This window comes from Fundulus heteroclitus, chromosome 10 (assembly GCF_011125445.2).
Source record: "Fundulus heteroclitus isolate FHET01 chromosome 10, MU-UCD_Fhet_4.1, whole genome shotgun sequence".
Classification (NCBI taxonomy): domain Eukaryota; kingdom Metazoa; phylum Chordata; class Actinopteri; order Cyprinodontiformes; family Fundulidae; genus Fundulus; species Fundulus heteroclitus.
The window spans coordinates 2,985,356-3,046,303 of record NC_046370.1 but is presented as its reverse complement, the minus strand read 5'-3'; the positions used below and the strand labels follow the sequence as shown (position 1 = coordinate 3,046,303).

General features: G+C 40.4%; 1 protein-coding gene across 1 annotated transcript; it reads left to right on the top strand.

Annotated features, from left to right (window-relative positions):
* Positions 1-3,108: 3,108 nt before the first annotated feature.
* Positions 3,109-52,926, top strand: ngfrb (nerve growth factor receptor b). The gene is made up of 6 exons (XM_012881566.3): positions 3,109-3,474; positions 10,591-10,732; positions 22,365-22,724; positions 42,293-42,530; positions 44,855-45,015; positions 47,406-52,926. The coding sequence occupies exons 1-6, from the start codon at positions 3,421-3,423 to the stop codon at positions 47,747-47,749; spliced, it is 1,299 nt and encodes a 432-aa protein (XP_012737020.2). The 5' UTR covers positions 3,109-3,420; the 3' UTR covers positions 47,750-52,926.
* Positions 52,927-60,948: the final 8,022 nt, after the last annotated feature.

Genomic DNA, 60,948 nt, shown 5'->3' with positions numbered 1-60,948 from the left:
ATTGAAAAGTGAACATATTTCTGTGACTCCATTATATAAGAAAAATACCTTACATAGATTAACACAGACTGATGAAGTTTTGAAGTCTTTTCCCACCTCCAGCTAATAAAAACACAGCATGTGAGCTTAGATATTGCATCAGACCAATAGAAAAAGCAACATTTCTCATGCAGAAATGGTGGTTTAATGAGCAGTATGTGTAATACAAACTGTTTTTTCTAAAGGTACTCTTAATCTGACAAAAAACTTTTTAGAAATTGATATTCTACTTTATTGAATGACTGTATATAATTGTGTGTGCGTGCGCACGCACGTGTGTGTGAATTTATTTAATGCGTTCCTTGCTTTCCCTTTTTATGGCATTGAGTAATACTCCGTAATGAGATCTATCATCACACTGTAACTCATTTTAGATGAACAGGAACAGGTTTGGTCCTGTTAGAATGTCAGAAATTGTAAAACAACATTTACACCCATCAAAAGATTGAAATGCAGCCATAAAACATTTTTTATTGGGTTTGCTAAAGGGTTTCAGAGCACATTGCATAAACTTCTACAGAAGAGCCAGAACAACTACCCGATTTAGTTGTTTATTACACACTAAAGAAGCTGACTTGGTGAACTTAGTGACTCCTATAGCTCAAAGCAAAACATGATGATCGGTTGAGGACAATATTTCAGCTCAGGTGTCAGCTTTGTAAATTATTGAGATTAGAGTTACAATACAGAAGAATAGGTGGGGATAATAATAAAAAAACAACAATAAGGAATAGCTATGTGGTTCAGGAACATAGCTGGCTTTTCAAATGTATCTGTTATGGATCTCAGGTTTCCAGGGAAATTGTCTTCCTGAGTTCAGTTTATCTGTTGTCTGTCTTCAGGCACTGAACTAAGAGCGCTAACATAACAAGTGCTGACATAACGGTTGACAAAGAAAAAGAAACAGGTTCACATAAGTAAAAGTTCTGAAGATGATTATTGTCATTAACATTATTGCTTCAGCTTTGCCACGCATGGCAGCATCGGGGTCAAACTCTGGTCCAAACACAAAAGGAGGCAATTCTTGCAACTCAAATGCTTCAGAACCTGAATAACCACATTTAAATTACCGCTTTATAAGCTTTTCATAGATTTGTTATAACACGGCCCTTCAAATGTTCTGCTTCCCTGTGTAACAGCCAAGATATCAAGAAGAGGATCCAGGCACAGGTCCGGTCCAGATACCTGAAGATACCGCATTCATCTGTTCAACCATAGAACAGCCATCACACCATTCAGGAAAGAGATGGGTTCTGTGTCCAAGAGAGGAACTTGTTTAGGTGCCACAGAACGAAAGTAAAGACTAATGGCTGCATATTGTTTAACAGAGGGTCATTGTCCACATGAGACATCTCCCGATCCAACATCTGGTGAAGGGCCAGTCAGCACTGCAAAAACGGATCTAAAAATAAGTAAAATGTTATTACAATTTGTGTTTTTGTCCTACATTTGAGCAGGTAAATAATATTATCTACTAATGAAACGACTATTTTGACCTCTAAAATAAGATAATCAGACATCCTGTACTTGAAATAAGATGATGGAGATGAGTTGTTCCTATTTTAAGTGCAAAAATCTTTTTCCATTGGGGTTGGCAGTATCATGCTGTGGGCGTGTTTTGATGCTGGAGGGATTCAAGCACTTCAAATGGCAGACAGCATCATGATAAAAAAAAACCAGAATGTGCAAATATCAAAGAAACATCTTAAAACATCATCCACAAAGGTAAGGTTTGGCCACAAATGATAATAATTATGATAATAATTCATCCTATTAAGAACGCCCTTTACATTAATTTGCCAATCTCAAAGTGTTACCTTTAAAAGGCTGTAAAAGTACAGTAGAATTAAACAAATAAAATCAAAAATGACAAATGTTTAGATTTTAGATTTTGAAGGACTCTGCAGCCTGTGGCGCCCTGAGGTGCTCAGGGGGAGCATTCCACAGGCGAGGTGCAGCTGTGCAGGAGGCCCGGTCTAAAGAAGTTTGTTTGGTCCTTGGGATTCAGAGTTGTGATGAAGTTGTTGCATAAAGGAAAACACACTATGTTGTGTTAAACGGAGCAGTTCTTTAAGCTAACTGCACCTCAGTGAACACCTTGATAGGCAAGGAGGCAGATCTTGGACTGGTTGTGGGCAGTCAAGGAGGCAAAGTAGGAAATGGAGGACTGAAGTTAAGAGGCCCTGATTTTTTTTTTGTTGTTGTTCTGAATAAAATGAAGCTGGATCTTCCAATTGGACAGCTGTTCTAATGTACCAACTACATCCTAAGCATCTCAGAAAGTTCTGCAGACAGCTGCTAATGAACCATAATTTGATTGAGACATGTTTAACCAGGAAAATAACTAAAATATGCAGGATACTGGTCCTCGAGGACTGACTTTAGACACCGGTGCCCTAAGGAAACGTGACTTAAGACGACGTCTATGTTTTGTAGAGATGGTCTCCAAGTCTTCAGCCTCACAGAAACATGTGGAAATACTTAAATTACACCAGTTTTGTCAGGAGAATTGGACCAAAATTTTAGCAAACTATTGCGAGGACCGTGTGGCTAGATACCTTAAACGGCTGACCCAAGTCATACAGTTTCGGTCAATTTCATTAAATGGTGAGGAAATGTTTCTAAACCAGGGGTCACCAACATAGGGCCAGCGGGCACCAAGTAGTCCCTGAGGACCACATGTGGTGTCCACTCTAGTTTAAAGGTCAGTACTGGTAGCCACAACACCAATGAAGTAGCTCTCAGATTTAAAAAGGTTGGTGACCCCTTTTCTAAACTTTTGAATGTGAAGAAAATGAAAAATAAAGCGTTTTATCCAGACGTTAAGCACATTTAAATCCTTTTTTGTAATCCTAACTGACCTAAACACGAGTTGAGTCTGACTGATTGTGCAGAAGATCTAAAAATAACACACACTCGTCATCCAACCAGCCTATTGTTGAATATATTTGCGTGTTTGTCCGGATCAAGAGCAACAGCAGCAACATCCTGCAGCGTAATTGGAGTTGTTAAAGATAGAACAAGCCAAGTGGGCGTGGACAGGAGTCCTTCCCTGAAGCCACGGCGCTGAAGCGCTTCTTCCACATGAGCCAGCAAACGCGCACAGCCAGAACCCTCCTCCCCCAGATGGGTCATCCCCAGCCGCGTCGGTCGGACCCTCAGACTGGATTGTAGCTGCGCGCAGGGGGGGCGCTTTAAAGCCTGGGCTGCTCTTTAGCGACTATCAGTCATTTGGAAAGTTTCTCTCCTCCTCTCTTTGACAGCGAATCCAGAAAGAATCGCGAAAGACGCAGCGATGACAGCTGTGATTACCTCCCCTCCGAGTTTCTGAGAGTTCACCTTCTTTCATTCGAGCATCTGATTGCTGACGCTTTTAGAAACATGCAAAGGAGAAACAGGATGAAGTTGGTTTTAATTGCAGCCTTATTTGGACTGGTGAGTATCACCCTTTTCTTTTTTTCTTTTTACAAATTCAGTGCGTTTAATATTTCTCCAAATCGCTTCCTTTTGGCTTCTGCAGTCCTTTACGGAGAGTCTATTAATCCACCAAATAGTTTGTGGGCAAGTTATATTTCCTTCTAATTCATCTAAAATAATCTAAATCACTGCAAATGTGTGGCGTTTCTCGTGCGTCCAGACATTTACGCGTCCATATAACATTAAAACACTTTGTAAGGGCTCACATATGGCGCCTTTTCGCGTCTTTGCGCTTGCACCTGCCCCGTTTTCGGATTGACAACGTTAGCAGGACGGATGCATGCAGCAGAGCAGCCATTCAGGTTGACACTTTAGAGCTCGGGTTGCAGCTTGGAGCTGTAGTTCCACCCGTCTCAGTTACATGTGTGGCTGCGCAGGGAAGGACAATAAGAGCGGACTCTAGGGAGCTGCCCATCCATGAGGCGTGTATTTACATGAAAAAAGGGGGACTGGTTGATTCATTTCACAGGACATAATCTGATCCAGTAGGTATAAAAGGAGCCTTGCCGTCTGTGCAGAGTCACATGGCCTCATATCAACACTTACACAAGAGCCAAAACAGTTGCAGAATGTTTCTCAACTATCAGGGGAACACAAGAGGAAGCCCTCTTGGCAGTTGTGGCGTGTAATACTTTTGATTCATTCATTTTTCAGTGCGTGACTCTGACAGGACTCAGTCAGTGGCTTCACTGAGTTTGTCGAGGTCCTGATTTAGGACCCTGGTGCATCTCCAGGACATGACAGCTGCTCCCGCTGATGGCTATGCATCCTCTGCTGGCTCAGCACATGCAATATTGATGGGTGCTGGACCACCCTTTCTCCTCCTCCTCTTCAATCTTCCTCTCCTCCCTTCCCCTTCCACTCTCCATCATTCACTCTTCAACGTTCCTTTTCCTTCTCCAGAAGGGATGATTCAGCATTATAACCCCAACCCAAAAAGCTGCAGATTTCCTCTTAAACTGGGCCACATTTATTTATTTTTTTGTGGGGATTTTTTTGCGGCTCTAGTGGCTCGCTTTTTAACTCAGTAGTGTTGCTCACTGGAAAATTGTCATTAATGGAGGCACTCTAAGCGCAGAGAGATAATGAGATGAGAATCTGCAGCCAGAAGCAGTACCATATCTCCTCTCTTAGGGACAATACCTGATCCTCAATGCTCGCCCCAACAAAGCTGCGTTGCTCAAACACCACATCCAGAATTTAGAAGTGGAGAGGATGCAGTTGTCGGTCTGCAGTCCTGCCCTCAACCCCAGTAGATGCTTGCTGGATCAGCTTTGGCGTACTCTTTTTGCCAGAGTGGCCAACGCAACCACACACACTGGCTGGCAAATGCTGGTTGAAGACTGGCATGCCGTCCCGCAGCAGTGTTTGACCAAGGTGGCGATCGGCACAAGGAGGAGGCGGCAAGCTGTTGTAGTTGTGTGTGATTCTCCAACACACTGCTGAGGCCCCCAGTTTCTAATAAAATAAATGGCGAACATTTCCAAATTATCTTTTTTTCATTCAAACTTCAACAATCCAATCAAATAAATGTGGCTGCAAAACCTACAAATGCATTTTCTTTACAAATGAAGCCCTGTGTGATGAGAAATGAACAGGTTTTCCTACAGTATAAGAAGGGTCTTTGCCAAGAAGCATCGTTACAAAATAGAAATAATCTACCAAACAATAATTTGCTTCTTTTTTCTGGGAGTTGGATATGATCCTATAATGAAAGGAAGACAATACCACTCAGGAATATTTTCTTGAAAAGACTATCAAAATGGATAATTACAACAAATACGGGCTGCATTATATTTTTGACAATATCATTTTGACATTATGTAACATTTGTTATGCCAAGGAAACTTTCAAGACCAACAGATCCAGTTTGTATCCAGTTATAAAGGCCTAGATATAATTAATCTAATTTTGATAGATCCTGATCATAATCTGGTTAAGATTTAGGTAAATCAGATTCTAGTGATTTATATAATACAGTCAAAGTCCTTTTACAATGTAATGTCGAATGACCAAAAAAAAAAAAAAAAAGCATTTGACAAATGAAGTTAAACCAGTTGTGCCGAGTTGCTGACTGAGCAACGTCCTGAGAAAGCACGTGGCGAAGGCGGAGAGGAACAACCCCCTTTAAACAAGGAAGAATTCTTGAAAAGTAACTGGGGCTAAGAAGATAGAAAGCAGGAACGTAGACATGCTGACCCAGCAGTATTTTCTATATTAAGCAAAAATAGAGTAAACAGAGTTAATGGTATAATTAGGTCCTTTAGTGGCTTCACCTATAGGGCAGAAGCACCACTGACAAGATAATACTCTGAGCCAGTATTACTATCTGTGGGAAGAATAACAAAGAGATCATCATAGTTATTGGCAGCAATAACTCCTTCCTGATTTTCTCAAAGGGAAAAAAAAACATTTTAAACACAGAAATACTGGTTTAGGCATACGTTCTATGAACATAAAAATGGAGAGAACTCCATAAACACTGTAAATGTAGTTAAACAAGAATAGATGCCCTCCTAAAATATCTGTTGATGTCTAAATAAGGTTGAAAAGTACTTAGTGCTGATCTAAGGAGCGTGGGCTTTAGCCTTTTTATTTAGGGTAAAGGTTAGCAGGATATATGGGACATAGGGTCCTATTTTCTCCCTGTTGGAATAAGGACAATGGCTGCTGGATAGGAAGTAGCACCTGCAAAAATCTCCATGGATGCACAGGGTTTGGAGGGTAGATGTATTTGTGTTGTCTAACTCCTGTTACAGTGGAGGAGTCACCCAAGATACCACCCAAGCAAAAGCCTCAGTTCCTTGTTTTCTGCTCTCAAGGAGAAAGTGCCACCCTGCAGGCTAATTCTTGCTTCTCCTTTTTATTACCACACCTGTGTCTCTGAGAGACCCCCCTTGTCTTTTTACTACTAACAGCATAATGTCATGCTGCAAAATCAGTACAGCAGTCTTTGTTCTGCATAAAACACTTTTTTTGTTGGCTCTAAGGTGTTGTAGTTCTGAACAAGTTTTCTATTGCTTGTTTTCCCCACTGGAATATAGTTCAGTCAGAAAACATAGCTTTATACCTGCGTTTGGCTAGTGATGCTGAGGCTTGAATCTGATTCATAGCTTTCATAGTTTGTCTGACTTGAAGGACTATTTCACTATGTTTTAAAGCAATCTATACTTTTAATTATCTGTAGATCAAAAGCTAAAATAATTAAATGTGCTGTTAGAACTTTCTATTATTCTGCACTGAAATGAAAATGAATAAAACCTCTTTTTGATGGTTTTGTCAGTGCTTTATAGGCATTAAGAGCAGCTTAGATTGAAGTAAACATGACAATGTAAGAGGTATGCAACAATAAATATATATATTCATGCATAACATAACATATTTTTACACATATATAACAAGCTCTGAGGTTAAGAGTTTTAGCACAGTACAGGTCCATGAGAGCTCTAAAGCTTTGTCCACATTCCCCAAGGCATTCACATCTACAACTTGTGTACATCTTGTTCCATCTTCAGGGAGATGGACCCCCCCCACACACACACACACACACGTTAAAACCAGCTTATGAAAGCATGAAAGTTCAGTCTCAACTTGTTAAAAAAGGCGTGCATCCTTCTTTTTTTTTCCATTTCACACACTATTTGACAAAATGACATCCTCTAAATAATCTCTTAGTTAGCTGTTGCATTTTAATCTCATCTTTGGACTCTGTGTTCTGTTGCACCTACACCTGGAGCTAAAAAAGCGTCAAAGAGAAGAAAAAAAAAAGAGCAAATGCCAAATGCTGGAGTCATTTCAAGTGTCATTTTTAAAACGGGTTTGCTCACATCATGGGAGGTTGGCTGGCGAGTTCATGCAGAGGAGCGCGTGTCGATGGGTGTGTGCGTTAAATAAGGGGGCAGCAGAGGGGAAGTACGTAGGAGACGGCTTTGATTCACATTTAAATGCCTGCTAGAGTAAAATGTAATAGCATGGTGGAAAATGCGCTGCGGTTAAGAACAAATATTATTTCCCCCTGTGATTCGTGGGGGCAATGATATTTGTTTTGGCATCTGGTTTAGCTTTTTTGTTGCTCTTTAATGTTTAGTATTTCCACATAGAAATTTATATCAGGCAAAGATAACCTAAGTAAACATAAAAAACTTTTTCAAATTAAGAGAAAAGGCTATTCAAACCAACCTGGCCCTGTGTGAAATGATAATTGCATCCTAAACCTTATAACTGAGTGTGCCATCCGTTTTTGGAGCAGAAGTCCTTCGCGTCACTGTGGACGAATTTCGTTCCAGTCTTCTTTGCAGAATGGTTTTATTTCCACCACATTGGAGGGTTGTCAGTTATGAAAGACCCGTTTAGCTGCAAATGCCACAGCATCTCAGTTGGACTTTGACCAGGTCTCTGCCAAACACTCTTGGTATTGATTCTTTAAGAGGTGGACTTTTGGATCACTGTTCCCTTTTTGAATAAGACCAGCTTACCTCGCTCTTCCTCTCTTCAGGGGGATCGCGTCTTAAAAATTTCCCAAATCCACTCTGATCTTATATTACTTTCTACTGAGGCTTTCCTCTTCTTCTGCTAAACATGAACACAGTTTGCTTCTTACGACTATGTCATGTTGAAAGTCTACGGCGAGAGCAGCGGAGCTACAATGAACGGCTAACCGCTAACCTAGCCGCCAAGCTAACCGGATACATATACACTAGTTGGTGGGCCAATAATGCAGACTGAGCACTGCCGTCATGTTTGACTGTTGGACTTTTTCGTTTTTTGCATATCGGACATAGGCTTTTGTATTCCTATTGTTTTTCTCCTTTGCACTCTCCCATAGATGCAGTTTTTGCCCAGACTCTTTTTATTTTTCTCCTAAAATCACAAACACAGATCTTAACTGGGACAAGTAAAGTCTGCAGGGCTTCAGATGTGGTTCTTGGTTCTGGTGTCACCCGGGAAAGTTCACCTCTGTTCCATGTTTTCTGTATTTGTGGATAATAGTTCTCACTGTGATCTTCAGGAGTCTCAAAACCTTAGACATTTTTTTTAACCCTGTCGAAATTGATGGATATCAGTAACCTTGTATCTGATCTGCTGTTGGATTCCTGTGGTTCAGGGCATGATGTGTTCCTTTTAGCAATCTTTCAGCTTAACTCATGTCCTCAGCGGTTTTTATTTAAGTGATTTCTTGATTTCTTGATCATGTGATATGTCACAGTCAGTGTTGTTGGCAAGAGATCTGAATCTGATACATCCTGGATGAACATTACTGCAGAGACTTGATGAAACTAAGCTGTTTCAAACATTTTTTCAGTTGATAGAGCTCCATTACTTTACTTCATACAAAATATGAAGTTTTCCACAAATTCAACGACACGTTCTTAAACAGAAGGTAATCTGGCAGTGCTGTGTGAGCGTACGCTCGCTTTGTGCACGCTCACACAGATGTAGAAACCGCACGTCAGCTGACTCAGAGGGTGCCTGAGGGGACGCTTGATGTTTTGTGGCTCTCCGCTTTCTCCTGTCAGCTGCATTCCACGCACACCTGAGGCCTGACGATTTATGCAGAGCGCACCTCCTTCGCTCAGAACCTACATGTGTGCGCACATCCCTCAACCTGCCATAAACGCGCTGGTGATGCGCCTCGAACCAACCTCGCTCCAGTGGGGAACGAGCTGACTCACATGTTGGTCACCGGATGAGGCAGACATTAAAACTGTTTTCTGCTGGCCCCTGATCTATGGAGAGTAGGAAACTCATCGGTAAACTAAATACCTGCCTGAAACTAAGCATTCTTGTTTAAATATAGAGTAGGAAAAGCAGATCTATTTTAGCTGGAAAGTTAGCCCTGCTCTTATTAGGGCTTGGTTGGTTAGCCATTTATTAGAAAAGAGAAAACGGAGATGATGTGAGGAAGATATAGTCTAAGTTTTTGCGTAAACGTGGAAACTTTAAGGTTCGGGGGTGAGCGTGCAAGTGTGTGTGCAAGCGTCCTCATGCATTTATGCATAAGCAAAGGCACGCACAAACATCTCTTCCTGTCAGCAGAGATAAGATAAAGCACTCAGCAGGTTACTCGTGGAAGAATGCTCGACGAGGGGAGCGTCTTAACTTGGTATGGATGTGTTATTGTGTTGCTTTGATTACCGCCTCTCACTTATGCTCGCAAATACTCACACCCAGAGATGGCTCAAAGCTTGCTGGTACATTAACTCTTTACTGTCTGACACTAGCAATAACAGAAAGCCCTTTAAATTAGGATTCAAACTCTTTATAAGATGCTTTTGATATCTTATTAATTAGAATACTGTGCAATAATACATTCATAAATGGCATGTTGACTGCTAGAACAGGTATAAATGTCTAATTGTAATCAAATTACATTTCCTTAATTGTTTCCAAGTCCAAATAAATTTATACAAGATTTTTATTTAGGCAATCAAAGCACCAATAAACCAAGAAATGCACTCAGAGAAACCTTATGCACTGACCCCTAATGTATGCCTCCAAAGGGAAACTATCTCAACTGACACATTTTTACCACAGCTTTTTCTGTAAAACATAATTTGCCTCTAGGTTGTAACCAGTTCAACTGCAGAATAATTTTTCTTCTGCTGACTGTCTCAGCTGTGTTTAAGTAGACGAGTGTTTAAGCTGTGTTTAAGATAAGATAAGCAATCTTGTATTTCACTAGATCATGGGAAACTGACAAAGAAGCTGAAACTTTTCCAGATTCTTTTCTGGGCCCTGATCCTCATGTATACAAAATAATTCCCAAATGAAGCTTGCTAGAAAGAAAGGGAAGATAATGGAAAGAGAGAGAGAGAGAGTGAAAGAGAGGAAGCATGTTGTGCTTTTCTGCTTCCCATTGAATGCTATTCTAAAAAAAACTGATCCTGTTCTCTCCCAGCTGCTAAAATGTTGGGAAAACACCTTTTTTTTTTACATAGTGATTTCTTTGATGAACCTACAAAGTTTTGCACATATTCAGGATGTTTTTATTTTATATTTTTTTTTACAAAGGTAGCCTTATGCTTATGCATTTAAGGGTTTATTTGCTTGACTTTTTTTTTTCTTGAATGGTAGGCCGGGGCCATGGCCTCTGACCACAGATGTCCGTCGGGCCAGAATACGACCAGCGGAGAATGCTGCAAGCAGTGTCCGCCCGGCGAGGGCGTCGTCACGCCATGTGGAGCCAAACAGACTGAGTGCGCTCCGTGCCTTGACAGTGAGTACCACAAAGACACTTTGTCTCTGCCTAGCGGACAGGTTCTGTGATGTGTTTGGTTGCACTACCTGCAAAAAGCGGGGAAAGAAAACGTTAGAGATGTTGAATATTAAATGACAACATGTTGGCGGATTGCCCTAAAAAGCATCTTTTACACATTTTTTGCTGATTTTCTTCTCTAAATTCTGAAGTTGGGTTTGCTTTTAAATAAACATTGAATTAAAACTCAATTACAAATATTCATTCCGTGCATCATGGACTTGCATATACAGGTGTATGTGTGGCCTGAGAATTACAAACTAAAAGTTATTTACATTTTTCAGTCTTATGCAAACCATGTTAGCTCAAAACTTTGTAAAATAAATGCTAAATGGCATCAGAATCAGACATACACTTGTATAAAGCTTTATCAGGTCCTGAGGACCCCAAAGTGCTTCACACTACATCAGTCATTTGCCGATTCACCTGCTCATGGTGACGAGCTACATGGTAGCTGACCTGGGGGAGGCTAACAGAAACAGGACGGCCATACAAACAGCGCCACCGCTCACCACTCAGCAAGCAAAGCAGGTGCAACGTGTCGGAGTGTGGGTTCAAACCGGCAACCCACCAGTTACAGGACGAGATCCTAGCTTCTGCGCCCCCAACATCACAGAAAGCATCCAGGGATGTCAACAAAGCCAATATCATTTAATTTCTAGGATTAAAGGACTGATGTCTCAGCAGGATCTAGAAAAACTAATCCATGGGTTTATATTTAGTAGAATTGATTACTGCAACGGTGTTTTCACAGGTCTGCCTAAAAAGTGGGTCAGACAGCTGCAGCTGATCCAGAACGCTGCTGCCCGCGTTCTCACTAAGACTAAGAAAGTAGAGCACATAACACCAGTTCTAAAGTCCTTACACTGGCTCCCTGTATCTCAGAGAATAGACTTTAAAATACTTCTGTTACTCTATAAATCTCTAAATGGCTTAGCACCTAAATACATCACAGACTTGTTATCAGTGTATCAACCCTCCAGACCACTCAGGTCTTCTGGCTCCAGCCTGCTCTGCATACCTAGAACCAGAACCAGAACCAGACATGGAGAAGCAGCATTTAGTTCCTATGCTCCACTTATCTGGAACAAACTTCCAGAAAACTGTAAAGATGTGGAAAACCTTAGTTCCTTAAATCAAGATTAAAAACACATTTGTTTAGGATTGCCTTCAACTGTCCTAGTTAACTGAATCACCACTTTTTTGTTCTATTTTCTATCTATATTTTATTCCTACTTGCTTTTATTCTGTTTTATTTTGCTATATTTTAATCATGTAAAGCACTTTGCATTGTCTTTGTACTGAATTGTGCTATATAAATAAATTTGCCTTGCCTTGCCTTGCCATAATACAATACCAGAATACAGACTATTCATATTTCAGTGGGACATTTATTAGTAAAGGAAAAGAGGCAAGAAAATTATTATAAACTGAAAGTTTACATTAAGTAAATAATGAGTCAGCAAGTATTACACCTATATAGTCTGAACGACTTTGCGTGAAGTGTATAAAAAAACCAACAACAACGTCTGTTAGCCTTGCTGTATGCTTATCTGTGTAACATGCTAGCAGTGCTCTTTAAATCACCGGAATAGATATTCCAATTAAAACCACAAATTGTACATTACAAATGGTAATTGGTTCTTACCATCCCACGTTCCCGACTCGGTTTTGTCCACCCCGACGGTCCTGGTTGTCTGAATCAGAATTCAAAGAGATTTCACTTAATTCCGGACATCCAGCTGTTGGTTCAGGTTCATATTGGTAGGGCTGTACAACCTCTGAATTCACGAAACCTCCTGCCATCTCTTCATAAACAAAAAAATGCTTCTTCTTCCATTTTTACAATTAAATGCTGGAACAGTAGCGATGTTCTTAGTTCTCCTGCACTGATGTAGGAACGCTAAGAACTATTTATTCAAGTTTTAGATTAGAAAACCAGTCACTGCAATCTTGTGTGGATGTGCGTGACTAAATAACATACCTGGAATGTCAATTTTTTTGATATTGATTTCAGTTCACCTTTAACCAATTAACAAGACACATTTTCTGCGTCAAACGCCACACGATCTGGCCGGAGCGATGCTTCATTGAGCATCATCCTGGTCACAGGTAGAGAGGAGCTCTATATTGATGAGTGTGGATGTTGCATAACTTGCACTTCTGATGTAGTGTAGTGCTTACTCACAGTGTTAACGCCAAACCTTTACAGAGTAATGAAAACATGCAAGAGAAAATCTTCATCTTGTAGATCTGAGCAGATGAAAAAAACTGTTTGTTCTGTTTTGAGGTCATGGATGCTGAAGCTGAATGGGGCCGGGAATGGCCCCTCCGGCTTATCAGCACACAGTTGAAAAGCAAATCCTCCACAGATGTGCATTAATACACTTTGGCATTGGGCAACTCGAGCTGGTGATAAACAACCATATCGATTTTAAAGCAGCATATGATGCATTTTCAAAAGCCTCGTCTACTTCAGCAAGACGATGTTATTCAGAAGGACGTTGCTAGAAGTACGGAAGAGAAACTGAGTCGCCTGCAGTCACAGGTAAAAGAAGATATTGATTTAATAGAGTAAAAAAACAACAACACGGGAATCCAAACAAAGCAAATTAAACTCCATATCACACAAACAAACAAAACTATTGTTCCCTCAGTTATTCTGTACCAAAAGGAGCTGTGATCGGGTCCTTTAAAGACGACTACATTTATTTCATGCAATATCAGAGGAACCCCTAACACCATAAAGTGCTGCCAAAACAATTTTTTTGAATGTGCAAAATAAACCCGACGAGATATGTCCCGAAACATGAGGAATATCTTTGTGTACTGAAATCTTAAGCATAATCCTTCTCATCCACCTTTAATCAATCAAATTAAAGTGCGAAAAAGTTTAAATACTGCAAGAAAGTAAAATAGATGCCATTCCTAGCTTTTGTCCAACACCGCCGCCCTCCTGCGGGCCTTCACCATGTAGGGAGTGAAGCTCTGGGTGACTAAAAGAAATGAGGACAGCAGCATAAAGAGGAGAAAAGAGTGAGATCCGTTCCAGACGCTGCTGAAAGGATCTCCAGGGGGAAGATATTTAGAGAATCGGAAACATTATTGCAGATTAGAACAGTAAGCGTTGTAAATTCAAACTGGGCCTGCACAACCAGTGACTGAAGAAGTCTGGGTAATATTAGAAGTTGTCTGTCTGAGGTGAATTTATGCTTGAGCTTAGGGGAGTGTGGCCCTTACACAAGGTCAAAGGTGTTTTTTTTTTATCCTCTGTGGAGGACAGGGTTGGTACACAGCCAGTTCCTACAGTCTTCCCAGAGTTTTTCACGTATGAATTCCCCAACTCTCCATCATCGGGGCCAGGAAGTAGATGTCAACCTCATTGGGTCAAAGATTGCAAACCACAAGCAAAGGGGTCCCACAGTAAGTAAAGGATTCGATCGAAGGTCATGAGAGAAGTCGTAGAGATGGAAAATGCATTAGAGTGTGTCTGGTGAAGCTCTTTGGACGGATGTCTGCCTTTGATACGGCACCTCAGATATAGAGTTAAACTCGTGGACAGCTTTATTCACCAATGTTTTACACACTATATGGGCTCGACTTTAACTTTTTGAGGGATATCTCGGATGTTTTGTCTCTCCGTTGTACAACATGGAAGGGTTTTAGAGGCGATAAATAGCAGTCACACAGTCCTTGCTCTGCTCAGACAAGAGCAAACGCACAATGACAAGCCATGTGCATTCAATCATGGAGGAGAAGAAATGCTGATAACCCTGCCAGATTTTATCACACGGCTACAAATTAAGATAAAGTGAGGAGATGTTTAGCACAAGCATGTAAACTATTTCTTTCCCCCTGGTTTGAAGGCGTTAAACTCTGACCTTTCAGGTGCTGAGCCTGTCTTTAGTACCTTCTTCAGAAACAATGGCTAAGCTGCTAAAGAGCAGCATTTACATGACCACTGAAGTTAAAATCTCAGCATAATTGGCAAAACAGCTTAAAAGATTAAGCTAATCTTTTTTCAGAAAATATTTAGCCAGTGTCCACTAGTTAGGTGGCTGGTAAACAAATAAATTGAAAGAAACAAAACAAAAAAAAAAGGCCTGGAGTCTTAGAGTTAGCATTTCTCTGAAAAACTTGGGAATCTGATATAGTTTTGTCATTTTGTCATCAGTGACATCTAACGAATGCGCCTTGGGCCTCCACCACACTTACCAGTGGACAAGGCATTCGTCCCCACACGTTCATGCTGGCTTTTACACCAAGCCCATCTGGATTTGCTGAAAAACCTCCAGTTAAAGTCCCAGCTGCATCTGGCAAACTTCACATGCTTACATTTTGTGGCGGCGATATAGAAAAAGGCTTTTTACTGCCTCCCAAACAACTGATGATTATGTAAACATCTAATTATTATGGCTATTATGGAAACGTCAGTGAGCCCAAGATGCCACTTTGTGCTGTAGTTTCCTAACAGTGAGCTCTAGATATTTAAGTTTCTGCCTTATCGTGCTCCTTGCTGTGTGTGGCAGCAAGATCACCATAGGTCCTTGTGACTTTGGCTAAGAGATGTGCTCTGTGCTCTTCTGTGCCACGTCATATTTGCACCCAAGGGTAATAGGAAGTCATATATTACTTATTAAAAACTCTCAGAAGTGTCTGTTATTCTTTTTCCTCCCCAAACAGTGAGTATGATGTGCTACGCAACGTATTCAACATTTGCTTTAGGCCAGATCTTCCTAGAGTGTTGGACAGCTTTGTTCACCAGGTTTTACACACTATATGGTCTCGACTTGAACCTTTTTGAACAGCAGTTGACTCATGCAAGTGGAAGCCAGCATTGGCTTTGGAATGTGTGATTTGGTGACTATAAGTGGATCGTGTGGCCGGATGCCAGGAGATTTAGGACAAAAACATGCAGAGACCAATACTTAACGAGGTGTGTTTGACGAGTGACGATAAAGTGCGTTGAGGCCGAACAGATCACCAGACTTCAGTCAAGGGTAGTTAATTATGGACTCTTGAAAATACAACAATACAGAAAAGGCCTTATTGTATTTTACTGTTTAGAAAGAAAGGTGTCCGGTAGAACACTCCATGCTGACCACCATCATGTCCTCTCCCATGCTGCTTCTGGTTGAAAAACACCAGCTTGGCTTTTAAAAGCTTCCGTGTGTTGGTTATTGCCGGCTTTATCCGTGGGTTATGGACTTTAGCTCAGCGAGGGCCTCATCTCTGTGGGTTTAATGAACTGTTTTTTTAAGGCCTTACTGCTTTCCAACCACTTCTGGTTTACATTCCTGTAGTGTTTAGGAAACTTTGCACATTTATTTTAAGATGGTAGGGGAGAATATACTTTTTTATTCTTGCATGCCTTCCAGACAACTGGTTCACATTCATTTGGCTTCTAATGTTTTCATGTACATCCTGATCAACTCTCAACTTGGCCATCCTAGTTCTCTAGCAATCGATGCTGGATGTTTGTTGTCTTATTTTTATTTTTTTACCACAACTAAAAGTCTTGTTTGACACAGTTCCAGTGTCCAGTATTTTTTTTTTCTACTATTGTCCTGATTTCAGATATCAACAAACTCTTCAGCATCCATTGTACTTGAATGACATATTATTTATGTATAGGACTATGAAATAAACATTTTTACACACCCTGATTAACTTAAAAAGTAAATTGAAAATTAAGAAGAAGCTTTGGTTACGTTGATTATTAATGGTGCTAACAATGGGGCAATGGGGTTTTGTCGAAAACAATTATTATTATTGGCACCCCCTTCCCGTCCAACTGACTGAATAAGTGAACTCTTATAAAAAAAACAACAACAACTGTATTTATTACATTTTCTTTTGTTTTCCATGCTTAAGGGGCTTGTCAATCACTGTGCTGTCTATAATTTTCCATGTGTTGGTGCATCCTGGACTTTCCGGAGCTGGTGGAATTTTCTTTCCTGGTTAGGCAAGGTTTCCACGCTGGCTTTATTTTAAAATAGATTATAACCAGAGGAGAGGAAGTGCTACAAAGGATTGCAGAGTGAAAAAAAGGAGTTTGGATGAATGAGCAGATAACTGGAGATAAAACAGAACAACTGGAGCTGGAATGGAGACCGAAAGGCAAGCTTCACAGCCAAGAGTTGACGCGCTATGCACACATTCACACAATTACAGCACAAGCAGGACCACCAGCCAGAGTGGGCCAAGCTAGAGTCCTTATTTGGGTGTTAAGCAAAGGGAAAGACTGCATGTTTGACCAGAACTAATAACAGTACTAATATCTTGTCCTTCAGTAGGAGATTTCAGTCTGTATTTCACTAATCCTTCTGCGTTCATAACCTCCCCCTCCTCCCATTTCTCTTGCTCTCCGAGCTGCAGCCACTGTTATTAATGTATTGACTTGCATTATTGATGCATGGCATTATGATAATGGCTCTGAGAGCGCTCATGGGGGACGGTCAGAGTAGTCTGAGTGTGTGCGTCTTTTTGAGGAGAGGAGATAATGGGGAGAGGGAGAGGGTTAGGGGATTGCACTCCATGACTGGACACCAATAAGGCCGCATGGTGAGCGGGCCCTGATGGTCTCCAGCTCTGAAAAAAAAAAAAGACAATTAAACAAAAATGCGAGGGACCCACATTCGACACCACCAATTAAAGATAGAGTGCGCTGAACTGAGATTCATCGGGTGCTCAAATGACACAGTCTCTGATTCCTTTTCTTCTCTCTGTCCGTCTGGCTCTTTGTCTCTGGGTCTATCTATCTCTCCTCATCTCTGTTTTAATCTCTGCTGCATCAGAGCATTTAGCGTTGTTGGTGGGCAAATAATGCAGACTGAGAACTTTATCTGCAACAATACACTGAGCAAGAAAGATCATACCTCCCTGCAGCCTGCTGAACGTAACTTCCTTTGTAACTTCCTGTTCAGTTTAGTGGAAAAAAACAAACTGATGTGAATTACTTAGACATTAGATAACTGCTTAGTGGTCTGTATAAAAAGTACCCAAGCAAAATCCTGTTGCGTAAGCTTTAAAAATGCAAATATTAATGAGAATATACACTCTTTGTGTGAATCATTTAATAATTATATTTTATTTTCAGCCAGATGAAAGAAAGCTCTCATTGTTGTGAATGGATGTTGATATTTTTTTTTTTACTTATTTTAACACAGCAAATAGTTACAGCCAATCTTTATGGATTAATTGTATACAAACTTATCTAAGTAAATAACAATTCACCTTGCCTTTTTTACGAATCTGGTAGTGTAGCATACATAATATGATTACCACAAACCTTTGGTACATTTAAAATAAATCTGTTGCATGAATGTTGCAATTCAGAGATGCAATACGTATCATTTATGCGCTCCATTGGAGTTTAATTTTCAGAAGTTGTGCAAATATTGCTCATGTGATACAATATTGCTATTAACTCTCACGATAAGCTATGCAGAAGCTCAGTCTGCAACAATGAAGATTCACTTGTGCCTGCATGCTAAATATTTAAAGGTGCTGCTACAGTAAGAGTTAGACTTATTAATTGATTTATTCAGCTATTAATTATTTGACTACTTGGAGGCAATTTTACAGGATGAATAGTGCATCAAACTTTTAGCCCAAGATGGTCTGGCAATTAGTTTTAAGTACTGAAAGAAAAAAAACATACATGGTGACATCACAGCAAGAAGTTATATAACTGTCCTTACACAGGAGCACCCTGACAAATTTATACCCTTATATTTATTATCATAAAATAATACACATACCTCTCATACAATAAGTCTGCACAATATTAGGAAAATGTGCAACAATGTTGACAGATGTAAGGATAATGATATGACTTGTGATAGATCATCAGATATCCACAGTGTTGATGTCTTTATGCTTTGTGTTAATTGCAAACACACTTAACAGGTAATTTCCTAATGAATTACCACCTTAGCACCACCTTATAAAACATTTTGTCCTGCATTAAACACAAACAACTGTCACCAAATGCTTGCCTTTTTACTTGCATTGACTGCCTAAATGCATAGTTAATATCTTTGCAGTGCAAACAGTTGCAATATTGACATGCAACAACAATAAATCTGACTTTGACTTTATTTAAAAAGGGATAATGTGCGACTTAAACATAAATGCCTGCATCTGATGCACTGTCCCAGTTTATAACTTCTAACCAGTTCACATCTGTAGTCCCTTGGCAGGTCCAAACGAGAAGAGAAAGCATAAAAACAGTTAAGAATCAAGCGAAGAATATTCAATAAAACATCCAAAACAACCATAATTCAGCAACATTATCAGATACCCTTGTGTCGTTTTACACAACTGTAAGACCCACAAACACCAAACATTATTGCTAAAACATCCTGATCAATGACAGCAGCTCTGAGTGCTTGTTAAAAAAAACGTTTAAATTGAATTTAAAAGATTTAAATGAGCTTGATTGATTTGCTGCCTTTACAGAGAAAGCTGATTGCACAAAAACCATACCAAAAACCGGCTGAAAAGATTGGTACAATCTTGTTTGAAGGACACCTTGCGAATATATTGCACGACCCTAACAGACTGTATACGAAGGATGTTTTCAAAAACTTTGGAATTGATTTTTTCATGTTTGGATATACCAACATTAGTGTGACAACAATTTTCCTTTCTCTACAGTATAAAGAATGCTGGTCCCTTGTTAACCATCAGAGGCCATGTCTGTACTTCATTAGAGCTGTGAATTTTAAAGAAGAATAACCTGTGAAGTTAGAGTCATGTTGAAAAGAAAGCACACCCACAGTAAGCTTCAGGGTTTTGAACATAGAAATGATCTGATCTTTTAGGTGTTCTAAAATGATTCAAACATAACCTCAAATGCATGGAAACACACACCATGGATTCCGCCATGTTATGATGGCAAAATGGGAAAAGTTTGTGAAAAATGAACAACACTAGATCAAAACAAAATAAGTAAGCTAAATAGAATATTCCACTGAAATTAATGCTCCAAGACACATATTGTGTCACAGAACATTTATTTTCATAGAGTCTCTTTCCATGTATTTTGTTAAGAATAAAAAGATTAATTTGATTTCAAATTAATTTAATCAAATTAGATGACACGATGAGCATGATTGAACCAGGGCCATTGGAGTGGGGAAAAGGATGGTGAATTATGTGTTTTGAACATGTTCAGACCTTTAACATGAACATCTGTAACATAACCTTAAAAAAAGAGAGAAAATGTATCCAGTGTCTTTTATTTAGTTTTTAGGGTTGCTAACAATATTCGAGTTATTGTTGGTGGACATAACATCCGTAAACGGCTAGTACTGTGTCCTCCAGTACTTCTGTCAATTATTGATTCTGCACAGTCAGCATTTAACAGCAGCGACTTAGAAGCTGTAAATCCACTAGAGCCAGAGACGGCAACCCAGTTACATATTTTGTCCGAATTGGTCCAATTTAAAAGGTAATTCATCGCGACTTGAGGTTGATTTTTTTCCCTTCCCTATGACAAGACAAAACAACATACACAAATGACAATGCTAACCTTTAAACAAAAGATGATGCAGAGCCAATCCCATCAACAAAACACGAAAGACACCGAATAAACACATCAGTGATATTAAAGATAGTGAAAGGAAGGAAAAGTTGATTATTAACTAATTTTCTTTTTCCTGAAAGCAGTCCCTGAACTTTTTTTTCAACCTCCAAGTACATAGAAAGGTAAACTAAAAACCATTTGAGAGATTGAAACATGTACTTTCATTGGAAATTAATGACTTTAACAAATCCGATATGTGTCTTGAAAACAGAGATTGCACAGTCACGTTTGCGTGGCCTATATCTCTTATGGCTTCATCTCTGTTGATGTTTAGTCTTACACAGATGGACACCGACGCACACACTGCTTTACAAATGGGTCTGCTGCATAATTTAGTGCATTTCCCAGTTCTCTATCCAGCTGAAATACAATTCCATAAACCATGAAGTATTGACTGCAACCTTTGCAGAGATGTCAGTTTGAGGGAATCTGACAGGTGTGCAAAATATATTATTAATGTCACTCACTTGTCAAAAAAGATTCACAAAACCGAAGCAGGTATTATTTCCTTCTTCAGGAGGCCTGATTTATACAGGAATTATTGTTATATAAAATGAAATAAATTGAACTAAAAATTAATCAAATGTCTTATTTTAAAACACCACGATAATGCAAGTGTTTCCGAACGTCGACTTAAGGAAAACGACTAAAACAGTGCACTCCAGTTTTAAGATAATATTCAGTACCTCACACACTTTTATTAAGGCTGAATGTTTTCTGAGGAAAATTTGTGAAAGAGGTGTTTTTTTTTGTACTTTATCTTTCATTACTTCTCAATTAAAAAAAAAATACTGATTTTTTTTTATAGATGAGACGATATGTTTAAAGAACTTTTGATTCGCCCTTATTAGAGTTGCAAATGTGCCGGCACTCTTTCAGAAGGAGGGTTTGCTGCAAAGTCGATGACTCAATACAATTGTCAAGTTTTTCTTAGATAAAATAAATTAAACTTGAATGTATTGTAATGTGACTAGGATCATATTTCTGCACGTGAACTGCATCTGTTTGTCTAGTAATGTGCCTGAAGATGACACATATTGGGAACTGAGGTTGACATTTTCTTTCTGGAAATGTAGGTAAGAAGTCCTACCTGCTCTTCCCCTCCTCAATAATTATATTGAGTGTAAGACATATTGCTTCTCGCGACTTTCAGCCATTTTCAAAGTATACGGTGAGAGCAGCGGAGCTAGAATGAATGGCTGAAAGTCGCTGGATACATAAAAACTACAAGTGCGCATGAGCAGCCATAAAGAGGAAACTTGCAAGGAACATAAACGCCCATCCAATTGGTGCACAAATTGCTTAGTGCAAAACTTTAACCACAATCCATGCAGGTGGGAGCAAGACTTTATTTTGATGGGTTTACTGTGCACTACTGTGCAATATAATATAATATAATATAATATAATATAATATAATATAATATAATATAGGATTTAGGCGTTTATTTTCTGTCTTGATTTGTTTGCTGTGGTTCTGTGCTCTGTCGCTCATTTAAAGGTTTGGCTGTGATGTTAACCAATAGTAGGAAGGAATAAATAGAAATAAAGCCTGTATATAAACACTGGATAAAAACAGTTGGTTACTAACGCACAAAATGTTCAGAATATTTAAGTCGGAGTAAAGCAGAAGGTAGACAAGAATCAGCGGGGATCCAGTTAGAGGATCTCTTCAAAGAAAGTCGAGCCAACGAGATAAAACTCTAAAAAGAGCCCAACTTCTCTCTGCTTGCCTTTTTTAAAGCAGTAGGCATTTATAAAGCCATCAGTCACCAACATCCAGAACCTTATTAAGCCGTCCAAAAAGTTTAGGTTTTTTGCCATTTAAGTTATCTTAATAATACTCGCTTACAATCAGTGAACCTGTTGTTATGCTAAAAAGCAAAATAAAAAGCTGATTTTTTTTCTCAAATGTGCTCCCAACAATGCCAGCGTGTTGTGTGTTTAAATTGTGGAAATAAAAGTAAAAATCTAATTTGTCTTTCTACCCTTCTTCTTCTAGGTGAAACCTTCTCAGAAAATTTCAGCCACAAAGAGAAATGCCAGCCTTGTACAAAATGTACAGGCCTGCTCCGCATGGAGACGCCCTGCACCGACTCCAATGACGCCATTTGCACGTGCAACTATGGCTACTACCTAGACGACAACATGGGAAGGTGTGTAGCCTGCACCAAATGTCCTGAAGGCCATGGCATGTTGTACAGCTGTGAGATGGACCATGACACGGTGTGCGAGGAGTGCACCGACGACACTTTCTCGGACCAGGATAGTTACCGAGACCCCTGCATGCCCTGCAACACTTGTGAGGAGGAAGATGGTGTGCTGGAGGAATGCACCTCTATCAGTGATACTGTTTGTCAAAGTAAGACAAATATATGTTTTTCTTTCTATAATTTATTGTATCTTGAAATGTACTTCCGAGTGCAAACCTGCTCAGACCATCTAAATGTTTTTGTGCTTCTGACTGCTGAGCTGACTCGCTCCCTAATGTGTACTGCTGTTGAATTGTACACCATAATCTTTACACTGCGTGTCAAACAAAAACTTATATTAAGACACGAGAATCACCATAAAAATTTTTGCTCTTCTGCAAGAAATTAGATACCAGCACTGCAGGATCACACCTGTACTTAAATGTTAGCGTACCTGGCTCCGCCTCCTGTTCTGCCCTCTACACGTTCCACATTCAACCATAAATGGTCAATGCAAAGCACCTTATGAATGTTAATGTGTCTCACAAATGGGTCGTTTTTTTTTCATCGTGGTGACGTGGCAACCACGAAGAAAAAGCAAAAAAAAAAAAAAAAAAACTCACAGAGAGGCGTAAAAGCTCACGTGTTGCCCACATTAAAATACTTTGTTAAAAATTAACCCTGATTACTGTTTTTAACATCAGATGAAAGCCGTACTCCATGTTGAAATCCCTCAGAGGAAGGAGGAAGGCCAGGAGGAATGAGAGGTGTCCCTCTTGATGGGGGTTGAAGCCACTTTACCTGTGCAAAATACAACCCTAACGTCTAAAGGGGCATGTTAGCCAGTCATTATTATTGGCAAGGAAATATTAGATTCCTGAAACTGCGTTTCCTCTTGATTCTGCCATTTGCTAGGTCTTCCAGCAGAGCCAATGCATCCACCACGCAGCATTACGCATGAGTGTATTTGATTGTTTACAGCAATTAAAGTAACTGCTGCACACTTTGTCACAATAATCTGTGGTATGCGTCACTATGGCGATCATTGGGAGAGGAATGTGATGGTAAAAAAGCCTGATAAAATGTTGTGCGGACTATTATTTAAGATCTAAGTTGGCTTATGGGCATTTTTTATTTATTTATATGAAATAGGGCTGGACGATATGGCTTAAATTTGGTATAATTAAATCTCCAATTTTATTATACCAAATCTGATTAATATTTTTTTCCCCTCCTTTTTGTTTCACAAAAAGAAATTGAAGAAATTATTTCAATAACTTGATTTTAAGTCAAGCATTTCATCTGGGAGTTGACCTGAATTCAAAGTGGAACTAAATCCAAGCTGGAAAACATGCTTGTGAAACAAGATGGCGGCCTTGCCCTTGTTAACAGTGAAAATATAACTAAATGTTTGCTGCTGCTGGTTTTACACAATGAGCTAAGAAATGGCTTCACTTGACTTGTGTAATTTAAAATTAACTTAAAAAAATAAGTAAATGAGTAAATTAAAATTCCTTGATCTTTGGTAAAAAAAGAAGAAGTTTATTTTGACATTTTGACAATATATTTTCCTAAACATGTATTCAGCATTACATTTAATTATCTTCATGGAGGCCCAATAAGTGCATTGGCAAAATAAATTCCAGATTTTCCAAAAATCAAATCTTGAAAAATTTTAAATTTTAATTAATCGATTAAATTGATTTATCGCCAAGCCCAATATGAAAGGTCCTTTTGTATAGTTATATGTCACCAGCACAAGCATGAATAACGGTGCGGTTTTAAATGCTTATAATAAAGTCAGTCTATGATTAAAGTGAAATTGAATATCTGAGAGGAATCATGATGCAGTCTGGCTGCATTTCACCACTTTTCCATCTGCGTCGCCAATTTTCCCATCTCCAAAACCAGCTTACGCCTGGGTCAGCATTGCCGTAAGGACTGTACATTTTCCTGTCAATTTTTATAAAAAATATATAGATCCCAACCTTTGTGTGGAAAGTGACATACACACGTTTCAGACCCATTTTGTGCGTATGCAAGCTTTATAAATGACACCCTAGGACCATATGGATAGAAGTGTATGAAGGGGAAATAAAATATTTTTAAGATTGTTTGCAGTCTTTAAAATACTCCAAAGTGTGCTGCACATTGGTACAGTTGGTAGCACTGTTGCCTTGCAGCAACAAGGTCCTGGCTTCTAATCCCAGTCCGGGCTCTTTCTGCACGGAGTTTGCATTTTCTCTCTGTGTGCCTGTGCAAATTATCAAGGTCAATTTCCAGGTCATCACGTCTGATTTAAGCCTGTTTGCTGATCTGATTTCAAGCTTTTAATGCTTATTGTTACAACAAGATGGATTTCCTGAATTGCCTTTTTATTTCTTTATAATAATATGTGGCTGCAAAAATAATTGGCTGACACATACAAATCTTAGATAGTACACATATAACAGGGATAGAAAATTTAGTTAAGACAGGGACTTTGATAAAGATCATTAAAAAAAATGCCTTTATAGGGACCCTGAATAGCAGATTTTATTTGGAAAAATCCTAAAATTGACTTTATCTTCAGTGGAAAACCAACATCCAAGTTGTATATTTCTGTTACAATACTGTAATGGAAAAGTGTTTTTTTTTTCTGAGTTTTATCTTAGCTTATAAACAAATAGGAATGGTGTAATTCTATCTGGTTAACAAGCACATTTATCATGAACTTCTGTGCAGAGGGAAGTTGATTTACTGGGTTCACTGCCCAGGGTCACGTTGAAGTGAATGGAATATAACTGAGTGCATATTTGCTGAGCAGACAGTCCGACTGACTGGACAGATGAATTGTCAGCCACACTATCGGCTCATCTCAGCTCAACACTATAGTCGTTGTTGGCCCATCGACCTAAATGCCATGCTGAAGCTGGTCTCGTTGTCTTCATGGACTCATCCCCTCTCAATAAACAAGGCCTACAGTCTTTTTCAACATTTTGGGTTTCGTTAAGGTCATGTCTATAAACGTGGTTTAGGATTTTTTTGTTTTATATCGTTGGACCCTGTGGGTATCATGGTCCAAATCCCAAATTCCCTACGACTGCAGTCACTTTTCATTCCAATGATCTGATGCCTCACAGATTAAATCAACGCTTTTGTGAACTGACAATGAAAGGAGTCTGTTGATTAGCCATGCAGTCTGTTGAAGCAGCGGTTTGAAAGATATGATCATAGCGACAAGCACAGAGTTGGTCTCAAGCTGAAGGGAGTCTATTGTACCGCTCTTACGATCTTGTGTGGCCAGTGAATACTTTTGGTTTAGCCTAAAGCTTTGAGTAAAAATGCTAATTTAGAGTCCGCTTCATAATTCCAAAGAAACATCTTTTAAAAGTGATAATACAGTTTTTATAAAACACTGGTACGAAGCAAAGTTTTTTTTGTCACTTTTGTACTTCTCATTTGGTCCTACGATGACCTTTGGTTTAGCTAATTGGGCTTCATCAGTGGCTCCAAAACTCTGGGGTACGCCCCTTTCTTTTTTTCCCCCAGAAAATACAGCGCAGGTGTTGCAGTTAAAAAGGTCTGTGGGGACATAATCAATAAATCCTGCTAAATGGGACAACAGCACCATCTGCTGTTTGGTCAGTACCTGCATTCAGTAGTATGAGTAGCAAGGGTTTCTGGGTAATGCTCAGAGTACCGGCTTAATTGCATTGATCTAATGTGCCTGTGGTGTGGACAAATAATATTGATGAAGTCCTGAAAGAGTATAAAACTGCATGTATCTCTGTTTTGTTTTTGATGTTATCGACTTTATATTATTTTTGCCACATTTTCAGCCGGTCTATTTTACTTCTCTGTATTTTCTTGATTAGGAGGTTCATGGCTAGCTAAAAGTAACACGTGCCATCTTTCCAGAGAGAGAATGTGCTGTGGTTTGTTTCATCATTTGTTGGATCTGCAGGTAGTTGCAGAATAAAAACATCTCATGCTGCTGTTAATATTATATAGCTTCTAAAATGTGGCAACGTTGAAAAATACCAGTTGTTAGAAAACGTTGTTATAAAATGCATTTAACTGTTATAAAATATGAATTTTTTCTGGGTAATCCTCAGAGCAACAGCTTCACTGCATTAAGAGAGAGAGAAAAAAGTAAAAGAATTTTAATCATGTTTTAAAGTTTCATTTTGATGCGGAGTTAGGACATTTTTCAATCTTCAAAAGGGGCCACAGCGAAAAGTTTGAGAACTACTAGGCCAGGGGTTTCCAAAGTGGGGGTCAGGAGCCCCCAGGAGGTCACGAGACGATTTGATGCTGATGAGAAAAATAAATAAAAAACATAATAATAATAATAATAAAAATTATATATATATATATATATATATATATATATATATATATATATATATATATATATATATATATATATATATATATATATATATGCACACACACACACACACCTCAACTAGGCTATATTAGCCTAGTGGTTCTCGAGCATAACTGAAAATACCATATCTATGTACTTTTGTGCTCATGCTGAATCTATGCTTTTGGACTGTAAACATTTCCAGTCAAGTAATAAAAAAAATATATTTCAAGGGTTTCTACACAGCATTGAATGGAATTTTAGTTGACCCATTTCCACATCTGGAAGAGTACAGGAAATAGAAAAGTGAGTACAGATCCAGAAATGTATTTCTGTCTTGGATTTTTAAAAGGGCAAAAATCCTAAAATATACTAAACCTGCAGTGGTTTTTACATTGTTTTACATTTAAATTTAATCATTTATCGTCAACTTGACATGTCACACCTTTATTTTTGCCTTTGGTCCATCAGTGTTTTGGTTTCTGACTTTTCGACTAAATGCACTCACTTGAGGAAAAAAATAAATAAATATATATATATATATATATATATATATATATATATATATATATATAAAAGTTTTATTGCTCTGTGGGCTTTAGAGAACTTCTAAAGAAATTCAGGTTGAATCAGACTTTTATTCTTTGAACTGTGTCTGGTTAAAATGCATAACAACACATATTTTTATTTATTCTTTTTTTGGGGGGATCTTAAAGCAAAGTTGTAGTTAAGAGAGCAGACATTAATAGACAAATACTCTGAATATTCAAAGTTTGGTGCTACGCCATAGTCTGAAAAGCCAGTTTCACCACTGTGTCGTTTTTTGTTTTGTGGAACCTACAATATGAAACAGCAGCTCAGCGGGATTTTAGCTATAAAAACCGCTGGAAAAAAATTAGGTTAGAAATTTGAGTCTGGAAAATTATGGAATATTGAAGTGAAAAATGTGGAGGAACCCTGAATTTCTTCTTTAAGTAAAATATCCAGACTTTGGCCACTCACTTGTGATTAAACTTGAAAGTTTGAGTTAATACAACACTAATAAATTGTATATTGTTTTTCTAGCTTTAAAGGAAGCTTGGGAAATAGACCACAGATGGATTAGGTTATTTGACAAGCTGAAGGGGCAAAACATTTATTGATCTTATCTTTCCTGTGCCCTGCTGCTGTAAAAACTACTTCCAGTGAGAATGACGCTTTAACAGCTTAATAGAGGCTGTGGTCTCTGAGTGGGAAGTGTTTTTGGCCAGATGATGCATCCAAGATCAAGATATAAGAAGCCAGAACTCCGACGGTAATACTTCCTTTCTGATAACAAACTAACTATAGATCATGATGAATGTGAATTAACTGTGATTGCAAGCATGATGAGTTACAGTCCACTCCGTATGGGCTTAATTGCCATTTCCTCCTCCTCCCTCTAACCCAATCATGCGCCTTTTATTTCTAATGTAATCTTTTTAGGGAAGAACACGCGTTATCGAAGCTCACAAATCTGTGGCGCAGCCAGATGTTCATATCCATTAATGTTGTAGTCAGGCAAAGCAGGCCTGAAGGCTAAACACAGTCAGGAAGGTAACAGGGCTGCGAGGAACACACAGAAGGTCACTGCCTGTGAAAAGGCAAGCTGTAACTTGAGATACTAGAGACATAGTTTAGCTGTTGGTGGAAAGAACAGAACATCGTTTTAATAAGGGTTATCCTCGGAGAGAAAACCAGATTTCCTCCTACTCTGTTTTGATTATACATTAAAAAAAAACATTAGGGGTGAATTTAGGTTTTATGTGGATACAATCTAAGCCGTTTGGTGAGAAAGGCATCCAATCTCCCCAAAGTCCTCCAGTGGGATTAATCTCTATGTTTGAAACGCACACACCTTGTTTAACGTGCAAAGTGAGGACCGTGCTTTTACTTCCATAGACTTTAATTTCATTTTCAAGCCTTTCTTTTCTATATCCCTAACCCTAACCCTAGCTTAAACTAAGTGACACCTTAGTGCTAAACCAACCCTTAGCACAGAAAAAAGTGAGGACCAAAAAGAAGGTCCTCACTTTACATCAAAGTCCTCACTTTACTAGTAAAATGAACAAAAGATTTTCTCACTCAGCTGCAAGTACAAGCCACACACTAACACACACACACACACACACACACACGAAGCAGAAAAAAACCTGTCTTCATCTTACTTTGTTAGAAAATATGCTCTAATACTGACCAGATTTTTTTTTCCAGGCGAGACGTTCAGAGTTGATGCTTTGACAGCAAGATGGTTATCTTAAGAAGTGTGATACGGCTTCCTCTCCTCTGTAGGCCACAGAGCGAGGTCAAAAGTCGAAGATCATGGGAGGCTTGTATTTTAGGGGGGCTTAGCCAGCAGTGGGAGCTCACACCAGAGCTGAAAGCTATCCACGTGAAATCCTTTCAGGGGTAAAAACATCCAATAGGCAGTCCTGCAGGTAATAATAAAAGTAACAGAACATTCAAAGGAAGTGATCATATTCGGCTATGTCAGAAAAACAGAGGTTGTATAACTAATTTAATAAATATTTATAATATGTTAATTAGCAAATGCATGTGGCAAAAGCTGTTTTTCGATAAAATCAATAAAATATTTCCTATGTAAAGAAATATGTGTTCTTTATCTGCAGTATTTATTATTAGATGTTACATATTTAAACAGTTACCTATAGCATTACTAAACCTATGTATAGTGCATAGCATGCTGACTACAGTACAATCAATGCACTTTCAAATATATTTATGTTTAAGTAAGTTAACTAAATGTCACTTTAGAAGACAAACAGGTCCAAGTCACATCCGGAAAAATATAGTCAATTCAATTCAATACCATTCAGTCATATAGATCAATTCAGATTAAGTTACTTACATTCAAACCTAGTTCCAGTGGGGAAATCAACAAGGCCCAAGTGGTTGTGTTTGCAAACACTGACCTATGAGTGCAAGCCATTTTTTAAATGAAGTGAAAATTTACTCTTGTATGTACCAGGCAGTACTTGCAGCTTAGCCCAACGTACTCCATACCCCTTTGAAGAAATAGATTTAAAATTATTTTTAATTCAACCAAGAAGCTTGTGATAGAAAATCTGACAGGCATCCCTCAAATAATAATAAGCATGACAATAAAAAAAATGTTTTTGCTTGTTAAATTGTAATAAAGTGGCATGTTGAAAATAATTGTATCTTTTCGGCCTTTTATAAGCATATAATGTAGCTATAAACCTATAAAGGTAGAAAATATAGTCGTTGAGGTTGACGCTGGGCTCCTTGTGAATGCTCTAGCTAACGAGGAACGCCAGCTTATGGCCATACAGGCAGGGAGCATGTACTCGGATGATTCAGTGAACGGTGACATTGATGCTGTGGGATTTCATCGTCCGGGACAGAAACGCTGACCTCACAGCAGAAATGGGAGCCCTTCTTCGCCAGCGTGCACGCCAGGCTGCTCTGCACAGAGTTCCGCTTCTAAGGCAATAGAAACAACAGGTTGTGGTTTTGCAGCACACGTGTAATCATATTACTCATGTAGATACGTGCAAAAGGGATTTGTCGACCGTGAGTCACATCACACGCTCACCAAAAAACTAAGCCACGTGTGTTTGCTTCCGGGCGGCGATACTTCTCAGCACAGACTGAAATCAATGAGATGATTGCTAGAACATTACAGATGGAAAGATGAAGGTTTAGAGGGGGAGATTGACTGGGTCAGGCCCATTTTGGTATTGAGCTGATAGGTGAGAAGGGCAGGAGCTTGTTTCCTTCCTGAATTTGGTTGACCTTAGCAATAGACAGCCTGCCCTCTACAAGCGAGAGAGCATGATTGACTAACCGGCATAATGCACAGCACTCAGGGCCAAGCCTGTCTGACACGAGGAGAGGGATGGGAGGAGAAGGTGAAATGTGTAAAGCATTTAGCTACATAAATGGAGCAAAGGAGGACAGGATTAAGTACAAAACTTAATGTCTGTAGTTGGCAGTTGGTTGATAACCCTTTATGTGAATATGTGATGGGATTGTACACGTGCATGGCTTTATCAATTTACGATTACTCACTTGAAAACAATAACTTTGTAGGTTCTTAGCAACAGCAAACATATTGAAAATACTACGTGGACTATGTTCCCTCAATATTCTCATTATTAAAGGATCAACATATAAGACAGAAAAACTATTGGGAAGAGCTTAATAGAATAACAGATTAAAGCGATGATGCTGGTTTGAGAATTATCTATAAAGATTTGACAACGCATTTGTAGTGAGGAAACAAAAGCTGATAGATTAAGAAAGTTTTTTTTTTTAGGGATAAACTAGCAATGCACGTCTCTCAACTAGACTGCACTTGCAGACAGAAAGCAGGTCGATGTTTGCTAAGCCACATGCATCAAGGAACAGGAGGAATAAGGAAAGTGAATGAAGCTGGGACTGGTTGATTCACCAGATCCAATCAGGATTTACTACGCATGCCAACCATGTTTTAATAAAATGAAGATTTAGTACAGTCTATACCAGTCACTACATAAAGTTAAGCCCAAAAAACTATTTATCAAGCTGGTAGATTTGTATTTAAAATGTTTTAATTTAACACTGCCGTGTTTTTTTTTTTTTTTTTTTTGTTAGGAAAGGACACAGACTTATCTCAAAAGATCATGTGAGAGTCCAGAAGGAGTATCAGTTTTGAACAAATGCATCTGTTTTGATTTACATTTCAAATAAAGAATGGTATGTTGAAATGTATTTACTTACATCATTTTGATTAATAAATTAAAGATATGTATTGGGATCACAGCAATAAAACCATTGCTGTCCAGATGTTTGCTATTTTGAGGGATGCATCTTTGGTTTTGTTTCGCTATCTCTGTTATCTATCACCTGGAGTCATTCTGAGCCACTCCATACATCCAGACAGACAAAACCTTTTAAAATAAAAGCAATTAGTTTAAGCCTAAATCTGACAGTGGTATAGATGACATTTTCAGGGTTTAATTGTTTAAACAGTCCCTTGTAATTATTCATACCCCTTAATCAACACTTTCACATTTTCTCACCACCTCAAACTTTCTATGTATTTAAAAGATATTTTATGTGATCGACCTACTCTAAGTAGTCCATAACCATGAAGTGGAGGAAAAACAAGACATGATCTTTTTACATTTTCTTACAAATAGACAAGTTTTTGTTCTGCACATGTCATTTTTCATGATTACATTTTGGTCTCATCTGACCAGAGAATCTTTATCCACATTTTCATAATTTCCCCCAATGATCCTGTAAATGAGTTCTCTTATAACTAATTGTTATCCTTACAACATTATCCCCCACCTGTGCTGTGGATCTCTGCAGCTCCTCCAGTGTTACCGTGTGATTAATGCTCTTTTACTGGGAATGTCAAAATAGTGCCATGTTCTTACTATTTTTTGGAGGATTAATTGAGCAGATATCTGTAGGATGTTCAAAGAGTCCCTACCTTACTTCTTCAAACATCTCAATTACTGCATCCCTGACCTGTCTTTTGTTTCCCTTGGTCTTCATGTTGCTAAATGTTCCCTGATGTTCGCTAAGAAATGACTGAGGTCTTTACAGGAACAGCTGGATTCATGCTGAGATCAGTTTACAAATGTGGACTCTATTCACTAATTTGGTAACTTCTGCACTGAAGTTTATGTCAGGTGGTTAAATATAAATGCAGATTTCATATTATTGTCAGTGAAAATATGTTGCTCCCACCACTTCACAACTATGCATAACTTTGTTAATCTATTACATAATCAAACAATACATTAACTATCCTAATGTGCAGCTAAGAGGAATTTAACACACAAACAAATGCCTTAAGACAAATGGGTTTAATCACAAAAGCACAAAATTCCATTAGCATTCCTGATTTTCTGCATGCAAAGCCACATCAACTCTGTAGAAAATATGAATCCCCAAACCCACACCGACTTAACAATTCTAGGTCTTTGTACATCACAGTCAGTCTTTGTGCGGCTTATTGCTTGGATCACATGTACTGACCCATTTTTCAACTGAGCCGGGGTATAGGGCCACAGCTGACCTCCTCTTTTTAACCCTCTTGATCCTTGCACACAGCGTGGGGCTTTGTAATGATGAGGGAGGTTGTGTCATCGTCCCTGCTGCCCAACATGTATGCACCCTGACTTTGTCTCTCTATAGCGGCCTGCCAGCTCTCAGGAATTTGCCCTGACATTCCAGGCGGAGAGGTCTGCGGGTGTGATTTTACACGAGTGAATGTGTCGGGTGGCAAGGGTGAACACAACATTCCCTGTGCACTCGTGCCGTCAATTCGTTGTCAAAAGTCCACTGTGGCTTTTGTCCTCGTGAAGATTTAGAGTCCTGCATTGGTTAAAAGTGTCTTTGTCAAGTTTAGCCTCTTTTGCAGTGATATTATTCTCTGATTTTCCATAGATGTCTCCAGCGGAGTTGCTACAATCTGGCATAAGGAATTTTCCTGTTATCTTGTGAGATTGGCTATTTTATGATTTCTGCCAGTAAAAGATGGGTTTTCTAGTTTTGTAAGCTTTATGGTTTTAAGAAGGGGGTCCAACTCCAGTCCTGGAGAGCTACCGTCCTCTAACCTTTAGATGCATCCTTCACAGGCCATAAAGGTGAGGGAAATAAGCCGTTCGATTTGGGTGTGTTGGAGCAGGCACCCCTAACAAGACAGTAACTGCTTTATTAATGAGTTTTGGTATGCACACAGTGGTGGCTGGTGATAACTGTGGCATTACAACCCAGCAATAAACTCTTTTTGAATATAAATCCCTCCACGTTTACTTGCTTGCTGCTAAGTCTGGTCAGCCGGTTCGAATTCCTTTAGCTGCTTTTTTCCCTCCTCCAGGACAAACCTCATGAAATGATTATTTTGAAAGTAAAAGAACACATTTTCTTTCACTGTTGCCTCTTTCGCCTGTCATGTCGTTGTTGTGTGACTCCTCCATTGGCATTTATATGCATGAGTGACATTCGCATCGGCATGTGTGAGCTACCTGGGGTGTTACTTTGATTGACAGGAGCAATTAATGAATCTGATTGGCTGAAGAAGGGCACTGATTGGCCACTGGACACGACGCTCAGAGTCCTGCATGAAGTCACATTGAAGTCAAAAGTTAAAAAACATACATACACACTCCTCACCATGCAAATATTCGTATTTGAGCTTACACACACGCGAAAAAAAAAAAAAAAAACCAAATAAACCCAAAATGGAATGGGAATGCTGAAAAATTAAAAGTGAGACTATAAAAAATATTAAATAAATACTAAAAAAAGAGCAAATACATATGATAATTATTTTTTATTTCGTAATTTGTTTACAGTGTCTACACTGTTTCTGCTGCAGATTTGATGGGCTGGCCCCATAGCGCCACCTATTGACATGCCTGTACTTCGGACAGATTTTTTTAAACTAATGAACAAAGAAAAAATAAAAATAATAAAGACATTTTTTTTTTCAAGATTATTTCTCTCCTAAAGCTTTTTGGGACAGTGTTCCTTCTGAACCAGATTTTGTACTAAAGTCATGGAAATACAATGTTCCCCTTTGTCTAAATTAAAGGTAAATGTGAAAAAAACTATTGGAGTGTTTAAGATAAGAGACCTTGTGAAGAGGTTGAAGCGAATTACGTACCAGACTTTACTTAAAATCCATAGACCACACTTCCCAAACTGTTTAATTTCAGATTTAAGTTGATATTTAATGTAAATAAACTCAATCATGCAGCAATCAGTCTCACAGTTCCAATCATTAAGAAAGAGGCTTTTTAAAATATTTGTCTATAAAGTGTTAGACAACAAATTGAAACGTGCATTGTCTTAGAAATTCAAAAAAGTTAGAAGTACTGCAAAAACAACTGCAGTAACACTTTCTTTATCTTCTCAGTGCTTTGCGGCTCTTCCGCTCAACACGTGTATTTATCGAAACAAGCATAAACGACTGTCATGCTTGCTGTTTTAACAAGAAGCTGATACCGCATCTATCAAGGAAATCCATCTGCAAGGTACCCAACTAAAATGATTAAAAAAATACGACAAAACTCAACAGCAAAACAGGAGGAAGAAACGGGGAGCTTCCGAAGTGAAAGAGAGACAGCTTCAGAGAGTGGAGAAAGAGAACAGATGCTCAGAATGTGGCGTGGTCGATAAAAGCGATGGAGTTACTCTTCTGCACTCTCGGGTTTCCCAAGTTGACCTCTACGAGTGCTGATCACGTTCTGCCGCAGAAGACACACACACACACACACGCACACACTAGAACGACACACGGAGCGACGCAGACATGCACACAAATCTCCCCAGCTCGGCAGCTTCCCATCCACATGCATGCTCGCTCAGAGGTGTGGCTGAAGCATGCGCGCAGGAAAATGAGATGGGTCGTTTAAGTTGGGATCAGAGCCAGAAGTCTCAAGGAGAGAAGAGAAAGTGTGACAAAGAGAGGCGGGGGAGGGAGGTGGGGGGGGCTTTCAAGACAGATTAAACACCATTCTTCAACATCATTCTTTTCTCTTCTTCGCTTCTTTTAAGCGATTATTGCGGAGTACGTTCTGGGCTTGTCAGGCTTTGTTGGGTGGGTGCAGCTTATAAAAGAGAGGCCCCTCCTTTCCCTTACGGTAAGACAGTAAAGTGCAGTGTTGAAACACCAACACCTGTTTGCACGAGTCTGCAGGCAGCGGGAGGCACAAGTCGAACTCAGGTGTGGCTGAACTGAACGTATTCACACGCTCCCCTCGCATCCAAAGGCGGCCAGGCGTGGGTACAAGACAACAGGTTCATTCTATATAATTACATGTCAGACAACAGACGCAGGAGTGGATTTCCTGTTACAAGTCGTTATCAGATGAAGCCGGGAGGAAAATTCTTGTAATGTGACTAACAATCAGAAGCAACCAAATAAAACATATTGATTAAGGGTTTTGTTACTGTTATGGCTGGGTTGCAGCTGTGAATTTAAAAGCGCTTCACTTTGCCGTGTTAAAATATTTAATGACAAGCTTGTTATCTGACAAAGGAGGCACCTGTAGTCTGAACTGATTGCCTCCAGGGGATTCGTGGCCTCCTTTTTTTTTTAAATGTTTAAAGCTCTGGGTGGTGTGAGACTACTGTCTAGGCCCACAAACAAAAAAAAAATAGAAGGTTGGACCCCATTTTGCCTTCATGTTTGCTGAACATCCCTGATTGCCAGTCCCCGTCTGAACACTATAGGCGTTCTATAGGATTGAGATCTTGTGACCTGAGAGGTTATTGGAGTACAGCGATCTGATTTCTATGTTTTTGGAACCAGTTTTAGATGGTTTGAGCTTTGTGACGTGGTGAACCATCCTGCTAGAAGTAGAAGATAGGATACAGGATAGGAGCCATTGATACAAGCCTGAATGGGTTCCCAATGTTTACACCAAATTCTGACCCAGGCAATATTTCTACAATACAATTTTGTTTAATTTTGAAAGGACTTCGTCAACTGTAGCCCCAGTTTCCTGTTTGCAGCTGATAGGAGAGCAGCTTTGCAGCTTCAGCCAATCGCCTTCTAGATTTGATGTGGTATTCTGTATACCTCGTTTGGACATATTCCATTGGAATTTATGAAGTTGCATTGATAAATAAAGATGATTATTAGAATTAATAATTTTGGAAACAAGCTGTAATCCAGGTATAAAAAAGGTGGAGCAATTCCTCTGGACGGGTTCTGTTAAACTAGGCTGTTTAACAAATTTGCCTAATAAAGTAGCTCTGTACTTTAAATTGATTTACAAAGCATATTTTACGTCAGATCAAGCTTCACATTTTCTACATTGCTGAATTACACAAACGTATGATGAAGCTGAGCTTAACTGATTTATGTGCTGTTGTGTCAGCTTTCAAAAAAATCACCATGTCTCCGATCTGGACACCAGACAGGATCATAATGGATGTATTGGAATAAAACATGCAAACCTGTAATCAGGAAGGTTAAATAGTCAATGTGTTATGTGACTTAAAAATAGGATAAATTAACACAAAACTAACTTACTAAAAGGCTAAAAGCTGATAGGAGCAAGCAGCACAAATGCAGAAGATAAAAGGGAGAGAACTGGAGGATGAAGAAAGAAGATGGGGAGGGGACATTTGTCCTGGACAAAGGACATTTATGTCAATGGATGGTGTCCTGTTTCGTGAGTATATATGTCTTCTAGAGGGTAAAAGATATCTGGGGTGTGGCAGGGCAGCCATGGAGATGATGGTGATAGTGATGCATCTGTTTGTCTTGTACTGAAGATGGTTAGATGGAACTTGATATGTTGTAATAAAAAAATAGATTTTTTTTCTACTACAACTGCGTCTTTTTAAAAACTAGGAACACTTGATTTGTCTGCAGTATCATAGGTATCGGGCGATGTTAGTCAATGTTTATATATATATATAAATGAGTGTAGATATAATATTAATATAATTTAATATAATATAACACCTAAATTCATGCTGGATTTTGCCCCAAAATTTCATACTGGTGCTTCTCTGTTTTAATCTCGTTCATTTACAGGTAAATTTGTATATCAGAGTTGAGACTGGAATGAATAAGAACACAGATTTTAAGGGAATATAGATCTAACCGAATAGAGACAACTGCAAGTCGGTTTCACAGCTTTATGGTTAGTATGCATAAAATACTAACCTAGTGTAAGTTTGTCCCTCTGGCGACAAATTCAAATGACAGCAGTGTTGTGCACGTGCATGGGAGTAGAAGAAAATCATTTGTCACTAAGACTGCACAGGTCTTTTGTTTAGAGGTGTAATGTCTTCTGAGGTAAGAAAGTTATAAATATTGAAGTTAGCTAGTTTTCTCTCACTAATGCGTCAATGGCGGCGGAGACTCAAAAAAGTAACCAGATGAACGAGTACACACGTTCATGGCCAGAGAATACGACCCAGATTGCTCTCTCATGAACTGCCTAATAGAGGAAACAGCAGTAAAAAGAGGATAAATCATTTTACATGTCTGGCAATCCTAGGGGCATGTATGGGAAAAAATAACATTGAAACTTGTGAAATGTTCCTTTAAGATGTTACTTATATTTTGTCATGGCATCAACTTACAATGTCAGGACATCTCATGGCACTGTATAGAGAAAGTAAAAAAGTTAAACTGAAATAAATCGACATATAGTCTAGTCGAATACATGTCGAGGGAAATTCCGTTCTGTTATAATTTAAACCACAGTAATCAGAAGTCCAATTCAAATCTAGTTACTCAAACCCAGACTCTGCTTGATTAATTCCAGTTTAGTACTTTCTAATTCAAAATTTTAAAACCATTTCAGAGCAGTGGGTTTAAAAGCAGTCAGATACGCTCTGATTAAGTTAAATTCAGATACAAAATCAAATTTCTAATCACAATTAATTACATATTAGTGCAATCCCTTCACATGCAAGCCAGATCCATTGACCTGCTTGTTGGGAGGTGACCACTCTACCCAATAAATCGTAGCTGCTGAGTCATAGCTACTAGAAACCACGAAGCACTGCACTGATCAGCCGTTTACAGATATTTTTAACACTTTGCTCGGGACGTGCCATTTGTCAAACTGTTGTAAATCCTCCACCGTCGAAGCTGGACCTAAAATTAGCGCCGCGCACAGGAAAAAATGAGTGCATAGAAGTTTGGGGACTCTAAAGCCTTTGCTTAATGTTTGTGTAATTCATATTTTCAGCACGGTCAGCTTTCCCAGGTGAGCTGACCGCGCTTGGAGCAGCCATTAACTTATTAAAAATGAGCAGTAGGCAGCTTCACTGACTTTGGACTTCAAAATAAAAATTTGGTGAGGAATTGAATTTAAGAAAGAGAAAACAAATATACTTTTTGTGCCCAAACCTGATGAAAATAAATAGATGTGCAGGACATTGAACACCAACAGAAACTCCCTCAGATCCCAATGTAGTGCAACACATTTCCTCAGCATATTTGGTCAACAAGGTTACTGTAAGACCAGGCAGAGAAAAAAACAGCCTTACAATGGTGGCCATTGCTTAACAAGTAGATAAGTGTTGGTTTTTCCATCAAGCACTTTTCACGTCTTTGGAAATTCCTTTGGCCAAAACCTTGCGGCAGCTCGGAGCTTCAACTTCTTAAATGTTTTCACCTCTTCAGTGAAAAATGGATGCCTGGCACTCAGCAGCTCTCCTGAGGTATTTAAAGGCCTTGGAAGCCAACAGGCTGATTTCCTGTTAATGATGTGAGTAAGTGTAAGTAAGTGACAGGAGAGGATAGGTTTCCATATCCGCGGTGAGCGCGGAGCGAACGCGTCTGCTAATGGTCGGGGCAATGTGGGCAGGACTGGATGGACGAACTTGCTCTTACGTACTGTCAATGGTTCCCCTGGGATTCAGGAGAAATGACCGTGATGTGGGATCTGATGTGTGCGGCGGGGCGTGTGCATGTTCAGTTCTTCAGCGTGAGACGGTATCTATATTTGCAGTGGATAGGAGCTGAAAGAGAAAGAGGAGCGTCGGGCTAGACGATCAGTCTGTCGGACGTGCTCCATCTGCTGCGATTTAAAGAGAAGAAACCTTTGTTCCGGAGGAGTTTACCTCATTTGTCTAAGATCAACAGATAACGCACAACAAAGCTGCAAGTCTCTCAGAAAGCTGAAAAAACATCAGTTTTATGTGTGAAAAATGATCAAGCTGGGACCGTGTCATCTGACACCACTTGACATCCCCTCTATGCGGAAAATCTATTAAAAGCTTCAGTTTCTCTAAATCTTCCTCTCTGAGCAGCTTTCTGCTTTCACTTGCTCATGATTAAGAGGGAGCGAAGCTGTGATTTTAAAATGACATCACACATTAAAACCTGCAGATTTCTTGTAAGGAAGTAGTTCATCATTTTTCTCTCACAGTGAATCACAGTAATACTTTTTCACTGTTTGGGCAACTGGTGCTTTTCCCCAGAATTGTTTCTAGGCAAGAGATACTGGGAAGGTTTGTCAAACCAGCAAAACAACCGCAGAAATATTGCTTACAATTTAGCCAGTCTACCAGAACCACATCACTTATGAGCGCTGTTAAACTTGTGTTGCACGATTCAAAAGTAATGGAGTGGCAGCTGGTGCAACCATCAATGGTTTTAACCACAAGAGCTTTGCACGAATAAGACTAAATCAGAAGGAAAAAAAATGGCCACAGCTTTTTATTTCTGTAACTACTGATAGGCCCTTTTTTACTTTTATTTCTTATAAACCAACAACAAATAAAGAAATATTGAATTAGGTTTTTTCATCCATCTACTACACCACTGTTTCTTGTCCTGCCACGTACATCGGTAGATCTAACAACACATTTTATTTGTTACAGCTTCACGAATTGATGCATGCTTAGTGAAGCATTAACTCCTATCACATCCAAGAAGTACATTTATTGAACTTTTACATGCATGGAGGGTATACAATTAGGTGTGCTTTTGTATAAGCAATAAGGTACTGTTTGCCATTTTTGTTTTTCATCAGTGACAATGCTCTCAACCTTAAAGTTTATTGCTCTGTACACAATTTATGAAAGTTATACATATTGGCTAAATTAGTTTGAAGCAAGACCAGGTCCCCTGCCATGTCAGCCACTTCTCCTCACGCAGGGAATCTTTCAAGATTTGTTTCAGCTCTACTTATTGGATGGTTAATTTAAGGAAAAATGAGCAGAGAATGACAAATAACACCAAGCAGGGGTCTCAAATAACTGCTGATACTAGTAACTAATGGAGCTACTAATGGAGCTACAGCAGGCTGAAATAAAAAGAAAATAAAGAAGGAAACTGTTTTTAGTTTTCCTCAGGCTGCATATATTTGTTGCTACTGTAACGGGCCGCGTTGCAACGTAACAAACTTTCACCAACTTGCATGCTCACTGGATCTCCTAATGTCAAGTGACCATGATATGAAACATAATCCCAAAATTAGATATATGTACTCATTCATTCATTCATTTATTCATTCATTCATTAATATAAATGTATATAATATATGTGCAATGATAAATAAAACTCACAATACAAGACGAGACAACATACTGAGTTCATCAGAATGAAACGGGACAATTTTTGAAATAATTTCAAGAAATCCCAGTTGCGATTAATGTTGACTCCGATGCAGCTCAGCTTACCCCTAGATATCTAGCTATTGGTCATTATAGCGATGGTTTCTGGCTCATTCAGCATCTGAATACCTTTACCTTTAGGCATCACTGTGCGAGCGAAATTAACATATTAGCAAGTCTCTTATAGCCCTGATTTTCCCCAACAAGAAATGGCCTCACATCCGTTGCCTTAAAAATGCAGATGTCTCTCATTATAGCACACAAATGTGGAAGCTGAGGTGCAAAGGCGTCGACTGTCCTTTCGGTATCGTCTTCTCAGGTGCTGCTGATTTAATCATGGTGCTGAAGGTGTCTATACATCCTGCTACTGTAAGCCACAGAGTACGGAAGTATGTATTTGGCAGTGCTTAACTAGTGTTTGTGTCGTGTCTGTCACCATGTTGCAACTTAATGTTTCAACTGGGAACCCGGCAATGCTGCCTAACAAGTAATTCAGCAGTTCTTTGGGCATCTTCTGTTGCAACTTCAAAACAAGCCCAAAGAACCACTTCTCCATGACTGTGCATTGCAGTTGCTCTGAAATGTTTGTGCTGAAATATTGCATTTTCATTTCTTCTAAATTTAGCCACCTTAATTCTTGAGTGTCTGGGAATGAAATGGTAAATGGACTGAATTGATAGAGCGTCTTTCTATTCTTCCCAATGCCTCAAAGCGTTTTACACTTGAGTCACGTTCACCCAATTGTACTCACAAGCGTACAGATATTCATACACAGAAGATCGGTGTGATCATTAGACAGCTTGGGGCTAGGTGCCTTGCCCAGGTACACTGGGCAAGGCACTAGAATTAAATTGCACCCACAACTTTCAGACTGCAACTTACATTACGCTCAAGCTTAATTAGCAGCACTCGGCTGGCTCTTAGTTATTAAGGAAGTTCAAAGCGTGTACTTAATTTTTCAGAATGCTTCAGCATTTTGCCTTAGGTTATTTTCCCCCCTTTTTTTAATCAAAAATTGCTTCTCATTGGATGTTTCCATCCCTGAACCTAAACCACTCTGCCCTGAAAATGATTAAAGTCTACCTAGCATGTGGAATGTCGGTAGGTGTTTGTAGTAGCTGGTTATAGATCAAACAGAGCGCTGAAAGGAGGATAAATATTGGACTGACACTCAACCTTTTAGCAGGTTGCCAAAAGCAGCTAAACAAGTCTGTAATTGGAATGCTTTTTTTGCTAACTGGATTTAGGATGTTTATTAAGCTAAGCCTGTTTGTATCTGGTTGTTCTGTGCAGCAACCGACCCACCACCAGAGGACTCATCCTCTCCTAACGCTAGCTCCCCAGAGCCCCCTGATATTGCCAGCACGCCAGACAACCCCCCACCAGAGGTCCCTATCAACAACAGCACCACCACCAACGGAGACTCCCAACAACTGATCTACCAGGGATTAAATGATAAACTCATCCCCATCTACTGCTCCATCCTGGCAGCGGTCGTCGTGGGTCTTGTGGCCTTCATCATCTTTAAGCGGTGAGTACAAAGTGGTACACATTTCAATAAAAAGTCCAAAACTTTAAAATGTTGCCAAGGCTACTTGGCATAATCTAGAGAGATGGCGCTACTCTGACTCGTCTATCCGAAAGCCAAATGTCAACAGTAGAAGAAGAAAAAGACAGAAGTGTCAATGCTCACTGTTAAATATGAGGCTCACTAGAACGAAACGCACTGCCTTGGCAATTCTACGAGTAGTTTGACTCCATGTCACATACTTCTCTCCACTCTTGTGTTTTGATCTGAGAAGAAGAAGAATTTCCTTGTTTGCGCATGCGCAGTGTGCGAGGTTGGGTGAAATTGGCTCGTAGACGCTTGTAGCTCTGCTTCAGCAGCAGGATGCGCTCACGGTCACCTCACGAGGGCCGACTGAATTTCAAACATGTTTGATTTTCATCCGATCGTCCGATTCCTGATCGGAAGGTGGTCATGAGAGGCTCATCGCCTCTCAAGATCAAGCTGAAACTCTGCCCGATCCAAAAGACTCTGGTACGACTGAAGAATCTGCCCAAAAAGTGCAAAAACTTGTACAGTGTATGCCCGGCTTTACTGAAAAAATAAGCATTGTTGAGGCTGCTGAACCCTACAAGCAAAGCAATATAATAAATCTATGAAGGTTCATGCAGAAAGTTGCTTAAATCAGTCATTTGGTTCCTTTTTTAATCAACTTATTGTAAATCAATGTCATTGCATATCATTCCTCCCAGCAGGTCTTAAACTTTATAACAGCCACTCCTCCCAATAAACTAAATAAATGTATATCATCTCTACTGGTTTTTACATTCTTGTTAGTAGTCTGTTGGTGTTTTCCATGCATCAATATAAATATGTATTTTTTTTCTCACACAATAAATTTGCTCTTTGCTGATGGCATAGCTGAATTTTCCCACTGTGGGACAATAAAGAATAATTCTAATCTATTCTATGTTAAGATATGTTAATGAGCAACATTGCCTGTGATCTTGCGGTTACTGTTATGAATAGAGCTGGAGAACCCGATATCAGCCAGACACAGAGTTTAGTTCTAAAACATTTATAGCAATAATGCATAGTGGATGAAAAGGCATGCAGACAGTAATGGGCAGGAGACCAGAGGGTGGAGCTGACCAGAACAGGCGATGCAGACCGAGGAACCACCAGAACACAAACAACACAAATAAAGCAGAAGAGTCCAGCTAGCTAGGCACACAGAAACTGGTAGAGGCCTGGCAGCAGAGCCCCTGGAGGCAAGACGAGCCGTTCTGGCAGCGAGTGGATGACTGAGGCAGGTATAAGTAGGCAGGTGAACAGGTGAGCAGAGTTGACTCTAATTGGTGCAGCAGGTGGATCTGATTAGGAGCAGATTGGTGGCTGGAAGGAGACTGAGCTGATTGGATGGCGGCTGAGAGGTGACAGGCCGATGCTAGAAAAAGTCCAAAACAAACACAAACATGACATGTTACAGAACCAAATAGAGTTTAAGTGTTTCGTTAAAATATATGTAGATTTAGTTATTCGCTTCAATTTCTGTTGCTATTTGTGATATTACAGATAAATTAGTACTGTTACATAAACCCATTGAATAATTAAATATGATTATTGACATCATAGGATATGATATATGGTCTTGCATTTTTTCCAACACATTTTTATATTTAATGAAATCATCTGCTGCTTCTATTTCAAAGTGACAACAATCTGCTTGTTTTATGGGTCATAGTCCTTTGACCCATTCCTCCGGGAAATGTTGTGTGCACAATATGTTCAGGCATTAATGTTGTATTAGTGTGGTAAGTTTATGCACTCGAGGACAGTTGCTTAAAGAGAAAACAGAATAAACTTCGACTTTCGTTTTTCCATTAATTAATATTATTAATGGTCTTGTTGTATCTCCCTGGAAATTTAAATCTTATTCGTCTTAGAATATAACTACAATTGTTAACAATGTTACACACCAACACAATATTCATTATTATAATCATTCCCCACTCCTTACATGTCCTATTATAAGATTGTATCCTTATTTTAGGTTGCATTTAACACATTTCTGCTGGTTTTTAGAAGGAACCCAGCAGAGAGAAAGGAGAACACAATCAATTCAGCATTTTCTGATGTGGAATCCAGCCTCTGTAGATGATGTCGTGTAAGCATTTACAATCTGGAGAGAAAAGGCTGTGTGGTTGTGCAGTTAGTTTGGGTGGCCTTGTAGCAAGAAGGTCCTGCGTTTGAATCCTTATGTAGCCTTTCTGCAAGTTTACTCTGGCTTTTTCCCCAAACAAAACAAGCTCAAATTTATCATTTTGTTTCCACTTATTCTGATTCAGATGGAACAGCTGTAAGCAGAACAAGCAGGGAGCCAACAACTGCACCACCAACCCGAACCAGACTCCGTCACCGGAGGGCGAGAAGCTCCACAGCGACAGCGGCATTTCTGTGGACAGCCAGAGTCTGCAAGAGCAGCTGGGCCAGACTCAGTCCCAAACTGGTAACTGCGCCTTTGACGTGTTCACTAATGCATGGATATACCTGCACTAAGCCCGCTTCCTATGCGTAAACACATGTAATACTTATCATTATCAAACGACTGCGGTTGGACTGCATGCAGACGTGTTTAAATGCAAAGGTCAGTGTTTGTCTTTCAGTTATTTTAGCGCTCTTCCAAAATGTTCCACCAAGGAAGTGTTAAAATAATTATTTCCCCTCATGAAAGAAACACCCAAGGCTTTCACTGACTCCGTGTTGACAATGACCTTTGAAACTGACTGTAGCAAATCAACAGCCTTGTCAGGACTACAGACCTGACAGGGCTTACAGCGTTTGTTTTCAAGGCTGTGCATAGTGCTGCTGGATTTCCGTAATATCCCAACAAACCAGTTCAAGACAATTTATGACTTTTAAAGCACATCCTCTGCCTTTAAAACATGAAAGGTAGCAAAGGCCATAGCTTTGAAACAGAGATTCCTGTATTGTAATGGGAAAGAACCATCATTCTTAATCAGTGCACAAAGTTCAATTTAAAAATGACTAAATAAAGAGAATGCGGAACATTTTCATCACTTTTATGAACAAGCAAGTAAAACAGCTTTAAGCAAAACTGTTAGATGTCTTGCATGCTCATTTTTTGGCAACAGCCCCTTTGAGCAAGTCGTCATGACTGTTTCCTCAGCTAACAGTGTTTCGATTGTTATTAGGGGATTTTTTCCTCCCTATTTCTGTTAAAAGGGCCTCTAATGCTGAGATTGTCTATGGCTGACCTGAAGGCCCTGTTCTCTTGAGGTCTACCTACATATTTCTATAGATATTAAGGAAATGATTATCACAAAACCGTCAGTGTTGTGCTTAAGAGACGTTTTATTTAAAAAGCCATGCTATGTTTCACCTCAGGGTTTTTCAGCTGAGCTTAAAGCATTCCACCTATGAAATGATCAGCTGGGGAAAAAATATTTTAGACATGTCCTGGTCAGTACTCGATATTGTTTAGAGTTACTTAAGCTTAACCTTTTACCAAAGTGCTATGTACTTAAAATTGGTAGCTTTAAAGCAGAGAGAAGTAAAATATATTCAATCGCAAATGAATTCCTACATGCCGCAGTCTTTCCTATCTAGTTTTATTCACAGCAGGATGTATTTTGTCTAAAATTTATTTACTTAATTAATAAAGATGATCTATTGTTCTGGGGAAATGTCACCTAAAACATAGCTTTATCATTTTGTTTTCTGTTCAAAGCTGCCAACATCTGATCCATCACATTTTCCATCTCCTAATTCTAACCTCTGTATATGTTTATTCACCTGCCTTCTGTTTTTGTCTCTGATGTTTAGTTCAGGGAAACTAAATGAAACCAATCTTAAATAATGCACACACCTTTGCAAGTTTCTGTAAATAGAGAGGTTTGATGTTTTGATGGACACACAGCTCCACCAACAAACAGAGAAACCAATGGTCTGCTCTTAACTTGCCAGTTTCTTCCATTCTGTAACCGTTCAGATTATGTTTTAATATAGATACATTAATAATTGGTTTATAGCAGGGGTGCCCAAGTCCATTCTGATCATGGCAAAAAATCTTTCCAGTTTGCAGATCCCTCAGACTGGAATTCACTGCAGATGCACTTGAAACTGAAGGATTTGGTCTCTGTTAATGTATTTAAGGCCATTTTAAACCAGTTTCTAAATACAATTTCTGTTTGTAATCGTTTTAAGTCATTTTGAACTATATTTTACGTTGCTATTTTTATTTTTCCATTTTATCTTTATTTACCAAAATTGTGTCCTAAATGTGTTTTCATGTCCGCAGTTTTTATTTATTTATCTTCAATTGTCTGTGAGCTGCTGCCATTCATGGCCAGGTCTGTCTTGAAAAGAGATTTTTATCCTCAACGAGATCTACCTGCGTAGATACAGACATGCAGTCCTTGAGAAGACAAACAAGTGGCTTATCACCAGGCCTCTGCAAAGCTGAACGCCTGAATTTTGAAGGGGGGATTCAGACATTTGATTCAGATGTGTTTGACAAGGGATTAATCTGAAGGTTTAAGCATAGCGGCTTGTGAGGACTGGACTTGGGGATCCTTGGCTTAGAGTATACAATGCTAGCCTTGTACAAGAAAATGGAGCATAGTTTTTCTGTGCAAATCCCAAATGCACGACTCAGTGCAGCGGACAACGGTCAAAGACACCAACAACACTATCTTTATTTGAACTTTGTTGAGGACTCTGACATTGTTCAGCGAAATGCTTCTTTGCACATGTCTCCGCTCTAAAACTTGATATTGGATCCCATTCTTTTTTTTGATTCAGTTTGTCCATTGGTTTTTGCAATTAAATCTAAAAAAAAGTAATAAAAATAAAAACTTTCCAAATCTCTCCTTACAGTTGTGACCATCGATGAAGAACCTTGTCTGCTCCTTCCTCTCCACACCAGAGAGAAGGTGGAGAAGCTGCTTTTCCGGAGCAACGAAGGAGACAACAGTGACCACATGCAGGACAGCGACTGGTGCAACCTGGCAGGCCTCCTCGGATACGAGGAGGAGCGGATCGCGACCTTCCAGCAGGAGGAGCATCCCGTCCGAGCGCTGCTGTCCGACTGGGCGAGGAAGGACTGTGCGAGCGTCGACGCGTTGTGCACGGCGCTTCGCAAGATCAACCGCGAAGATGTCGCACAAAGTCTGGTGCTTAGCCCGAGCGTTGCAAAGCCAACGGCTACTTCTGTGGTGTAATCTTTCCCAAAAAAACTTAACACCTGAACCTTAACGTTCAAATATTCCAAATACAGCATCTCACATTATTCCACATAATAACTGCTACAGCTGCTTGACACTATACCTTTATGAGGCAACAGTCACAGAGATTATCTTAGAAATCCCTGAAATTGCATTTATCTAAAGGGAAATGTAATACATTACACAGAACCTAACGATTATTACAAAAAGCAAGTCGGTTTTACCTATTCCAAATCCATCGGTTCATCCAATGGCAATTTCAAAGTTGGAAAGGTAGATTTTATTTTGAATCATGGTGACATTTGGCTTAACTAGCCAAAGTTAGGACAGTCGTGTGCTTTGAACACAAACTTTCTCTTATAGTCTCTTTCAGCTTGATCCCGTCTCTTTATCCCTAAATCTCTATCTCTGTGGCCGTCCCTACTCATTAAGTTGTCTTCTTCTACATCTATGTTACCAAAGAAGCAGAGATGTTGTCAGACCCAACCTGTTCAGTGACATCATTTGAACGTCACTTCAGATTCTTTACATTTATTTGTCAAATGACTTGCCTCTGTTAGTACTGTGTCTGTTTCTTCTACTGGATAACGTTGCCATTCTTCAGAGCGTCTGGATTTGTGCAAATTTTATACCCTTAGAAGGTGCTGATGGACTCGTTTCAAGGAAGCTTTCAAGTCCCCCCCCTTATAGTGTTAGATGAAAACACAAAGCAGCAGTGCATGTGGATATGTTTTTTTTTTCTCCCATCAAGTGCTATACCAAGGGCTAGCTGCAACCTGTTGGTATGTAGGCCCAGGTTATGAACCAATGGAACATGCCTCCAGTATCAGTGTCACAACATTACCCTGGAAATAATAGAAACTCCTGCATACTATATTTACACGGCAAACAAGTAGACACAAATGTAGGCTTAGATTTAGCTGACATACTTACACATCTACAGTCTGTAGCCCTGCATGCATGTACTGTGCTGAACAGTGACACAACAATAGTGTTTGTCTGTACATTTGCATTCAAACTTAACGATGAGAGGACAAATAAAACGTTATACTCTGCCATATGTTTGGCATGGCACACTCTCATGGGGGACCATATGCTGTTTATTGTCAGTATTTGTGGCATTTTGATTTTACTCGGTGTAAAAAGATGTCTAAAGTCTTTATGGTCGCTTTTGTTGGTAATGTGCTATTTTTGCAGGAAATAGCATAGATCGAGAATCCACAAGCTCGGATTAAAAATCTCACACAAACAAGAAAAATAACTTTTTTTAATCCCAGCTGAACTTTCTGTTGGATTGCCTTAATTTTCTCCAAAACGGGTTAGCTTGTTTACTACTGCTAACGAATTGTTCCGACATGTCACCAACTCCAAACAAAACTTTCTCCTCTTTTAATAACACGTGCATTGTCTCACAAATGTGAGTACACCCCTCACATTTTATTGTATCTTCTTATAATATATATACACTTTCATGCTAGTCACTGGAAGCTCAACATGGCACCTCATGGCCTTTTGACAATCGGAAATTCAGAATCGCTGCTCTACATAAAGATGGCCGAGGCTACACGAAGACTGCTGACACCCTGGGACTGAGCTGCAGCACTGTGCCAAAGACAGGTTCTGCCCAGAACAGGACTCACCCGGAAGCGTCATATCCAGATATTGCTGCCAGCATTGCAGCGAGGGTTAGAGGCGAAGGCTGTCAGCCTGTCAATGCTCAGACCATGCGCCACACACTGCATCAAATTGGTCAATTGGTCTGCATGGCGGTTGTCTCAGAAGGAATCCTCTTCAAAAGATGCTTCACAAGAAAACTAAGGACATTGATTACCAGGAGAACCTTGTTTGGTAGCAAGCAAGTGAGGATTACAAGGAGAAGTGGGTCTTTGCCTACAGTCAAGTATGGTGGCTGTGGGGAGCTGTAGTACATTGAGGGAGCCATGAATGCCAGCATGTACTGTGTCATACTGAAGCAGGCATGACCCCCTCTCTTTGAAAACTGGTCCACAGGGCAGTATTCCAACATGATAACATCTCTCATGGGAAGTGTGTTTGTGGTCTAAAGGTGCTGAACTGGCCAAGCTTGCCTCCAGAAACCTAACCATGTTAAAGATCTGTGGAGCAGCCTCAGATTATTGGTAGAGGAGGTGGAGGAGTGGAAGAAGGCTCCAGTGGCAACCTGTGAAGCTCTAGTGAGCTCTTTACCCAAGACAGTTTAGGCAGTGTGGCTCCACAAAAATCAGATACTCTGGGCCTGATCTGGACATTTTCACTTAAGGGCATACTCACTTCTGATGCCAGCGGTTTAGACAACAATGGCTGTGTGTTCAGTTATTTTGAGGGAACAACAAATCTGAAGTTATACAAGCTGTACACTGACTATTTCACATTGTATCAAAGTGTCATATTTTAGGTGTTGCTCCATTAAACAAATCATTGTAAAGATATTTACAAAAATGTCAGGGGTGTACTTGCTTTTGTGAGATGCTGTAGTTGACTAAACACACACAGCTGCAGTCGCCAATACAGTCATTTTTTTCTCCGGCTGATAATTAATCCATATGAAGCAGTTGTGGCTAAAGTGCGGGGTTAACGTTAGCATGTTTCCTCTGTTTTGCTATGACCTGGTAAAAATTCGGTAGTAAATCAATTCATTGTAGTTTCATTTTATAGCTAGCAGACAAAACTTTTATAGCTAGCAGAAAAAAAACGTATTGCGCCTAGTAAACTTTGTGCTTTTGTTTAATGTCACGCAATCTGGAGAGCACTGCGCTTAGCAGATTACGTGACACAGTTTGACTGCGAGGTGCAGCAGCCAAGACGATCTCTCTTTCACTTTAAATCTTATTGTAAACTGTCAGGAACACTTTAATTACTAGGTACAATTTTGTAAACCCTGAAATAGTTGAATGGCTACAACACAAAAACTACACAAACTAATTTTTTGTTGCTAAAATTCTCAGGGAAGTTTATACTCAAATCTCAATCTCTCAACAATTGAATAAATGCACTCTGGAAAGACTAAAGATGCCATTATTCTTGCGGCTGACAATCCTTCAAACGAATGAATTGGACACAGAAACTGGTCAGCGGAAAAGAAAAAAAAAGAGAGGGGAGTTTTGTTTCTTCTTTGTTCGGAACAATGAACGCCGGATAAAAGGCAAGCCAGCTGAGACAAAAGTCACAGGATGTGTGAGAGAAACGGAGAAGTTTCAGATTACTTCAATCAATGCAAAGGTGAAACCCAGGCATATATGTTAATCAGCTTGTTCAGGCGTAAGCATGCAGATATTTCTTTATTATTTTTTATTGTTGTGTTGTAACCTCTTGATTTCAACTGGGAAAATATTTTCTTCATCTCATGTTATATCTTATTTTTGTATACTGTGCTTTTTATTAGGAAGAGCTTGGACCCACATTTTTTGCTCACTGTCTGTATGAGAAAAACAACAGAAGACACAAATGTTAGGGCTAACTCACCCAACTCTCCAACCTGAGCTATTACACTGAAGCACAGTTTGCTATTCTTTACTAGTATACTGAGCATAATACTGTTGTATTACTTTATATGAAGGTATTCTTTCTACTACTAGAACTCTACAAGGTTGTTTGATTCCTAACATGCAATTTTAAATAGTATTACATTTCTGTCTGATTGTAGCACTTAAATGTGTAATCATTCATGTCTTTTATGCATCAGAAGTGCCTGGGAACTCTATCAGGTATATGTTGGTGTTGTACATTTATTGTTTTTAGGAATCTTGAAGAGTAATTATTGTTTTTTAACTTGTAAATATTTTTGTCTTTATCCTTTATTTTAGTTGAGTTAGACCCTTGGAGACGCCACTGTATAGTGTATATGCAAACAGGGCTTACTCTCTTACTCTGAGGTCTTTCTGTGTTTAATGTAAGCAAATAGCAAAAAAAATGGGGTTTTATTTCTAATCAATGACGATCAGGTGTTTTAAGGGTTTGAGGAATAAAGAAGATGAAAATGAAAGTTAGTTCACGACAAACAAAAGAAGCTAGAAGTCGCAAAAGAAATCAGTTGTTTTAGCAGATGTATCTTAGTAGAAGTGGTTTACCATATTTGATTTATAAACACAAAAAGAAGACAAATCCAACTACCCAAAAGCAACATGTTAATCCTGAAACGCTAAATGAGGCTAAATGAGACATTTCTGTGCTTGCTCATTAGTGCCATATAATTAATCTCATTTAAGTTATGAGAGCGGCTGCATACACAACTTTTAGAAAATGCCAATGATGCGTTTGTTAATGCAACTGCAGGGAGGCACGGATGTGAACCCTTCATGCTAATTTAACAAGCTGAAGCTAAGTTGCTAATTTACTCAATTTACTTTCCAAATCAAAAGCTCTGCCTTCTTTTTCCCTTAAATCAATGATTTTGACATCTCATTTGCAGATCAAATTATTTGCAAAAGTTTACAATTCTACTAGCTGCATGCTAATATTCTTACATGTACACTATCATTAGCTATAGCATACAACATTCGCCAAAACTCAACATAATGGAGATTAGCACAGAAGTCACAAAACATTCCCAGACCAAATTATCCTGAAACATTTGCACCAGCAAAAGCAAAGCTTCTATTTATTTTTTATCTTGAGAAGTTTGAGTCCCAGATGAGCTTCAGTGTTACATTAATAATGCACACATTGTTCTACCACGAGGAAAAAGTGTTTTAGTTCTTGAAACATATAGGATCTAATGGACTTCTCAAACCTTGATGCCTCATCCTGATCCTGGGGTTTCTGTGCTTTCTGCATGTACTTTGGTTTATTTATACAAGGTAAATTATGTCAAACAATACAGATTACTTTTTTCTCTCTTTCTTTGCCCAGGATGTTGAAAACAGTTGAAGGTGAATGTGGTGACATTGCACTTGAGACACAAGTTACAGCCTAATTATGCAAAAGGAGTAATAAATATAGGTTGGTGTGAGAGGGTAGGGGTGAAAACTGTGTTTGGGGTGTCCATTTGGGTAAAAGAAATCCCTGATGTCTTAGTAAACAGTGATGGGACTGACAGTAAACCAGGACTGAATTGTACAGAAACACTGAATGTTCCATGTATACTAGTACTTATACTGAATGTGAATTTGCTTTAAGTCCTACAATAGCCAAGCAGTAAATAAAGCTCTTTAATTCAACCATTCTCTTTATTGATTCAGCATCATACAAATGAGTTTATCAAATCATAAACACCCGAGTTGAGCGTGTTGTTGTTGTTCCAATACAGAAAACTGCAGCATTTTTCCAGACCTGTGGGGCATCGTCAAGTATAGGTGGAGTAGTGCGAGATCCCTAACATCCAGCAGCTCCATGATGTTATTATTATTATTACTAATACGTTTATTTGATAGGGACAGAACATAAAAACAAACATTGTTACAATTTGAAGGGCAACTGATGCCATGTTCATTGGTCATCTAGCTACTAGCTAATTTGCAGGCCAAGTTCATAAGACAATAAGACAGATTATATACAAAAGTTGCTCTAATGTTCACAGGTTTGATTAGATCTGAGCCATTGTTTTACTTTCTTGTTCAACTGTTTTAGGTCTGTGAGGGTTTTTAATTAGGCAGGTATGGTGTCACCATGGAGAATACAAAATATCGTCAATTTGGGCACGATTTGGAGATATTTTCTTAAAGGTGTACTCACTTCTGTTGGCAATGGTTTAAATGTTAATGGCGGATGAGGTAATTTAATAGGACAGCAAATTTACACTGACTACGTAGTTTCAAAGTGTCATATCTTTAATGTTGTCCCATGAAAAGACATTATTTTGTAATGTGCGGGAGCAGGACTCTGATTTCAGCCGACACAGGTCAGTGGCGTTTTCAATGTTTTTATTTACTAGCAGGAAGTGGACTCGCCCTCTCCACGCGCAGTAGCTCGCGCTTAGTGTGGTTAACCCCTGAGGCAGAGACAACAGGTTAGTGAACAGTGGTCGGTTCACGGTAGCAATGTGAAGGACTTATCCACTAACCTGAAGTCGGGGTAGCTGGGTCCGGAGAGCCGGCAGAAACCCAAGCGAACTGATCCGGGAGAGGAGGGTAGCGGGCGAACAGGCGGGGATCCGACAGGGGCTTTCCAGAGGCGTAATCCGGGGGAGTCCAGGTCCAGTACACAGAGGGCAATTATCCGGCGGCGGTACAGAAGGGAGGTCCAACAGGGAGAGTCCGGGTCCAGTCCAAGTTCGTTCACGGGTAGGCTCAGAAGAAACACAGGGGTCAGGAAACAGGCAGACAGGGACGAGAACGCTGGAATGCTCATACGATTTGCTTGAGACAATCTGGCACTGGCATCTGATCTGCACAGGGATTATAAGGAGGTGAAAACAGATGAAACCAATGAGGACTAATTGCAGACACGGTGGAGATGAGCAGGTGTACCGGTGGGACAGATCAGTGCCAATGCCAAGATCATCACAGAGCCCCCCCCCTTAAGGGCGGATACCAGACGCCTTAGGATGTTCAGAGCGTGCTTTGTGGAAATCCCTGATAAGGGACTTGTCTAAGATGAAGCGGGCGGGAACCCACTGCCGCTCCTCAGGTCCATAACCCTCCCAATCAACCAGGTACTGCATGCCCCTACCCCACCTCCTGGACTTGAGTATCCGCCTTACTGTAAAGGCTGGAGCTCCATCAACCAAACGAGGAGGAGGTGGGGTTCTGGAGGAGGGGAAAAACCTTGAGAGCCTGACGGGTTTGACCCGAGAGACGTGGAATGTAGGGTGGACCTTCATCGTTGGAGGCAGGCGGAGGCGGACTGCCACCGGATTAACCACCTTGGAGACGGAAAACGGGCCAATGAACCGTGGCGCCAGTTTCTTACTCTCAACTTTCAGGGGAAGGTCCTTTGTGGATAGCCAGACTTTATCTCCTGGTTGGTACTGCGGAGCCGGAATTCGTCGGCGATTAGCAGCCCGGGCTTGGACCTGGGACGATTTAAGGATGGCTCTCCTTGCCCTTCTCCAGACCCGCTGACACCTTAGTGCAGACAGACGGGCGGATGGGACCCTGGACTCCCTCTCCTCGATGGAAAACACTGGCGGCTGGAACCCATGCACAACATAAAAAGGGGAGAGCCCAGTGGAGCTGGAGGGTGTGGAGTTAATGGCATGCTCCACCCAGGGTAGGTTCTGGGCCCACTTGGAGGGGTCAGACTCACAGATGAGGCGAAGTTTGGCTTCCACCTCTTGGTTAAGACGCTCTGTTTGGCCATCAGTCTGAGGATGGAACCCAGAGGACAGACTAACAGAGATCCCCAGCATGGAACAGAACTCCCGCCAATAGCGAGCGACAAACTGAGGCCCCCTGTCGGAAACGATGTCAGTAGGTAAACCGTGTAACCGGAACACCTCCTGAGCCAGGATGGCACCCATTTCCTTGGCTGATGGGAGTTTGGGAAGGGGAACCAGGTGGACCATCTTTGAAAACCGATCCACAATGGTAAGGATGACTGTTTTACCTCCCGAGACAGGCAGGCCAGTAACAAAGTCCATGGACACGCTGGACCAGGGCCGGGGGGGTACAGGCAGAGGCCGGAGTAAACCGGACGGGGCCTGACGGGAAACTTTGGCCTGGCTGCAGCTGGGACAGGCGGAGACAAACTCCCTTACATCCTTAGTCAGGGTGGGCCACCAAAACTGGGAGCGGATAATACAGAGAGACTTTGTGATTCCTGGGTGGCAGTATAGGCGGGAACTGTGGCAGAAGCTAAGAACCCTGCCCCTTAAGGGTTCAGGAACAAAGAGCCTGTTCTTGGGACAGGCTTGAGGGACCTGTACCCCGTCAAGAGAACGCCTGACCTCATTCTCAAGGTTGAGCTTGGTGACTGCACATCTTACTGTGTCTGGCAAAATGAATTCTGGCGTCTCGACGGGACCCTCCTTCTCCACCTCGTACATTCGGGACAGGGCGTCCGGCTTTGCGTTCTTGGAGCCCGGCCTGTAAGAAAGGGAGAAGTTAAACCGGCTAAAAAATAAAGCCCACCTGGCTTGTCGGGGGTTGAGTCTCTTTGCCGTCTTCAGGTACTCTAGGTTACGGTGGTCAGTCCACACCAGGAAAGGAACCTTAGAGCCTTCTAGCCAGTGTCTCCACTCCTCCAGAGCCAGCTTGATTGCTAGGAGTTCCCGGTTACCTACGTCATAGTTGCGTTCCGCACTGGATAATTTTTTTGAGAAGTAAGCACATGGGTGAACACGACCGTCTTCGGCTCTCTGGCTGAGTATGGCCCCGACGCCAGAATCAGAGGCATCCACCTCTAAAACGAACTGTTTCTTGGGGTCGGGGGTGATGAGAATCGGGGCTGAGGTGAATAAGTTCTTCAGCCGTCTGAATGCTTTGTCAGCCAGATCGTTCCAGGTAAACCTCTGCTTACAAGAAGTCAAAGTGTGAAGGGGAGCTGCCACTTGACTGTAGTTCCGGATGAATCGTCTATAGAAATTTGCAAAGCCCAGAAACCTCTGTAACTGCTTCCGATCGGTCGGGAGAGGCCAGTCAATGACCGACCTGACCTTGGCTGGGTCCATTGACATCTGGCCGGGAGACAAAAAAAACCCAAGGAAAGAGGTGGAGGTGACATGGAACTCACATTTCTCCGCCTTCACATATAACTGGTTCTGTAGAAGGCGAAGTAAGACAGAGCGGACATGTTGTCTGTGAACAGTTATATTATCGGAGTAAATGAGTATGTCATCCAGGTATACGAACACAAACCGCCCAATCATGTCCCTCAGTACCTCATTAACGAGATTCTGAAAGACGGCTGGGGCATTGGTGAGCCCAAACGGCATGACTAGATACTCGTAGTGGCCTGTGGGGGTGTTGAAGGCGGTCTTCCATTCGTCCCCCTCCCTAATCCGGACGAGATGATAGGCATTTCGTAAATCTAGTTTAGTAAATACTTTGGCCCCCTGGATCTGGTCGAAAGCCGTGTTCATGAGGGGAATGGGGTACCGATTTTTAACTGAAATGTCATTAAGTCCCCTGTAATCAATACAGGGGCGGAGGGAGCCATCCTTCTTCCCAACAAAGAAGAAACCTGCGCCCGCAGGAGAGGAGGAAGGGCGGATAATGCCGGCTCTTAGGGCCTCGTTGACGTATTTCTGCATAGCATCTGACTCTGGCGCAGACAAGGAATACAGGCGACCCCTAGGGGGAGTTGTACCGGGTAGTAGGTCGATACAACAATCATATGGGCGGTGCGGAGGCAGGCTCGTAGCTTTGGCCTTATTAAAAACCTCCTTCAGGTCATGGTACTCAGGAGGAACCCTAGATAGGTCAGGGTAGGTCTCCTCAGACCTACAATCCAATCTCACAAAAGGTTGAGCCGACAGTAGGCAACAACCTGAACAGGCGGGAGCCCACCCCATAATCTCTTTCTTTTGCCAATCTATTAGGGGGTTGTGTCTCCTAAGCCATGTGGCGCCCAGGACAATGGGAACCTGTGGAGAGTCAATTATCATAAATGTAAGCCTCTCCCTGTGATTACCTCCAATTAGCAGTTCGATTGGCTCCGTGACGAGGTGGGAGTGGTTCAGTGGATGCCCGTCCAGGGCAAGGACGCTGTGAGGAGATGGTCCCGGGTGGAGTTTGATGTTCAGAGTCCTCGCCAGTCCCTCGTCCATAAACTCTGTGTCCGCCCCAGAATCAATGAAGACAGAGAGGTTATGAGATTTTGCAGAAACAGTGAGTGTTGACGGGAACAGGAGATCTGGGGAGACAGAGAGTTTTGTGCGGCTCAATAGGGATCTCCCCCCCCCTATTGAGCCTGACCTTTTACTGGGCACGAACGGACGTGGTGCCCCTCACCACCACAATAGAGACAGAGACCGTGCAGCTGTCTGCGCTGGCGCTCCTCCTTAGTGAGGACTGTCTTCCCCAGTTGCATGGGTTCAGGATCCGCTGAAGCATGCGGGGTCAACGGTGCAGCAGAGGCGGACGAAGGAGTCCAGAGGCGGGATGAAGGCGCCGGACGACGATCCCTTCGCCGTTCCATTAGTCTGAGGTCGACTCGTGTGGTAAGATCTTCCAACTCCTTGAGAGTCCTGGGGTAGTCCCGGGTAGCAAGTTCATCTTTTATCTTTTCGTTCAAACCATTAATGAACACATCCATAAGAGCGGGCTCATTCCATAGACTATCGGCAGATAGCAGGTGGAAGTCAATAATATAGTCAGAGACGGACCTGTCTCCCTGCTTGAGGGATAAAAGACCCCTAGAGGATTCCCGGCATGGCAGGACGGGGCTGAAGACTCTGACCAATTCGCGTGAAAAATCATAATAAGAATGGCAAATCAGTGAATCATTCTGCCACTCAGAAGCCCCCCATAATTTAGCTTTGCCGGTCAGCAGGGAGATAACAAAAGCAACTTTAGAGCGATCCGTGGGATAGGAAGATGGTTGTAACTCAAAGTGGATTTCACATTGAGTTAAAAACGCTCTGCACTGATCTGGGTTGCCCCCAAAAGGCTCGGGGGGAGTTAGACGCGGCTCAGGCAACGTCGACGTCATCACACGTGACGTGGTGACGGAGGCGGATGTTTGCGGAAGTGCGGGAGCCTCTTGGCTGCGGAGATGACCTAGGATCTCGGCGACACCAGCCTCAAGCTGCGAAATGGACTTTTCCACCCCCGTTCGCCACTCTGTATCTGGCGAAGAGTCCATCTTTCTGGCCAGATTGTCCTGTAATGTGCGGGAGCAGGACTCTGATTTCAGCCGACACAGGTCAGTGGCGTTTTCAATGTTTTTATTTACTAGCAGGAAGTGGACTCGCCCTCTCCACGCGCAGTAGCTCGCGCTTAGTGTGGTTAACCCCTGAGGCAGAGACAACAGGTTAGTGAACAGTGGTCGGTTCACGGTAGCAATGTGAAGGACTTATCCACTAACCTGAAGTCGGGGTAGCTGGGTCCGGAGAGCCGGCAGAAACCCAAGCGAACTGATCCGGGAGAAGAGGGTAGCGGGCGAACAGGCGGGGATCCGACAGGGGCTTTCCAGAGGCGTAATCCGGGGGAGTCCAGGTCCAGTACACAGAGGGCAATTATCCGGCGGCGGTACAGAAGGGAGGTCCAACAGGGAGAGTCCGGGTCCAGTCCAAGTTCGTTCACGGGTAGGCTCAGAAGAAACACAGGGGTCAGGAAACAGGCAGACAGGGACGAGAACGCTGGAATGCTCATACGATTTGCTTGAGACAATCTGGCACTGGCATCTGATCTGCACAGGGATTATAAGGAGGTGAAAACAGATGAAACCAATGAGGACTAATTGCAGACACGGTGGAGATGAGCAGGTGTACCGGTGGGACAGATCAGTGCCAATGCCAAGATCATCACATATTTGCCTTCTAAGTCAGAGGTCTTATCCAGGAATAACACCACACCCGCGTTCCAGGTGTTCTAGTTGCTGGGAATTGCTTACATTTGTGGTGCCAAGTACCGCTAGTAATGCAAGCTAATTATGATAACATATTTCTTCTATTTTATGCATAACACTAAGATATCATGTTATAGAGATAATATAGTACTATCTTTGCTGCTGGCATAATTATGAAAGAAAATTTTACCATTCATTCCTGCATCTTTAACATTTTATGTACCATTTTGGATCTGAAATGCTATATTAGACCTCTGACTTTTCAAATTGGAAATTCAGAGGGTGATCTGTTTTGATTTTTCTGAATTGAAGCTGGGAAATCCTGATTTCTGAGTTGTAGGCAGTTAGTGTTGTGTTGGCTTCTCTTTTTTTGTGATGCACGTGTTAATTATTTTACAGAGAATTCCTTCTAGATATAGAAACAACTTATGGTCTTTTGAAAACTGGTATAAATTTGCAGAGAAAACAACAGTAAATTGAAGATTTTAAAAAAAATCTCTGAACAAGTGTAAAGCTAAAACATAAACACCAGCTCAAACGGATTTTTTTTTTTTTTTTTTACATTACCATTGTTTATAAATTAATATGAAAACGTACAAAATACAAATCAGTAATTATAATTTTTAGAACCGAGTTTGATTTGAAAAGGTTTTGCCTTCAGTACTGAACATGCATATTCCTTCTCTTTTTACCTAAAGTGGAAGTCTAAATGCTGGAGGTTGCAGGACAGTAACGGATAAAATAAGCATCTTGTGGTGGGTCGGGTGAAGAAGATCGGATCAAGATGAGCCAGTTGTTCCTCAGCTTCATCCAGCCAGCTCCATGCATTACGGCACTCTCTGTTGTTTTTGGCAACGCTACACTAACATAACAGGCTGTCAGCACTGCTTCGTTTGCCTGCTGATTGATACAGGAAATGAAAGCTGCATGAAAAGGCACATGGTGTTTTCATACTTTCATGTCACTGGACTTCCCTCAGTGGTGGTGTTACAAGTGTCAAAATACTGTGAACAATAAGTGAAGCATACAAGTGCTTTTATGGTGTTTTGTTGGCAAAAAAAAAATCCCATCCAAATAGAAGATTTCCTAATACGCCTTAAAATAAGGCCAAAGTTATTACATTTATCTGAAATAACAACAGCTAAACCTTATTTTCCAGGATAAATGTATAGAGTAAGGACATGGTGATTTATTGATATAAAGATACTGTATATTGTATTGATGACAAAGTTGAAGCAGCTCGATTTACGGACAGATTGAAAGTCAAAGTCTTAGCAAACAGTAAATCTTTTTTGAACAAACGTACAAACTTGATGTGAGGTAATGATCTACATCCCCAGCCTGACAGCAGGACACGCCCCCGAGCTTGTAAGAACAAGAATACTTAAAAGTAATTTTTTCATGGTCACCTATTTCAGCTGAGGGTTGATGCAGTTCTTCCTTTGGCACGTCATAGATGGACCTACAGAAAACTAGATATGCAAAATATTTCACTACACAGTGTTTTAAAAAATCTTTAAAAACTTTACAGAGTTCTCAGTCCTTCACATCAATCCTACATTCTAAAATACAAGATATCAACTATGAATTATTTGCAGAAATTACACACTACACTATGGTTGGAATATGAAAGATAACAAAGTTTGGAAAAAAAAAATTTTTTTCTTGTATTCTTATTTTCTTTTTCTATTCTCCTCCAGAGCTGGAAATTCCTTAAATTCACTCCCAAACTCCTCCAGACTGGAGGCCCAAACCGTGATTTTATTTAAACATGTCATCCAAATCGCATCCTA

Coding starts and splice junctions, on each gene's coding strand:
- ngfrb (XM_012881566.3), top strand. CDS start 3,421: ATGCAAAGGAGAAACAGGATGAAGTTGGTTTTAATTGCAGCCTTATTT. Junction 22,725..42,292: donor CAGTGATACTGTTTGTCAAA/GTAAGACAAATA, acceptor TGTTCTGTGCAG/CAACCGACCCACCACCAGAG. Junction 45,016..47,405: donor CCAGACTCAGTCCCAAACTG/GTAACTGCGCCT, acceptor CTCTCCTTACAG/TTGTGACCATCGATGAAGAA.